At 44.1% G+C, this 72,089-nt stretch overlaps 1 protein-coding gene and 1 long non-coding RNA gene across 2 annotated transcripts; both read left to right on the top strand.

Moving 5' to 3' along the window:
• Positions 1-33,974: 33,974 nt before the first annotated feature.
• Positions 33,975-49,251, top strand: LOC141089311 (uncharacterized). Its single transcript, XR_012232242.1, has 3 exons — positions 33,975-35,801; positions 45,237-45,327; positions 48,702-49,251. It is a non-coding gene; the product is annotated as an uncharacterized lncRNA (long non-coding RNA).
• On the top strand, positions 36,232-37,763 carry LOC141089330 (posterior protein-like). The gene has a single exon (XM_073575647.1). It carries the CDS (start codon positions 36,314-36,316, stop codon positions 37,370-37,372), a length of 1,059 nt encoding a protein of 352 aa, XP_073431748.1. The 5' UTR covers positions 36,232-36,313; the 3' UTR covers positions 37,373-37,763.
• Positions 49,252-72,089: the final 22,838 nt, after the last annotated feature.

The raw sequence follows: 72,089 nt of genomic DNA, 5'->3' as shown, positions 1-72,089 counted from the left end.
ATGTGCACCTTCCTCTGTGTCACCGTGTATGGTGGTATAGTGTGCGGGAAGGGGCACCTGAGTCTCATCAGGGTCAGAATCTGGCTCTGTACACTGCGAGGACAATGTAGTGCTCTGAGTGAATGTACCAGCAGAATCATCCATCAGCGGCTGTGCATCAGTGCACTCTATGTCAGATTCATCTTGGCCTGGGTAATTCACCATTTCACTTGATAATCCAGGCATGGTATGTGAAAACAGCTCCATGGAGTAATCAGTAGTATGGCCTGCGTCATCCTTCAATCTTGGTTGGGGTGAAGGACACAAGGAAAGGTGTGGTTCATGAACATGAGCCTCCAATGACGACTCAGTGCTTTTACTTTTTACAACTGAAGAAGAGGAGGCGATAGAGCTGTAGGCTGAGTCAGCAATGTAAGACAAAACTTTTTCCTGATGCTCTGGCTTTAAAAGCGGTTTGCCAACTCCTAGAAAACTAAGCGTTCGAGGCCTTATGTAGCCAGACGATGACGCAGGCTCAACACCTCCTGCATTCGGTCCTATTTTGCTCTTGCCACTACCATCAGATCCACCACCAACACCATCATTACCAGCTGCCAACCCCCGCCCAATTCCATGGCCTCTTCCACCAGCCTTCCTCATTTTTGGTAGAAATGTAGACAAAATCCAACAAACTATATAGTAATGTAAAACAAGGTACAAGGTGTCTATAGGACAGGGGAGATTTTGAATTTCTGCAGACACTTGTGGACACTGGACACTTGTGGATTGTGTGAGGCCCAATGAATATCTGAGCGCTATGTGACAGGCTCGATGGCACAGCTGTGACCAAAGTGACGAGAGGATAAGGGAGATTTTGAATCTCTGCGCACACTTTTGGACACTGGACACTTGTGGATTGTGTGAGGCCAATGAATATCTGAGCGCTATGCAGGGGTGGATTAAGGGTAGCCAGGGCCCGGGGCAGTTCAGACTCTGTGGGCCCCCCTCGTCACGTGACGGGGGTCACGAATCGTAGAGCCACACATAGAGAATAATGGGGCCACCAGCACCGACCTCCACCCGCAGAGCCACACTCTACATAGAGAATAATGGGGCCTCCAGCACCGACCTCCACCCGCAGAGCCACACTCCACATAGAGAATAATGGAGCCTCCAGCACCGACCTCCACCCGAAGAGCCACACTCCACAAAGAGAATAATGGAGCCTCCAGCACCGACCTCCACCCGAAGAGCCACACTCCACAAAGAGAATAATGGAGCCTCCAGCACCGACCTCCACCCGCAGAGCCGCACTCCACATAGAGAATAATGGGGCCTCCAGCACCGACCTCCACCCGCAGAGCCGCACTCCACATAGAGAATAATGGAGCCTCCAGCACCGACCTCCACCCGCAGAGCCGCACTCCACATAGAGAATAATGGAGCCTCCAGCACCGACCTCCACCCGCAGAGCCGCACTCCACATAGAGAATAATGGAGCCTCCAGCACCGACCTACACCCGCAGAGCCGCACTCCACATAGAGAATAATGGAGCCTCCAGCACTGACCTCCACCCGCAGAGCCGCACTCCACATAGAGAATAATGGGGCCTCCAGCACCTACCTCCACCTGCAGAGCCGCACTCCACATAGAGAATAATGGAGCCTCCAGCACCGACCTCCACCCGCAGAGCCGCACTCCACATAGAGAATAATGGAGCCTCCAGCACCTACCTCCACCCGCAGAGCCGCACTCCACATAGAGAATAATGGGGCCTCCAGCACCGACCTCCACCCGCAGAGCTGCACTCCACATAGAGAATAATGGGACCTCCAGCACCGACCTCCACCCGCAGAGCCGCACTCCACATAGAGAATAATGGAGCCTCCAGCACCGACCTCCACCCGCAGAGCCGCACTCCACATAGAGAATAATGGGGCCTCCAGCACCGACCTCCACCCGCAGAGCCGCACTCCACATAGAGAATAATGGAGCCTCCAGCACCGACCTCCACCCGCAGAGCCCCACTCCACATAGAGAATAATGGAGCCTCCAGCACCGACCTCCACCCGCAGAGCCACACTCCACATAGAGAATAATGGGGCCTCCAGCACCGACCTTCACCCGCAAAGCCGCACTCCACATAGAGAATAATGGAGCCTCCAGCACCGACCTCCACCGGCAGAGCCGCACTCCACATACATGGCTGCTGTCAGTGCTCTGTGCTGTGCGCACAGGACCTGTGATGAGGTCACAGGAGGGGAGGAGACAGGGGTCACATGATCGGGGGCCCTGACACCTTACCTCCTGTGAGCTCATCACAAGCCTTTGCACGCTACCAGCAGCATCAGCGTTCACGCTACTTGTAGATGCTGCTGGTAGCAGAGCACATAATGCCGCCCCCACGGTCACTCACTTTTAGGTGGGGAGAAGATGGAGTGCCATTGCAGCAGCCAGCAGGAATGTGGTGGGGGCCCCCTTAGAAGCTCTTGTGGTGGGGGCCCCGGGGCTGAAGCCCCGCCTGCCCTGCCTATAATCCGGCCCTGCGCGGTGGCGGATTATAATGGGGCAATTTACTGGCCTGGGCTGTGGGCCCCTTAACCCCACTGGGCCCGGGGAAACTGCCCAAATTGACCTCATTATAATCCGCCACTGGCGCTATGTGACAGGCTCGATGGCACAGCTGTGACCAAAGTGACTACAGGATAAGGGAGATTGGATTGCTTTTAAAAAAGCAGTTTGCGGAGCAGTGGGTAAACAGCAATGCCAGCCTGTCAGGAAGCCTTAAAAGGCAGCCCAACAACCAACACCACTGATACACCACAATATAGCCTCCCCTTGCACTCCACACACAGTGACTTGTGTGTTGTGCAGGCCAAATCGCTAGCAGCAGAAGCAGTTTTTTTGTCTTCTTCCCTGCCTAATGCTCTCCCTACAGAATCAGCAGCAACCTCTCCCTATACTGAGATCGGCAGAAGTAAGATGGCGGTCGGCGTGCACGCCCTTTTATACCCCTGTGACGCCCACCAAAGCAAGCCAATCACTTGCATGCCCTTCTGAAAGATGGTGGTGACCCCTGCCTATGTCATCACGTTGCCCACAGTGTCCGTGGATCCTGATTGGCTGTAAAAGAGCGCAAAACAAACTTTTGAAACGCGACTTTGGCGCGTAAGTCGCCGACCTCGTGGCCGACCTCATCCTAGGGTCGGGTTTCGTTTCATGAAACCCGACTTTGCCAAAAGTCGGCAACTTTTGAAATTTTTCGACCTGTTTCGCTCAACTCTAGTCACAAACTGAACAGATTCTAACATCATGCTTCAAACATAAATATACCTATGTATATTTTTTGGTGAAGAATCAACAAGTGGGACATAATTGTGAAGTTGAACTAAACTTATTGGTTATTTAACATTTCTGTGGAAATTCAAAAACTGAGAAGTGGGGCGTGCAATATTATTTGGCCCCTTTACTTTCAGTGCAGCAAATTCACTCCAGAAGTTCATTGTGGATCTCTGAATGATCAAATGTTGTCCTAAATGACTAAAGATGATAAATACTATCCACCTGTGTTTAATCAAGTCTCCGTATAAACACCTGCTCAGTGATAGTCTCAGGGTTCTGTTTGATGCACAGAGAGCATCATGAAGACCAAGGAACACAACAGGCAGGTCCGTGATACTGTTGTGGAGAAGTTTAAAGCCGGATTTGAATACAAAATGATTTCCAAAACTTTAAACTTCCCAAGGAGCACTGTGCAAGTGATCATATTGAAATGGAAGGAGTATCATACCACTGCAAATCTACCAAGACCCGGCCGTCCCTCTAAACTTTCATCTCAAACGAGGAGAAGACTGATCAGAGATGCAGCCAAGAGGCCCATGATCACTCTGAATGAACTGCAGAGATCTACAGCTGAGGTGTGACAGTCTGTCCATAGGACAACAATCAGTCATACACTGCACAAATCTGGCCTTTATGGAAGAGTGGCAAGAAGAAAGCCATTTCTCAAAGATATCCATAAAAAGCGTTGTGTTAAGTTTGCAACAAGCCACCTGGGAGACACACCACATATGTGGAAGAAGGTATTCTGGTCAGATGAAACCAAAATCAAACTTTTTGGCAACAATGCCAAACGATATGTTTGGCGTAAAGGCAACACAGCTCATCACCCTGAACACACCATCCCCACTGTCAAACATGGATGCTGCCACCACATGGTTTGGGGCTGCTTTTCTTCAGCAGGGACAGGAAAGATGGTTAATATTGATGGGAAGATGGATGGAGCCAAATACAGGACCATTCTTGAAGAAAACCTGTTGGAGTCTGCAAAAGACCTGAGACTGGGACAGAGATTTGTCTTCCAACAAGACAGTGATCCCAAACATAAAGCAAAATCTACAATGGAATGGTTCACAAATAAACGTATCCAGGTGTTAGAATGGCCAAGTCAAAGTCCAGACCTGAATCCAATCGAGAATCTGCGGAAAAAGCTGAAAACTGCTGTTAGCAAACGATCTCCATCAAACCTCACTGAGCTCAAGCTGTTTGCCAGGGAAGAATGGGCAAGAATTTCAGTCTCTCGATGTACAAAACTGATAGAGACATACCCCAAGCGACTTGCAGCTGTAATCGCAGCAAAATTTGGCGCAACAAAGTATTACGTTAAAGGGGCTGAATAATATTGCATGCCCCACTTTTCAGTTTTGGAATTTCCACAAAAATTTAAAATAACCAATATATTTAGTTCAACTTCACAATTGTGTTCCACTTGTTGATTCTTCACCAAAAATTTACATTTGGTATCTTTGTTTGAAGCATGATATGTGGGAAAAGGTTGAATAGTTCAAGGGGGCCGAATACTTTCGCAAGGCACTGTACCTAAATAAAATAGGCCACTGCGAGATTTCATGGGTGGGACATGTTGAAGCAGTTCATATATTCTCATTACCCAAATTTTTATACTTGTTTCACACTGTTCCAATCTCCCTCCCAAAAACTTTTCTCTAGCAAATAGACAGAATCTTAACCCCTTAATGTCCAATGACGGACACAGTCCGTCATCAGACATTTCCCCTGCTTTGATGAGGGCTCCGGCGCTGAGCCCGCATCAAAGCCGGGACATGTCAGCTGTTATGAACAGCTGACATGTGCCTGCAATAGGCGCGAGCGGAATCGCCATCCGCCCGCGCCTATTAACTAGTTAAATGCCGCTGTCAAAGCTGACAGCGGGCATTTAAATAGCATTTCCGGCCGCCGGGCCGGAAATGACGTCAACGCCGACCCCCGTCACGTGATCGGGGGTCGGCGTCATGTTGCCTGGACAACCAGAGGTCTCTGAGACCTCTATGGTTTTTCCAGGCATATGGCTTTCAGCGCCACCCGGTGGTCGGCGCTGAAAGCACAGCAGTAAATCTGCTACATATGGGCGATCTGCTCATCGCCCATATGTAGCAGAGCAGATCGGTTTGCGCAAGCTTCTAGCCTCCTATGGAAGCTATTGAAGCATGCCAAAAGTAAAAAAAAAAAATGTTTAAAAATAAAAAATTAAAAAAACATAAGTTCAAATCACCCCCCTTTCGCCCCAATCAAAATAAAACAGTAAAAGAAAAATCCCACATACACATATTAGGTATCGCCGCGTTCAGAATCGCCCGATCTATCAATAAAAAAAAGCATTAACCCGATCGCTAAACGGCGTAGCGAGAAAAAAATTCAAAACGCCAGAATTACGTTTTTTTGGTCACCAAGACATTGCATTAAAATGCAATAACGGGCGATCAAAAGAACGTATCTGCACAAAAGTGGTATCATTAAAAACATCAGTCCGGCTCGGAAAAAATAAGCCCTCACCCGACCCCAGATCATGAAAAATGGAGACGCTACGGGTCTCGGAAAATTGCGCAAATTTTTTTTTTTTTTTTTTTTAGCAATCTTTGGAATTTTTTTTCGCCACTTAGATAAAAGAGGACATAGACATGTTTGGTGTCTATGAACTCGTAATGACCTGGAGAATCATAATGGCAGGTCAGATTTAGCATCTAGTGAACCTAACAAAAAAGCCAAGCAAAAAACAAGTGTGCGATTGCACTTTTTTTGCAATTTCACCGCACTTGGAATTTTTTTCCAGTTTTCGAGTACACGATATGGTAAAACCAATGATGTCATTTAAAAGCACAACTCGTCCCGCAAAAAATAAGCCCTCACATGGCCATATAAACGTAAAAATAAAAAAGTTATGGCTCTGGAAAGAAGGGGAGGGAAAAATGTAAAACCAAAAATACCCCTGGTCGTTAAGGGGTTAAGCGCTTTTGTGTGGAGGAACAGAAAACCTAATTTTTCTAATCACCTTGTGAAAAGACCTAAGAAATTTGTAGGGCTCAACCTCCCTAATATCTATGATTACTTTCTAACTACCCAATTGGATCAAGTTAGAGCATGTTGGAATGGAAATACAACTTGTAGTTGAGTTCAAATTGAATTACAATGTGCAGCCTCTAAAAATCTAAAAGCTCTATTTAGTGCATCTTTGATTACTCCAACTAAAAAGATAGATGCTTTTCCTCTGACTGTGTCATCCATCTCCAGCTGGAAACATTCCATAAAAAGGCTCCAACGCTTTAGCCCCTGTTATGTCCCTAGCTCCATTGGAAACCTTAGAACGCTTAATGCCAGATATTAATATTAAAGATTGAACAAAACGAGACATTGTACTAGTCAAAGATTTGTATGAAGGTCCTAGCCTCCCCTCTTATACTTCACATAATCATTTCAAAATTCCCAATAAAGAGTTCTATAAATATCTCCAAATTCGTCACGCATTACAACATTTTCCATTATCAGAGGGAATGGTTAACTCATGATTAATATTTACTTTAAAATGTTTAATAAAGTGGGCCTAAAACCTATGTACAGGGTGGGCCATTTATATTTATTTCTATAGCACCATTGATTCCATGGTGCTGTACATGAGAAGGGGTAACATACAAAGTACAGATATCACTTACAGTAAACAAACTAGCAATCACAGACTGATAAAGAGGGGAGAGAGGACCCTGCCCTTTCGGGCTTACATGTTACGGGATGGTGGGGAAGGAGACAGTAGGTTGGGGGGTTGCAGCAGTTCCAGTGATGGTGAGGCGGTAGCTCCAGTAGTGGTAAGGAGGCAGCGGGGATCATTGCAGGGTGTAAGATTTCCTGAAGAGATGGGTTTTCAGGTTCCATCTGAAGGATTCGATTGTGGTTGATAGTTGGACGTGTTGGGGCAAAGAATTCCAGAGGATGGGGGCTATTCGGGAGAAGTCTTGGAGGCAGTTGGGTGAGGAGCGAATAAGTGTGGAGGAGAGAAGGAGGTCTTGGGAGGACCGGAGATTACATGAGGGAAGGTATCGGGAGATTAGTTCAGAGACATATGGGGGAGACAGGTTATAGATGGCCTTGTAGGTCAGTATTTAGTAATTTGAATTGGATACGCTGAGGGAATGGGAGCCAGTGAAGAGATTTGCAGAGGGGAGAAGCAGAGGAGTAGCGAGGAGAGAGATGAATTAGTCGGGCAGCAGAGTTAAGGATGGACTGGAGAGGTGTGAGGTTGTTAGCAGGGAGGCAACAGAAAAGGATGATGCAATAGTCGAGGCGGGAGATGATGAGGGCATGTACAAGCATTTTTGTAGAATGAGGGTTGAAGAAGAGATGGATTCTGGAAATATTTTTGAGCTGGAGGTGACAGGAGGTGGAGAGAGCTTGGATGTGCGGTTTGAAGGACAGGGCAGAGTCAAGGATTACTCCGAGGCAGCGGACCTCTGATATGGGGGAAAGTGTTATGTCGTCAATTGTTATAGATAAGTCGGGTAAGGAAGATCTGTGAGATGGGGGAAAGATGATCAGTTCAGGTTTGTCTACATTCAGTTTGAGGAAGCAAGAGGAGAAGGAGGATATGGCTGATAGACACTCCGGGATTCTGGACAGCAGAGAGGTGACGTCTGGGCCGGAGAGGTAGATCTGTATCATCGGCATAAAGGTGGTACTGGAATCCATGGGACTTTGAGTTGCCCCAGGCCAAGTGTATAGATTGAGAAGAGTAGGGGTCCTAGAACAGAGCCTTGGAGGACTCTCAACAGAGAGAGGGTGGGATGAGGAGGTAGTGTGGGAGATGCTGAATGTGCGGTTGCAAAGGTATGAGGAGATCCAGGATAAGGTGAGGTCTTTCATACCAAAGGAGGAGAGGATCTGTAGTAGGAGGCAGTGGTCAACTGTGTCAAAAGCAGAGGACAGGTCTAGAACGAGGAGTATAGAGTATTGTCCATTAGCTTTGGCTGTAAGTAGGTCGTTGGTAATTTTGGTGAGGGCTGTCTCAGTGGAATGATGGGAACAGAAACCAGATTATATTGATACACCTGGGTGTTCTATGTAAATGGATACACCTAAATAAAATGGGAATGGTTGGTGATATCAACTTCCTGTTTGTTGCACTTTAGTATATGGGAGGGGGAAAACTTTTCAAGATGGGTGGTGACCATGGTGGCCATTTTGTAGTCGGCCATTTTGGATCCAACTTTATAAATGGCCCACCCAGATGTATCCATATAAATGGCCCACCCTGTATAATAGACATGTAAAATGTTTTTATAAAGTCGACTCCCTTTTTATCATGGGAAAAATAATTGAATAAGATTGTTATGAATGAGTCACCGAAGGAGGAAAAAACAAAAATACAAGCTAAGTCCAGAAAACCGGAGAGGTTGGTAGCTATCGGATTGCAGACCCCTGATCCTATTCACAAAACTAACAGTAGCCGTGGGAGGTTCCTACGGTGCCCTAGACCCCTCGTTCACAGCCGGAGAACTAAATAAGCCTAAAGAAAGAAAGGGGAAATCTAAACTGCCCCAGAGCAGACCCCAAAGCAATAGACAGCCCCCAACATGTATTGTCGGTGAAAAGCAGATGAAAACACAAACACAGACAGAAAGACAGGTTGAGCAAACGATGGGGCCCAACTAACTAACTAGGAAAGGACAGAAAAGATGCTGGCTGCAATCCGCAAAAATTCTGCCAAAATAATGTCCAACACGTCTGATAGAAAAAAGGCCCTGAAGTCACTAGACTTCAAAAACACTATATCAGCACTCAGGTATATTCTGAAGACTGAGCAAAAGATCAACTTGACCAGAGACAAAAATGGAGCTCAGCCTGTACCAACAAGGGCAGGCAGAACACAAACACTAAGAAAACAGACAATATCTCATGGAAAAATAAGAGAGCAAATACTTAGCTTTCAGAAGACAGGTACTGAACTGGTTTGCAAGAGCTCAGAGCAGAAAGAATCACCAGCACCCCTGTAGGGCGTCGGCTGCCTTATATCCACTCAGTGATTCCGGGTGTCCAATCAGGCTCCACCTGTTCAGATGACAGGTTCTTCCCAACCCAATCAATTTCACTACCTCTCTTCACCAGCAGAGGGAGTTCATCAGACATCAACGGTGAAGGGGGAAAATGAACTCACAACAAAGATATTCTCGAGCCATGAATGTACAAGCTCACTAGTTTTTGCAGCTCACACCTTCAAATGTGCTTCCTATCTTGAGTCCTATATGAAAACAGTTTTCAGATAGTATTACACCCCAATGAGGCTTCACTCTCTGTACCCTTATTCTACTCAACTCTGCTGGTGTAATTATGGCCAAAAAGGTTATTTAATCCACATATTTTGGAGCTGTCCAGAAATCACTTCCACCTGGTCGTTTACTTTTCATCTGATCTCTACTCCACCAAAAAATAAAACCATCTCCTTCTTTAGCACTACTTTTGTTAGATATACATTAGATTCCATCCAATGGCAGAGTAATTGCCTCACATATTCTAGCTACAAAAGTATCAATTACAAGATATTGGAAGTCTCCAGGAATTCCTGCCAATGCAGAGATAATGCAATTGATAAAACTTGTGCTTTTGAAAAAATGATAACACACAAAAATAAGTTACAAGTTTTCATTGTTAATTGGAAGAGTTGGTTGAATCATCCAGAAAATATTATTCTAATTTTATATTAATAATCAGAGCTGTGGAGTCGGTAAGCAAAACCTGCGACTCCGACTCCTCAATTTCCCTTACATCGACTTCGACTCCCACATATATTGCTTATATTTAAATGAAAAATTTATTGTAGTACAATGTTCACATCATCACATCAGTTCACATGTTCAATGTTCACATCACATCATCAGACATTTAATCATTTTTATGATACAATGATCAAGATATTTAGATAGAACATAATATACTGTATATTTATTGGAATACAACTTTAGAACACAAAAAACTAATAAATTGTAAATGTGTAATATCGATTACATATATATATATACTAGCTGAAGAGCCCGGCGTTGCCTGGGCATAGTAACCAACTGTGGTTAGTTATAACAAATTATAATGATTATATTGCACATAAAAACCGTGCATCTAAAGCCCCCGTTACACATAACGATGTCCCAGCGATCCCACCAACGATCTGACATGATGGATCGCTGGGACATCGTTAGGCTGATCGGTGGTGAGCTGTCAGAAGACAGCCCCAGCGATCAGGACCAACGACGCTAGATGCTGGTTTCTAATGTAAACGTCGGGTATCCAGGAGCTGCGGCTCCTGGATACCCGCTGTTTACCTTGGAAACCGACGTACACGCTGAAAGGAAAAGTGTCAGCAAATTGACAGCTGCCAGATGTGAACAAGGGGGACTTAAATAATGAGAGCGATGGCGCCAAAGAGTATATACCATACAGTTGCTAAGGTGGGGCCCTGACATGGGATACTCACCACACACGGGGATATGAACACACACACAAAATGCGCCACACACTACCACATGCTTCAACACATATACCACCCTCAGCACACATTTCACCACACATACACCAATCTCGCCACATAAAAGTCGAAACACAAAAGTCACCACTCAAAACTCGCCACGCTGTCCCAGAGCTGTTTAAAAGATGAAAAATGAGCTGTGATTGGTTGCTATCAGCAACAATTTTCTTTGTAGACAGTTGTGGTAACTGAGGCCTATTATTCTTATCATTTTGTATGGTGTTATCGCCCTTCTGTAAAGCTGGAAATAACACAATTTATTACCGTGCCAACGCAGACCACCCTCTGACACAGACTGCAGGGGGAGCCCAGTATCACACAGGATAAGATTAGATACACGGCTCAGCAGTCAGTATCACACAGGATAGAATTAGATACACAGCTCATCAGTCAGTATCACACAGGAGAGGATTAGGGTATCGTTACACAACGATATGGATTGCTGGTGCATCTCTAAGTGGTCGCTAGTGAGCTGCCACACAGGCAGATCTCACCAGCGACATAGCAGCGGTCGGGGGTCGCTACTTACCTGTCAGACGCGGCAATCCTGACGTCCTCCCACCCACGTCCACGCGTCGCTAGTCGGCGCCACAGGAAGCCCAGCAGGAAGCGCCCGACGAGAAATGGTCCAGGACCTTCTCGGGGGAGCCGGTCGGAGGTATCAGACATAGCGATATCGCTAGCAATATCGCTGCTACGTCACAAAATCGGTGATGTTACAGCGACATTGCTAGCGATATCGCTATGTGTAACGGGGGCTTAAGACACATGGCTCAGCAGGCAGTATCACACAGGATAGGATTAGCTACACAGCTCAGCAGTCAGTATCACACAGGATAGGATTAGCTACACAGCTCAGCAGTCAGTATCACAGGATAGGAATAGATACACGGCTCAGGAGTCAGTATCACACAGGATAGGATAAAGGCCCCATCACATCGATCTCGCTAGCGAGATCGCTGATCTTGTGACACCACAGCGATCTCGCCAGCGAGATCGCTGTGTGTGACGGGGATCAGTGACCGACCCCCTTGCCGGTTATCACTGATCATACAGCATCGGCCAGGGCCGTTTTTCGATAGCTGGTCTCCCACTGGCCAGCGCGCATCGCTGCGTGTGGCAGCGAGAGACCAGCGATCAGCAACACTGGTTTCTAATGTAAACATCGGGTATCCAGGAGCCGCAGCTCCAGGATACCCACTGTTTACCTTGGAAACCGGCGTGCACACTGGTTTCCAAGATAAACAGCGGGTATCCAGGAGTCGCGCGGCTCTTAGATACCCGATGTTTACCTAGAAAACCAGCGTGTACGCCAGTTTCCAAGGTAATCAGCGGGTATCCAGGAGTCGCAGCTCCTGGATACCCGACGTTTACATTAGAAACCAGCGTCGCTGGTCCTGATCGCTGGGGCTGTCTTGTGACAGCTCACCAGCAATCAGCCTAACAATGTCCCAGCGATCCCATCATGTCGGATCGTTGGTGGGATCGCTGGGACATCGCTATGTGTAAGGGGGGCGTTAGATGCACGGTTTTCATCTGCAATATAATCATTATAATTTGTTATAACTAACCAAAGTTGCTTACTATGCCCAGGCAACGCCGGGCTCTTCAGCTAGTATATGTGTGTGTGTGTGTGTGTGTGTGTGTGTGTGTGTGTGTATATATATATATATATATATATATATATATATATATGCACATACTAGATGGTGGCCCGATTCTATCGCATCGGGTATTTTAGAGTCTCTGTTAAAATAAAAAATAGTTATATGCTCACCTTCCGACGGCCCCCGGACTCTTTCTCTCCTCTCCATGCTCCCGGCATCTCCCGGTCCCAGTAATGCTTTGTGCGAAACACTGCTGATGACGTCACGCTCACGTGAGAGTGACGTCATCTCCGGCCCTTCTCGCTAAGCATTACTGGGACCGGAAGATGCCAGGAGCGTGGTGAGAGGCGGGACAGAGTCCGGGGGCCATCGGAAGGTGAGTATATAACTATTTTTTATTTTAACAGAGACTCTATAATACCCGATGCGATAGAATCGGGCCAGCATCTAGTGTATTATACTCCTGTTATACCCGGAGCTGCTGTCACTGTTCTGCTCTTACCTAATGTATTGTACGCAAGTTACACCCAGAGCTGCAGTCACTGTTCTGCTGTTACCTAATGTACTCCTGTTACACCCAGAGCTGCAGTCTCTGTTCTGCTGTTAACTAATGTACCAAACCAGACAGGCCTAAATGCATCTGCACTAATACAAGGTGCAGCGGACCCAAGTAAAATGGCAACTGCACAGGTGCATAAATACCAAATGAAACAGCCAGCCTACAATCAGGGATTGGCCGTGTGGTACACCAGTGCAGAGAAAATAATCTGCATGTGGCAGTGTTCACACAGGGAATGCAGGGCTTCTGGTTCACAACCTCTTAGTAACACCATATAGGGGGGCTGCCCAGTGCCAACTAGAATGCATCCCGTGTGAACAGGGGCCACAAGTTTGCAGAACCATTTGGGCCCAACTGCACCCTGAAAGAAATATAAAAGTGCACAAAAAACATCAATATATGTAAGGTATTGGTTGATATTAAGGCCTTAATACGGAAGCTGGCAAACTGCGTCAAAGTTCCTTAGACTTGCCAGTCCTACTCTAACATGAAAACCTCAAAAAGAGGAAAAAATCCTCCAAAAAATTCTGAACCAAACCAGACAGGCCTAAATCTGCACTAATACAGGGTGTTGCGGACCCAAGTAAAATGGCAGCTGCACAGGTGCATAAATACCAAATGAAACAGCCAGCCTACAATTAGGGATTGGCCGTGTGGTACACCAGTGCAGAGAAAATAATCTGCATGTGGCAGTGTTCACACAGGGAATGCAGGGCTTCTGGTTCACAACCTCTTAGTAACACCATATAGGGGGGCTGCCCAGTGCCAACTAGAATGCAACCCGTGTGAACAGAGGCCGCTACACCCTGTATTAGTGCAGATGCATTTAGGCCTGTCTGGTTTGTTACCTAATGTAGTGTACTCCAGTTACACCCAGATCTGCGGTCACTGTTCTGCTGTTACCTAATGTATTGGTCTCCAGTTACACCCAGATCTGCAGTCACTGTTCTGCTGTTATCTAATGTATTGTACTTCAGTTACTCCCAGAGCTGCAGTCACTGTTCTGCTTTTACCTAATGTATTGTAGTCCAGTTACACCCAGAGCTGCAGTCACCATTCTGCTCTTACCTAATGTATTATACTCCTGTTACAGCCAGAGCTGCAGTCACTGTTCAGATCTTACCTAATGTATTATACTCCTGTTACAGCCAGAGCTGCAGTCACTGTTCAGATCTTACCTAATATATTGTACTCCAGTTTCACCCAGAGCTGCAGTCACTTTTCTGCTGTTACCTAATGTATTGTACGCAAGTTACACCCAGAGCTGCAGTCACTGTTCTGCTGTTACCTAATGTATTGTACTCCAGAATATGTAAAGGACTGTTCCCGTGTAATGAGCGACGCAGCAGTGATGCATTTAACGGCTGTAATGTGCCTGTACAATTAGCAATGCAGCTGTGTTGCCGCGAGGACTAAGCAACTGTCGCTGAATCAGCAAGGCGGGATTTCCATTACAGACAGACAGAATTAGACAATTATATAGAAGACACATATATATATATATATATATATATATATATATCCATCAAAAATTGAAAGCAGCATGCCTTAGAAAGTTCAATGTGATGATGTTTTTATTCAGTCCATCAGGCTATGTGCCCATTCAGTGCAACGTTTCGGTCCAAAAAGGGGTGCACCCCTTTTTGGACCGAAACGCTGCACTGAATGGGCACATAGCCTGATGGGCTGAATAAAAACATCATCATATTGAACTTTCTAAGGCGTGCTGCTTTCAATTTTTGATGGATACTTTAAAGGTTTGGTATATGCCTGGGAGCGTGCACCCCCTTTTTCTCTAGTCACCTTCCACGACTGCCACCTTGGAGGTTGTCTCCCCGCCCTAATAGGGGACAGGAACACAAAGAGGTTAAATAACCCTCACCTTCCTGCTACCTCAGTGTTTTTCCTGTCCCCTATCAGGGCATGAAGAGGTCACAAGGGGCTGCTGTGGCCAGCGAGCCGGAGCCCTAGATACTTACCAGAAGCTGGGCAGCCGAGGTCGGGGGGTTCTCCTCTCCTCCACGTGCTGCTCCCGTCTCCACCACCGGTGTGACTTGGGACATGACTACCCCTCCCGCGCCCTCCGGGGTAAAGCGGGGCGGTATGGTGCCTAGCGGGGTCCTGCACAGCTCCCCGGCGTCCTTTCTCCTTCCAGCGCTGCATGCGATGACGCGCACTTCCGGTTTGCGGCCTCCGGCGTCCTGCAATGGGGAAACGCGCGCCGGCGCCCGGGGGACCCAGGAAATGGCTCCAACAGCGGCAGGGGTCGACCAACGTCCTCCCCAGGGACAGAGGAGGAGGAAGGAGCACCAGAGAACGAACGCCAGCAACACCCTTAAAAAGGGTGCAGCAGCTCCAGGTAAGCGCAGTGTGTCTGTGGTGTGTACGGACATGGATGGTGAGAAGCCCTCAGCTGCAGCATCGTCGGAGCCCAGCATTCCCCCTCCTACAGTGAGTAGCAGGGCCAGGTCCCTTGGCTGTCAAAATACGGTGGCAGGTCTGAGTAAGCCTTCACTTCTTCTTGCAGGAAGACAAGGCCTCTACCCCTAAAAACCCCCGCAAGTGTGGTATTTGTGGTGCCAGGTTTCCTTCTGACTACAGAAAGAAGTTATGCCAACCCTGTAAGCAAAATATCCTGCGTACCGAACAACCCTCCCTGTTTGACAGCATAAAGACTCTCATTAGGCAGGAGGTTCAGGCCTCCATAGCAGCCCAGACCCCCGAGGCCCAGGGCCTAGCCTCAAAAAAGAGGAAAAGGGCACCCGTGGAGGCTGACTCAGACTCGGGAGAGGTCCGTTCCTCCAGATCGGAGGATATTTGGGAAAATGAGGGCTCCACGTCCACCTCCAGTCATGATGCGAAAAAATATATCTCGGAGGATATGGAGGAGTTAGTATCCATGGTGAGAAATACCATGGGATTAGAGGAGGAGGAGATCAAGCTCTCAGTCCAGGATGAGATGTTTGGAGGGCTGAAACCCAGAGGTAGAAAAGGTTTCCCAGTTCATGAGATTATAAAGGATTTAATAGCTCAGGAGTGGTCCTCCCCCGAGAAGGCACTTACTGTGCCCTCTGAGCTGAAAAACCGTTTTCCCCTAGAGGGTGATAGTTCTGTTTGGGAGATCCCTAAAATAGACATCCAAGTGTCTAGGGTCACTAAGAAGTCGTCCTTACCCTTTGAGGATGCCTCCCAATTGAAGGATCCAATGGATCGCAAAATAGACAGCCATCTTAAAAAGACCTAGGAGGCCTCTACGAACTTGCTGAAAGCAAATATTGTATCCACCTGCGTAGCCAGATCTTTGTTTTTCTGGCTACGCACGCTGGAAGATCACCTATCGGGGGGCACTCCAAGAGAGGAAATCCTAGACTCCCTATTAATCCTCCAGAAGGCAACGGGGTATTTGGCTGATGCCTCAGGAGAAACTATACGGGTAGCAGCAAGGTCCCTTGTCCTTTCAAACTCGGCCAGGAGAGCCTTGTGGCTGAAGTCATGGTGGGGTGATATCACCTCCAAGACGAAACTGTGTGCTATCCCCTTCCAGGGACACCATGTGTTTGGGCCGGTCCTAGATGATATCCTGGAGAAGGCCTCAGACAAGAATAAATCACTGCCGGAACAAAAATCCACCAAAAGGCGGTTTTTTCGTCCCTCAAGAGAGCAGACCTCCCAGAGGCCATTCAGGGGAAAGGGCAAGACGGGTCGATGGTGCTACCCGAAAGGGGGTAAAGGAAGAAACATCCTTGTGGCCCAACAGCAGCAGCCCCCGGAGAAGCAGTGACTCCCGGGTAGGGGGTCGACTCACACAGTTTCTTGACCAATGGCAGGCCACAACCTCGAACCAGTGGGTCCTGCACACTATACAATATGGGCTGAAGCTGGAGTTCGAGCACCCCCCCAAACGCCCTAAGAATTACCCCGGCACAGTCCCTAAGTCTGCAGAAAATATTGTTCCGTCAGATAGAAGAACTCCTACGGGAAGAAGTGGTCTCTTATGTACCTCCGCAAGAGGAGGGCAGGGGACATTATTCTCGCCTGTTCCTGATAAAAAAAAAAAAAACCCTCAGGAAAACACAGGCTCATAATAAACCTAAAGCCCTTGAACCACTTCATCAAGTACCGAAGGTTCAAGATGGAATCGGTGAAGTCAGCGATCCCGCTCATTGGCAAAACTGGCAAATGGCTATGATAGATGTAAGGGACGCGTATTACCACGTGCCCATTCATCCAGATCACCGGAAGTTTCTGAGGTTCGCGGTCTCCCACGACCGAGGAATCAGCCACCTCCAGTTCAATGCCCTGCCGTTTGGGGTATCCCCACACCAAGGGTATTCACAAAGATCATGAGGGAAGCAGTCATCTCTATCTGACTTCAGGGTATATGTATTGTGCCGTATCTAGACGATCTGCTGATCGTCGCACCATCCTTAACCCGGTTGAATCAGGACGTATCAAGAACCCTACAGGTACTCAAAGGCCTAGGGTGGATACCGAATCTCCAGAAGTCGGCCCTCTATCCTACCCCGAGGAGGAAATTCCTGGGGATCCTCTTGGATTCGGAGAAAAGAACCTCCTTTCTCCCCGAAGATCGGCAAAAAGACCTTCGGCAAAAAATAATCAGGTTCAGAGACCAAAGGGCGCCAACATTGAGGGACGCCGTGTCCATCCTGGGTTCCCTGACGGCGTGCATTCAGGCGGTATCCTGGGCACAAGCTCATATACGAGTCCTCCAATCACATGTCCTGATGAACGCGAGGAAGTATCCCAACAACCTATCAAAAAAGGTTCTGCTTCCAGGACATGTAAAAGCGGCTCTTTGGTGGTGGCTGAGTTACCGAAACCTGAGACGAGGAGTAAGATGGGATCAACTTCCTCTAAAAGTACTATGTACCGATGCCAGCCTGAGGGGCTGGGGGGCTATGGTCGAGGATTCGTACTTTCAGGGGCAGTGGCCCCAGAACATAAGATCCGTATCTTCAAACCTAAGAGAGTTGACGGCGGTGGAAGAGTCACTGAAAGCCGCATCAGCCCTGGTCAAGAACCATCATGTTCGGATATACTAAGACAACATGACCACGGTGGCATATCTCAGACACCAAGGGGGCACAAAGTATGCCAGTCTAAAAGTAGCAACAAGAATCTTCCTCTGGGCAGAGAAGCACCTGTTATCCATTTCCGCAGTACACCTGAAGGGGTCGGAAAACATCAAAGCAGACTTCTTGAGCAGGAAGGACGTCCATCCAGGAGAATGGTGTCTGAACCAGGAGGTCTTCCAGACCCTAGCCTCAAAATGGGGAGACCCAGAAGTCGACCTGTTCGCGAATGCGCAGAATGCAAAAGTAGCGACTTATTTCTCCCTCAGTCCCACGTACGGAGCCCAGGGGACGGATGCATTTGCCCATCCATGGGTCTTCAGACTGGCCTACGCTTTTCCCCCAATCCCGATGCTGGCAAGAACGTTACTAAAAATAAGAGCAGACGGAGTCACAACGATCCTAGTAGCTCCCATGTGGCCAGGGCGGAGCTGGTACATCGCTCTGTTAGACATGGCCCAAGAGGGTCCCTTGCTTCTACCCCAAAGGACCGACCTCCTGTTTCAGGGTCCCTTACTACACCCAAACCTGACCAGGCTACGTCTAGCAGCTTGGTTATTGAAGCCAATATTTTGAAGGCTAAAGGGTTGTCGGATGAGGTAATCCGGACCCTTCAAAAAAGCAGAAAGCCGGTGACGAATGCAATTTATGGCAAAATATGGAAAAAATTTTGCTCCTGTTGCCTCCCTGGGGCCCCTGACCCCTCCCATCCAAATATTGCCCAGATACTTGACTTCCTGCAGAAAGGGTTAGATCTAGGCCTTACTCCAAGTACGTTGAAAGTACAGGTATCTGCCCTTAGTTCTTTTTTTGACCAAGACCTAGCCAAGCACCGCTGGGTCAAGCGATTCATGGTAGCAGCAGGCAGGATTCGTCCTTCACTCCCTAATCGGGTTCCCCCCTGGGATCTTAATTTTGTGCTCAAGAGCCTGACACAGGCCCTGTTTGAGCGCCTGTCAGAAATCTCATTAAAGATTCTTACACTCAAAACAGTGTTTCTGGTGGCAGTCACATCGGCTAGACGGGTGGGGGAGCTACAGGCCCTATCAGTACAGGAACCTTACCTCCTACTCAATTCAGACAGTATAATACTACATCTAGACCCCTCCTTTTTGCCCAAGGTGGTGTCAGACTTTCATAGAAGCCAGGATATCGTGTTGCCCTCATTTTGCCCAAATCCTTCTAATCCAAAGGAGGGAAGGTTTCATACCCTGGACGTTCGCAGGGTAGTTCTCCGCTACCTCGAGGCAACCAGGGATTGGAGAATCGATCAGAACCTGTTCCTCCAGTATTCGGGAAGAAACAAAGGGAAGAAAGCGGCAAAGAACACGATAGCGGGCTGGATCAAGCAGTCCATCTCTCTGGCATATTCTGCAAGACATCTCTCTCCTCCTGAGTCGTTAACAGCCCACTCCACTCGATCAGTCGCTACGTCCTGGGCAGCAAGGGGAAATACGTCTTCGGAGCAGATATGCAGAGCTGCCACCAGGTCCTCTGTGCACACCTTTAATAGGCACTATAGACTGGATTTCAATAGGGATCTGACGTTCGGCAGACGCGTCTTGCAAGCCGTAGTCCCTCCCTAGAAAAATTAACGTTGGCATGACTCCAAGGTGGCTGTCGTGGAAGGTGACTAGAGAAAATAGAATTAGACTTACCGGTAATTCGGTTTCTAGGAACCTTCCACGACCGCACCAATTTCCTGCTCTACTGGCGGTAACTATTCATGCTAGTATGTCAGAAAAAACACTGAGGTAGCAGGAAGGGGAGGGTTATTTAACCTCTTTGTGTTCCTGTCCCCTATTAGGGCGGGGAGACAACCTCCAAGGTGGCTGTCGTGGAAGGTTCCTAGAAACCGAATTACCGGTAAGTCTAATTCTATTTTTCTGATTTTTGTGCTGCTTTTTCATTTTTTCATTGTGTATGTGTGTGTGTATATATATATATATATATATATATATATATATATATATATATATATATATATATAGTAAACTATAAGTGGCAAAAAACAGTTTTCAACAAAAACATACTAAACATTTATGCAGTCTATGAATTTTTTCTGAGAAATAGTATCGCCTCCATCAGATCCTCCTTCATACAGTTGTGGCCAAAAGTATTGACACCCCTGCAATTCTGTCAGATAATACTCAGTTTCTTCCTGAAAATGATTGCAAGCACAAATTCTTTATTATTATCTTCATTTAATTTGTCTTAAATGAAAAAACACAAAAAGAATTGTCCTAAAGCCAAATTGGATATAATTCCACACCAAACATAAAAAAGAGGGTGGACAAAAGTATTGGCACTGTTCGAAAAATCATGTGATGCTTCTCTAATTTGTGTAATTAACAGCACCTGTAACTTACCTGTGGCACCTAACAGGTGTTGGCAATAACTAAATCACACTTGCAGCCAGTTGACATTGATTAAAGTTGACTCAACCTCTGTCCTGTGTCCTTGTGTGTACCACATTGAGCATGGAGAAAAGAAAGAAGACCAAAGAACTGTCTGAGGACTTGAGAAACCAAATTGTGAGGAAGCATGAGCAATCTCAAGGCTACAAGTCCATCTCCAAAGACCTGAATGTTCCTGTGTCTACTGTGCGCAGTGTCATCAAGAAGTTTAAAGCCCATGGCACTGTGGCTAACCTCCCTAGATGTGGACAGAAAAGAAAAATTGACAAGAGATTTCAACGCAAGATTGTGCGGATGTTGGATAAAGAACCTCGACTAACATCCATACAAGTTCAAGCTGCCCTGCAGTCCGAGGGCACAACAGTGTCAACCCGTACTATCCGTCGGCATCTGAATGAAAAGGGACTGTATGGTAGGAGACCCAGGAAGACCCCACTTCTTACCCCGAGACATAAAAAAGCCAGGCTGGAGTTTGCCAAAACTCACCTGAAAAAGCCTAAAACGTTTTGGAAGAATGTTCTCTGGTCAGATGAGACAAAAGTAGAGCTTTTTGGGCAAAGGCATCAACATAGTTTACAGGAGAAAAAAAGAGGTATTCAAAGAAAAGAACACGGTCCCTACAGTCAAACATGGCGGAGGTTCCCTGATGTTTTGGGGTTGCTTTGCTGCCTCTGGCACTGGACTGCTTGACCGTGTGCATGGCATTATGAAGTCTGAAGACTACCAACAAATTTTACAGCATAATGTAGGGTCCAGTGTGAGAAAGCTGGGTCTCCCTCAGAGGTCATTGGTCTTCCAGCAGGACAATGACCCAAAATACACTTCAAAAAGCACTAGAAAATGGTTTGAGAGAAAGCACTGGAGACTTCTAAGGTGGCCAGCAATGAGTCCAGACCTGAATCCCATAGAACACCTGTGGAGAGATCTAAAAATGGCAGTTTGGAGAAGGCACCCTTCAAATATCAGGGACCTGGAGCAGTCTGCCAAAGAAGAATGGTCTAAAATTCCAGCAGAGCATTGTAAGAAACTCATTGATGGTTACCGGAAGCGGTTGGTCGCAGTTATTTTGGCTAAAGGTTGTACAACCAAGTATTAGGCTGAGGGTGCCAATACTTTTGTCTGGCCCATTTTTGGAGTTTTGTGTGAAATGATCAGTGTTTTGCTTTTTTTTTTCATTCTATTTTGTGTTTTTTTCATTTAATATAAATTAAATGAAGATAATAATACCAAAGAATTTGTGTTTGCAATCATTTTCAGGAAGAAACTGAGTATTATCTGACAGAATTGTAGGGGTGTCAATACTTTTGGCCACAACTGTAGATTATCTCAAATCTGACCTAATAATTTTAAGTAATCACAAAAATTGCCCAATAGTTACAAAATCCCAATTAAGGGTAATATACCACCAATAAACTATCACTTTTATGGTAACCAAGAAGTATGAAAAAATGCAGTACCACACAATGGTATAAAATTACAAGAACCACATCTTTATTGACGTAAAACACATAATGACAAAAAATTACAATAGAAAGGTACTGAACAATGGAAAAAGGGACGAAATAAATCCATGGGAAATCCTACCATAGCATATCGTCAGCGACATATACGCACACCCATGAAATAGGCCAAAAGTACAGAGGGAAGAAGTGGTGCGAAACGCACGTTGGGGCAGAAGGGACGTCCAGGGATTCACCACCAGCTGACACTTCATAGGTATTTACCGTTTATGGCTCACCTTTCCTGCGGTTAACGCTGTTCAGGGGATAACGTACAATATATTTTGGAGGGGACTGTTTGTTTTTTGGCATTACAACTTGTTAGCCATATATAATAACATTGATAGGATTGAGAGAATTCCATTCACTGTTAGTTCCCTCTGTACTTTTGGCCTATTTCATGGGTGTGCTGATATGTCGCTGACGATATGGTATGGTAGGATTCCCCATGGATTTATTTCGTCCCTTTTTCCATTGTTCAGTACCTTTCTATTATCATTTTTTGTCATTATGTGTTTTATGTCAATAAAGATGTGGTTCTTGAAATTTAAAGGGGTTGTCCGCGCTTTTCACATAATCTCGGTGCATATCTGGGCTGCAGAATTATGACAATGAGTAATTTACTTTATGTCACCAGTTTGCACGGTTTTCTAGATATTCTGAACAGAACGTCCAAGGGGGGGGTGTTATGGCATTGAAATGAGAACTGGTCGTTTCCTCCTACTCTACTAAAAACATGCCATCTGAAGCAACAACCCCACCCTCCATAGCTACAGGCCTTCCCCGTCCACATAAAGAAGCCCTCCTCACACAGTAACAAATCCTCCCCGCCGCGCCATCCCCCCCCCCTGCCGCTCCATTCCCCCTCCTGCCGCTCCATTCCCCCCCACCACCACGCCGGTCCTTCTCATTGCCGGTGAAAGCTGCAGCAGGAAAGGAGCGGGTCATGTGACAGGCTCTGTGCATGTCACTTCAGCCCGCCTGTCACATGACCTGCTCATTCCCGGCTGTAGCTTTCACCGGCAATGTGAAGACCGGGGGGAATGGAGCTGGGGGGAGGATTTGTTACTGTGTGAGGAGGGCTTGTTGCTATGGAGGGTGGGTTGTTGCTATAGAGGGCATGTTTTTAGTAGAGTAGCTTGTAATTTTTTAGTCACTGTAAATGGGTGATTAAGCAATTCCTTTAATTCAGCCACCTGTGTCCATTGACCTTCATTTAGGGTTACCTGAGGGTTCGTCATATCTATAAGAAACGGTTTTAGTTAAAGCAATCGCTCAATCATTAAATAAGTGCTGCCCCACAGAGTGGGTTGATCGCCAATTGCCCCTTTCCCAGCATGTCTCAAGATGGAATCAATTTTAGGGGTTCTGGCGGCAATAACCAATTTCCTCACTTTTCCAATCAGATTTCCGGCATGTCCCTCTTGCAGACTATCTCTTATTGCCAGCTGCAGCGTGTGCACAACACAGCGCATGTGATGAATATGAAATTGTTTTGAAGCACCTTCAACAAGATCATCTATTTCTAAAGTATAATTTTGCTGTTCTGTTGTAATATCTGTTTGTTCCTCAGTTACATGAACAGAAATGTGGCCTTCCATCTCAAACATACTGAATCCTAAATTTTCTTCTAGCTGTTGTTCATTAGGCCTCTTTCACACTTCAGTTTTTTGCATCAGTTATAATCCGCCAAAAAGGCGGACAAGCGGATCCGTTCTCAACTGATGTGAACGGATGGCACAGGATCCGTTTTCAGACGGATCCTGAAAATGAAGAAATTTAAAGGAATCGCTGGCCGAGAGAGAGAGAGAGAGAGAGAGAGAGATTTTTTTTTTTTTTGTCCGGCACCCAGAAAGAAATTCGGGTTAAATCAGTGTTTGCAGGATCCGCCAGAGGAAAAAACGTTACAAGCTCCGTTTTGAAATTTTTGAGGATGGTGACGGACAGCAACTTTTGGCGGATCCTCACAAAAAACGGATGCAACGGACAGCAATCCGTCACAATCCGCCATTAATGCAAGTCAATGGGAAAAAAACGGATCCTCAAAAAAAATTTGAGGATCCGTTTTTTTTCAAAACCTGGCGGATTGTGACTGATTGTAAAAAACGGAAGTGTGAAAGAGGCCTTACTCTCATTCATCAGTTTAATTGTACTTATCACATTTGAAGCATTGTCCGTTACAATAGCAAGAACCTGTTCTTGTGTGAAAGTAGCCATAGATCAGGAATAGAACAGCCATTTCTAGGACATTTCATAACTTTCCCAAACTCCTATGAAAAAATATTCAGCACATTCAGCATTGAACTACTGTACCCAATTTATTATATATTTTAGGAGTCGGTCCATTTTATTCCGACTCCACCAAAATGAGCACCGACTCAGACTCCACAGCCCTGGTAGTAATTACGGTAATGAATGTCATCCTTGAAATCTGTTGAATACAGCCCTGTATGCTATGTTGTATTTTATTTTCTGTAAGTTTAATCCCTATGTAGACTTCAATGTTTGTCAGTTTAAAGTATTGTGTGCACTGTTTGTTATTTTCTCAAAAACAAATAAGATATTTGTTAAAAAAAAATTGCTGTGCTATGCAATAAGTTAAAACAAAATGTGAATGTGGCCAAATACATTCTATTAATTTATTAAACTGAACTTGACAAATTGGAAAAAACAATGTTTTCAGTCTGTCCCTCAGGACAGCACACCAAGAGGTTATCTTCCTTGACCTATGCAAGGACAGGATGATAGAGAGGTTAAAAGGCCCTGTCATGTACCAGCTTCTCAGCACGTGACTTAGATTAATCCTTGCAGGCGCAACACTATCTCCTCTCACTCAGTCCAGCATTCTACGTCTGTTCTATGATGCAATGGGAGCATAAATCACACCCCGCTCATACACGCTGCCACCACTCACCGAACACACGAGTGATGAGTCCCGGAAATACTACAACTATTGTCTGCCAATCAACAGGGTCACACACTTTATGGCTATGGATTCTTTAAAGCATACAGGGTTCAACTTATGAAAGTTTTAAGCTTTAATAGAAAAGGTACAGTGCTTACAATAAAAGATATAAAAAATGGAAATAAAAAGTGGCATACAAATATGCAAAACAGTGATAAAATAAAAGGGAGAAAACTTACCGAAATATCGAGCTTTGCAGTCTGGTACTCTGTCCCTGAGGGAGGGAGAAACATGGAATGGCTCACATCAGCTTTCCAGGCTGCTCCCACATGTGAACATCTTTTTTTTGTGAAGGCCTAATTTATAGACTTAGGCCTCTTTCACACTTCAGTTTTTTTGCATCAGTTCTAATCCGCCAAAAAGGCAGACAAGCGGATCCGTTCGCAACTGATGTGAATGGATGGCACAGGATCCGTTTTTAGACGGATCCTGAAAATGAGGAAATTTAAAGGAATCGCTGGCCGGGGAGAGAGAGATATTTTGGGGTTAATTCAGTGTCTGGAGGATCCGCCGGCCAAAAAAACGTTGCAAGCTCCGTTTGGAAATCTTTGAGGATGTTGACGGACACTGATTGTGGCGGATCCTCAAAAAAACGGATGCAACGGACGGCAATCAGTCAGGATCCGCCAATAATGAAAGTCAATGGGGAAAAAAACGGATCCGCAAAGAAAAATGGCGGATCCGTTTTTTTTTCAAAATTGGCGGATCTTGACTGATTGTCAAAAACGGAAGTGTGAAAGAGGCCTTACTCTTGTAATCAGATTTCTAGACCAGCCTCTCATGTTAATATTCTAATTGTTGGTTTGTGACTGGACCATGGCTGTTTTACCAATGAATACATTATTTTTCTCTGAAACTCTGTGTATTCTTTCTCATAGATAGATAGTGTCATGCTGCAATTGGCGTCTCTCCATCAGAGACACTAGAATGCGTGAAATGTTTCCACTTTGTGGTTCTCAGTAAAGCCCCCTGGTGAGATTGGAGACAGGAGACTGCCTTCTCAGGATAACATATGCTGTGACCCCTGTGAGACCTGCAGCCTAGAACAGATGGTAATTACTGCCAGTCATACATCCATATCTATACATATTTCACAAAACCTCCCATCCTATGATCGTGCATGGGGGTTGACTTACAGGTCAGCTCCCTAGCGCATATCTGGTTCCGCACCACCTTGGTGAGACAGGCCATCAGCATTGCCATGATCGACTCCTTTCTTATGTTGAAATTATTGCTGTAATATCAGGCTCCATCTAAGCAATTTCCCGTTGTTCCCAACTACTCTGTTGAGCCAACTCAATGGGTTATGATCTGTTATGACGGTGAAGTTGTGCCCATAGAGGTATGGTTTCAGTTTCTGCAGAGCGCACACAATTGTCAAACTTTCCTTTTCAATGGTGGTGTAAGCCCCTTTTCTGGGTAGAAGTTTCCTGCTTAGGTAGAGAAATGGGTGCACCTCACCTTGGTGGTTCACCTGGCTGCGAACCGCACCTAGCCCATAGGTGCTGGCGTCTGTCTGCACTACAAACCTGCGAGTGAAATCTGGGGCCTGAAGGACGTGTAAACTAACTAATGCCGACTTTTGGGCAGAAAATGATTCCTCACACTGAGTCCAGGAAACAATTTAGTGAAGCTTCCTTCTGGTCAGATCAGTTAATGGCTTTGCCAGAGCACTGTAGTTTGGTACAAACCACCTATAGTAGCCAGGAAGGACAGTACCTGCTTTTTGGTTCATGGGGTGGGCCAGGCTGTAATGGCTTCTACCTTCCCTGGCTTAGGTTTTAGCAGGCCTCTCCCCACCTGGTGTCTGAGGTATTGTATTTCACACATGGCTACCTGACACTTCCCTGGCTTAGCAGTAAGACCTGCAGTATTAAGCCTTTGCAACACCTGAGAAAGATGTACAAGGTGTTCCTCCCAAGAATTGCTAAAAATGGCTATATCATCGGGATGAGCAATGGCAAACCATTAAATCCTTCCAATAATTGATTATCCAACCTCTGGAAGGTGGCAGGGGCATTTTTCATATCAAATGGCATCACTAAAATCTCAAACAGCCCAAATGGCGTTATAAAGGCAGACCTCTCCTGGGCTTCTTTGGTCAGGGATATCTGCCAATATCCCCTACTTAAGTCCATGATAGTGAAGTATGATGCCTTAGCCAGCTTCTATAACATCTCGTCTATCCTCAGCATGGGGTCGACCTCACATGTAGTAATTAGATTTAATTTCATATAGTCTACACAGAACCAGGTAGTACGGTCCTGTTTCAGGACAAGAACCACAGGTGAGGCCCATGCGCTCTGGAGTTTTTGTATTACCTTCAGTTTTGGCATCTCCTCTACCTCCTCTCCCTCTTGTGTGCCTTCACCTCTGCTGATAAGAAATTGGAAACAGTCTTAGGAGCGCAGGGAAGAGACTCACACAAGAGATGGGGTTAAACCACAATGTGTTTCGACGGAGGATCCGTCTTCATCAGGTGGAAGTTTATTAATGACATAGGGGATGGGGTGTTTAAATGGGAAGCAGCCAATCACAACAGTCAAAACAGTCACATGTTATGATAGTCACATGTTATGACAAGATGACATCATATATTATAATAAGAAAAAAAAGTTAACCTATATAAAACGTGAGATAAAACAGCATGAGATAAACAAGTTTTAAATGTATAAAATGTGCAAAAAGGAGCAATAAAATAATATATATAAAAATAAATAAAATTTTTAACAGGTTAGTAGACCAGTAAAAAGACCAATAAAAAAGCGAGAACTCATATTAATAATAAAAGCATGTAAATAATAGCATCTAGGTAAAATGCACTGATGATAAAAAGGCAAATAAAGTTATCTGGTCACTTTAGCAATAGTTAAATTCAGACCTTCAGGGGCAAGTGTGCCAAGATGAATATCCAAAAGCTTTCTCTATTGATTAAATTGTTGAAGCGATCAGCCACGGTATCAGGTATGTGGTCAATAATTGTTAGTTTCAAAACTCCATTCTTTTACTTTCTACCAAAAATCCATAAGAACCCGCTTAACCATCCTGGATACCCTATCATTTCCGGCATTGGCTCAATTACGAGTAATCTGTCCCATTATGTAGATCTCTTCCTTCAGAAGTATGTTATGGGTTTAGACTCCTGTCTTAAAGATTCCTCCCACCTCATTAATTCCCTTCAAAGAATACCACCTATTTCTAATTGCCTTCTTGTCACAATGGATGTTCAAGTACTCTATACGAATATATCTCATGATCTAGGCAAAGAGGCTGTAGATTCCTTTCCAATGATGCATTATTGCCCCCTCTTCAAAGGGAATTTCTAAAAAATGCTATTCGTTTTGTGCTTAATAATAATGTATTTTCTTTTGAACATTCCTTCTTTCGCCAGGTCAAGGGCTGCGCGATGGGGACGGGATTCGCCCCCAGTTATCCAAATCTCTTCATGGGGGCATTTGAATCTCTTCATCGCGCAGTCCGACCTGGCATTGGGCAAAATAGCCTTTTATAGACGCTTTATAGATGATCTGTTCATCATCTGGACTGGCACAGAGGAGGAAGCTCTTGAATTCATCTGCAATCTAAATTTGAATGCCTGGGGCCTCCACTTCACAGCTAATACCTCCACTATGTCCATCCAATTCCTGGACCTGTTGGTACATGTTGACAAATTGGGACGGTTTTTCACCACCACACATTTTAAAGAAGTAGATGTGAACAGCTACCTTAGTTTCAGCAGTGGTCATCTACTCAAGTGGATTCAGAACATTCCATATGGGCAATATTGGCGTATACGAAAAAATTGCACAGAGGATACTGACTTCTTTGAGGAGGCAAAAGTTTTGAAACAGCGGTTTCAGCAGAAAAGGTACCCTAAAAAATTGGTCCAAGATGCATTCCTGAGAGCTAAAACTTTCACACAGAAAGACTGTATAAGCAAGATTATGAGTAATAAAACTGCTTGTTCTTCTGGTATGGATCTAGGTAGATGGAGTTTCGTTACCACTTTCAACCAATCCTATGGGCTGATTAAGAAGCTCCTTACCAAGTACTGGTTCATCCTGAAAGGGGACCCAGTTCTGACCAAGCATATTCCCCCCTGACCTAGAACAGTATTCCGCAGAAACCGCATGTTACGGAACCTTGTTGCACCAAGCAACACCACCTTGAGTTCAGGCTCCCTATCCTCTCTCCCAATTTCTCTGAACCCTGGTTGCTATGCATGTAGAGCCCCCAAATGTCTCTGCTGCACCTCCATTTTAAATGGGGTACATGAATTTAAATCCAACACTACAGGAACCTCATATGAAATCAATTGTTATGTTAACTGTCAATCCATTTTTGTGGTATACTTGATTGAATGTGGTTGCGATCTACAGTACGTAGGTCGAACCATACAAACGATGGATGCTAAATTGAGCAAGCATCGACAGAATATCCAAAATGGCTTTCTCCTGCACAGCCTTTCTAAACATTTTTTAACTGTGCATCAAAAAAATCCAAAAACTTTGAAACTAACGATTATTGACCACATACGTGATACCGTGGCTGATTGCTTCAACAGTTTAATCAACAGAGAAAGCTTTTGAATATTCAAGCTTGGCACACTTGCCCCTGAAGGTCTGAATTTAACTATTGATAAAGTGACCAGATAACTTTATTTGCCTTTTTATCATCAGTGCGCTTTACCTAGATGCTATTGTTTACATGCTTTTATTATTAATATGGGTTCTCGCTTTTTATTGTTCTTTTTACTGGTCTACTAACCTGTTAATAATTTTATTCATTTTTATCTATATTTTTATTGCTCCTTTTTGCACATTTTATACAATTAAAACTTGTTTACCTCATGCTGCTTTATCTCACGTTTTATATAGGTTGTTTTTATCTTTTTTTAATTTTTTTTATTATAATATATGATGTCATCTTGTCGTAACATGTGACTATCATAACGTGACTGTTTTGACTGTTGTGATTGGCTGCTTCCCATTTAAATACCCCATCCCCTATGTCATTAATAAACTTCTTCCTGATGAAGACGGATCCTTCATCGAAACGCGTTGTGGTTTAACCCCATCTCTTGTCTGAGTCTCTTCCCTGCGCTCCTAAGACTGTTTCCAATTTCTTACTGCTCCTATCCTCCATTGGAGGTTTTCGGCTGGAGCTGCGGTGGAGACCTGACATCCTTGTCTGCCCCTGGGTTGCTTCCTAAGCGCTCCTGTATGACCGCTTGTCACTGACTCTTATTCACCTCTGCTGACACCCGGTATGCAGACTGTCTTACTGGGGGATTGTTACCAGTGTCTACATGGTGAGTTGCTAAGTGAGTCCTCCCAGGCTTCCCTGTGAAGACTTATGTGAACTCGCTGAGCACCCCTATCAGCTCAGACCTCTGATGTGGGATAGCTCAGGGTTAAACACTGCTGACTGCAGGGACTCCATATTCTGAGTCCCAGCCCCCACATCCAGCAACTGATCAGCCTCCCCCTCTTCAGGCAGGCTACAGACAGGTAAGACACAGGCCTCCCTGTCATGATGAGCCTTCAACATAATTACATGGAATACTTTCTGCCACTTTGCATGCTCATCTAGGGTCACCACATTGTTAACATCATTTAGCCGATTGTGTGCAGTGTATGGTCCTTCCCATGCGGCCTGTAATTTATTCTGTAACATAGGGATCAACACCCAAACCTTCTGCTCCTCCTCATATGCCCTCAATCTGGCATTATGGTCGTACCAGACCTTCTGGTTGATTTGGGCCTTAGTTCTCATGGGCCAAGTTGCTCAGTTTTTGCATTCTTTCTCTGAGCAGCAGTACATATTCGACCGAGATGCCCGTAGTTTTGGGGTCTCCCTCCCAACAGTCCTTTAATCAAATCAAGTGGCCCCCTGACCCTCCCATAAACCATTTCAAAGGGGGAGAATACTGTAGACTCCTGGGTTACCTCTCTGTATGCAAACAATAGATGAGGGAGGTACCGTTCCCAGTCTCTTCCTTCAGTCTCCACCAGCATTTTGAGCATTTGTTTTAATGTTCCTTTAAAACCCTCACAGAGTCCATTGGTTTGGGGATGATAGGCGCTGGCCACAAAATGCTGCACTTGTATTTTCTCGCAGAGGCTTTCCATCAGACTGGACATGAATTGAGTTCCCTGATTGGTTAACATTTCCCTGGGGAAACCCACATGAGAGAGTCAGTAAAGCATCCGCCACTTTGTCTGCTCGGATGGAGGACAGTACCATAGTTTCCGAATATCATGTAGCATAGTCCACCACTGTGAGGATGTACTTTTTGCCAGAGCTGCTAGGGATTGCAAGTGACCCTATCCACAGCCACTCGCTGGAAAGGCTCATCGATCGCTGGCAGTGGTTTCAATGGGTCTTTCTGTATATCCCCAGACTTTCCAACCCTCTGAGATACTAGGCAGGATGAACAGTAATTGGCTATATATGTCCCCATCTTGGGCCAAATAAATTGTTAGGCGAGCTTTAGGGCCCTGTCACACATAGCGATCTCGCTAGCGAGATCGCTGCTGAGTCACAAGTTTTGTGACAACGATCTCGCCAGCGAGATTGCTGTGTGTGACAGCGATCAGCGACCGCCCCCCCTGCCGGTATCGCTGATCGCTCTTGGAAACCTCTGGACTTTTCTTTTGGTCGCTGGTCTCCCGCTGGCCAGCACTCATCGCTGCGTGTGACAGGCGGGAGACCAGCGATCAGCTGGTAACTAACGTGCACATCGGGTATCCAAGGGACGTGCGTCCCTTAGAAACCCGATGTGTACCTTAGTTACCAGCGCGCTGATGCAGGGCGCTGGTAACTAGCGTACACATCGGGTATCTAAGGGACGCACGTCCCTTGGATACCTGATATGTACGATAGTCACCAGCTCCCTGCATCAGCGTGCTGGTAACAAACGTGCACAGCGACGCCGCACGCTCGGCGTCGCTGTGCTGATCGCTGGTGAAGCTGTCTGTTTGACAGCTCACCAGCGATCATGTAGTGACTCGCCAGCGATCCTGACACGTTGAAATCGTTGTCGGGATCGCTGGTGAGTCGCTATGTGTGACGGGGCCTTTAGCCCAGCCAGAGAAATTTCATGAGCAATTCTCAATAATTGTTCCCTAAATGGATAAGGAACGACCAGTCGCTTTTCACTGTCCCAAGGTTCTGTAGTATCAGTGGGGAGAGTCTCTTTATACAGTCTGCCCTGCTCCCAGTATATTCTCTTTGTCAGAAGCAGTGGGGGGTTGATCTGCAAAACATCTGAGCTTCTCCAGACTGACATCTGTCCGCTGGGCCTCCTGGAAGCTCTGACTGTCAGTCTGCAGCCCCTGGCCTAGTGTGACTGCCAGGCCCCTGTCTGAAGCTGAGTCTTCAGTGTTGGTTATCAGGAACCTTGTTGGGTCTGCCATGTGAGGAGGCTCTGGGCCACAGTATGGTCCTCCTGTTCTGGCAGTTCTATTTGAGCCTCATCCTCTAATCTCTGTGCCGCAGCCTGAATCCGGGTCACAGTTGCCACATACGTACATTCCTGTGCATTGGTACATTTTCCTTCCTTGCATGGGATCTCAGATGGGTTGCTTTCTTCCAGCTTCTCTGTAGCATTTACTTGTAAGGGAGGGATATAGTGGGACACCATCCTCCCCAAGTCTGTGCCTAGCAACACATTGGTGGGAATAGCCTCTGATTCCCACACTTCTCTCGGTCCTTTCCCTGCTCCCCAGTCCAGGTACACACGGGCCATGGGCATGGCAGGGCTGACCCCACCCCCAATCCCAGTTATAGACATAGTCTTTCCTGGTATGATATCTCCAGGGGTTACCATTGCTGGACGCAGCAGTGTCACCTCTCTGGGCTGATACTAGCCACGTGCCTTTGTGCCGAAGCTAGGCCTTGAAGCCTTAGGGGCGGAAGTTAGGCCTTGAACCTCTGGGCCAAAATTAGGCTGCATTCCTGGGCAATGTCTCATGGCTTCACTTTAGTTTGCTGCCTCATGTCCTGATTGCTGCTCTTCTGTTTTCATGGTTTCCCTGCACAGGGCTTCAAAAGATTTAACTTATGGGGGGTCCCCTGGTTGTCAGCATTGTGAGTGTGTGAATTAAACTGCTGTGTTTCCACTGTTATCACGCCAGACCAAGTTAAGTCTGACTACTCCATCTGTAGGGAGGCATATTGTGTTAATGCTGCACAATCTCGTATATGGAAACTGCTCTTCAGCTGAGCTTCATGGTAAATTAGTTGGCTCCTTCAGTTGGGGTTAGTCTGATAGCTGTACCACTCAAAGGGAAAGTTTATAATAAAGTTTATCCAGTTACATTTAAGAGAGTCTGTGAATTCTAAGTCAGTCTAGACTCGTGATTTCGTGCCACTGATCTCGTACCTCTGATTCCTGGCCATGTGCCTCTGATCCCTGTCCTCGTGCCTCTGAGATCGTGCTTCCGTGCCCTGGGCTTTGGCCTCACACCTTTTGTCTTTTAGGATCTACTTCATTTGGAGGGACCTTGTGGCTTTGGACCCAGACCAATCTTCATTTACCTCATGCTTTTGGATTTGACTTTGCCTAATAGGAAACTATATTCAGACTAGTAAGGCTATATGCACACGTTGCAGATTTGCCTGCAGAATTTTCTGCACAGAAGCTGCATCTCTTGGCAGAAAACGCAGGTAAAAATCCACACGTTTTTGATGCGGATTTAATGCGTTTTTTTCATGCGGATTTGTATGCCTTTTGGTAAGCTAAATAAAGATCTATTATTTAACAAAAAAAAGTTGTGATGTCATTTCTTTGTCTAACCTCTTATTTTGCATACTTCATTGAAGAATAATGTTTACACACATAGATGGATAGATGATAGATCTATAGATAAATAGACAGCACAAACTTGAGCAGATTTTGGGTGCAATACTTACTGAGTAATGCGGTTGTTCAACGCAAAATATAAATGTAAAAAAATCAGGCAGCACTCCAGTTCAAGGAAAAATTGTGGGCTGTAATCCAGCACCAAGTGGTGCAATGTTTTGACCTCACAGCACGGTCTTTACAAAGACCTGCTGTGAAGTCGAAACGGATTAAAGCCCACAATTTTTCCTTGAACTGGAGTGCTGCAAGATTTTTTTCCATTAAGATCACCAGCGGTGACAGGAATGGGGCGTTGATTTGGGCCCTGGCCTTGGAGGAGGGGGTGCCCCAGCGCTACGGGCCCTGAGCTGTCAGAAAATGTCATCAATGTTTGGAATCCCCGCAATTCTATTTAATTTCCCTGCTGTGTGCTCTGGTGACCATTTTCTGGCTGCAGTGAAATCAATGGGAAAGTGCTGGGACTCTGCTCAGTGCCGACATTTTCTGACAGTCCAGAGCATGCAGCGTCGGGACATCCCCTTCTCCCAACCCAGGGCTCGAAGCATTGCCCCACTCCTGTTGCCACCAGCTTCCTGTAGCATCAACTCTGCCTCCTGTGACCCCGCCCTACTTCAGCCACCCCTCTCCCTGGCAAGCTACCGTAAAATCACACACCATTTAAAAAAATGTTTTCCTAGTTTCCTCCTCAAAAATTGGGGTGCATCTTATGGTCCAGTACATCTTTTGTCTGCAAAATACGGTAATTCATCTACCACAGTTAATATAGTTAGTTATTTGGGTTAGGGTACATGTTGGAAGATGACTTGGACAACATATATATATATATCATAGGAATCACTGAACTTTATATTGAATTTATGAGAGCTGAATAATTCCAGAACTCTATTCATGAGATAAACCAGATGCAAGACTATGTACATGAGAAGGCCTATGCTCCTGTGTGATGTCTTTTTGTTTTAGACATAAGATAAAGGTGCATCTGCATACAAAATGAATACTGGCCTTCCAACATAATAGAAGATACAGGTGCAAATTGTGGAGGTCGTGAATGAATAGCCTCTATCCTGTTTGTGACCTATTGTTATCTACATACGTACACAGCTGTGGGTTTCCATTACGAACCAGTGGTCCTGAGACAGACATCATGTCTCCGGCCTATGGATATGTATATTGATACACAATGTCTGTGGTGCTTGGATGATAAACTATTGTTCATCAGATGGACATCTAGTTTTGGCCTAAGCTGAATACCCTCAGGCCTTTTGGCACCAGGACTTTATCCTAAATACAAGGACGCCATCTACAGGAAAATGATGAATACTGCAGCCAATGACAGTGTTCCTATTACAGGAAGATGATTGGATATTTGCCACAGAAGATACCGGAAGAAAGGTGGAGTCATGGGTTGTATGTGGGTGTGACTGTGAAATCTGGGTATAAATGAAGGAAGAATCAAGGCAATCTCTCTCTCTCCCTCTCTCATTATTGCCATGAAGAACCATTGCTAAGTATACTTGTATTACATAGATTTTTTATTGGTATTTATCTAATTCTAGGACATTGAAGAAAGGTTTTATTGTTATATTATTGTTTGAATTGTCTTATTTCTATTTTATTTTACTTGTCATTAAATATCTTTGTCATTCTCCCAAACTTGAGTTATTGATTATATAGGAAATATTCAGGAAGGGAAACCACCTCCAACATTTGGCACCCCAGCGGATCGTGGAAGAGCAATTATCTACCCAGAACCAAAGTTCCCAACTGCTTCATTCAAGTGCCGGAGAAAATCCAATTTTAAGACCAGACAAGAAATCCCTTCTTCAAGGAAACAGACCCAAGGAGAAAATCTTATCGGTGAACAAGTGACACACTGGTTCGTGCAAACTGGAACGCCTGAGATATTGACCGGAAGTTCTGTGATATTTTTTCATCAGTGAGCGGACGCGCTTAATTGGTAAGCAAACATTCCTTTAATTAGATTTTATACATACATTATATTTTATGTTTATTAATGTCTTTCTGTTAAGTTTAGGCCTATTGGTATGTGTTTGTTTAAGTGTTGTTGAATTTTTGCCGGTAAAGTTAGGGTAGCACCCTGTTGATTGAGTTTCTCATAAGATCTAAAGGATAAAACCAGACATCTCTGAGAAGAAAGTGAGTTAGAGGTTAAAATCTAAATCTCATGTTAAGGGGAAGTAGCCTTATGCTTCAATAGGAGATCACTCTTGGCCTGGATCTTGGATCTGTATTTGATCAAGTGCATGAGATACTGTCAGTCAGATATAGGTAAAGTCACAAGCCTCTAGTGTTGGATTGTGACTGCCTAAGGGAAGATTGTATTCAATCTGAGTCCCTGTTTTAGTGAAGTGATATTCACTGGTTTCTGTATTGTGGTTTGTTAATTTCTGTTTGGAAAGTTGATTTGTTTATTTTTGTTTGTCTTCTGTGGAAATAGTTGAAAATAACATGGAAATAGTCAGTAAATTTATTGAAAAGTATGCCTCTGCTCAGTTTAATACTTATGAAGATGATGCATTGACGCATCAATTTAATGACTTAATGAAGCAATGTGAAGGGCAAAGTGATAACAAAAGTAAATTGTCAAAAAGGAAAGCAAAGAAAGAGAAGTTAGCAAATGTTTTGTGTATGTTGTTGAAAATGAAAGAAATTGCAGAACAAAAGGAATTGCATTGGTATTCAGAGAAAGCTCAATTAAGAGGTGATGTGGACAAAATTGAACAGGAAGTCAGTATGGCTATTGCTAGTGCTGAAGATCATAGTTGTGAATGTGAAAATCTAAGGGATGAGGTAGACAATATGATTTACCAAAATTGTGAGTTAGAAGATAAGCTCAAGGAGTATAAGGAAAGATGTAAACTTAGGGAACAGCGAATTGCTTTGCTAGAAGAAAAAGAAGCAAAGTATAATGATGTTATGACAATACTTAGAAATCAGTTGCATGATGCTAATGTAAAGCTGGAACTAAAAGAAAATGATAGTATGTCTTTGAAATCACAGGAAAATACTAAAATGAATAATCATTGCTGTAATCAAAAGTGCAAATCTAATGACCAGGAGGAAAAAGGCTGGAAAAGGGGGGATGAGCAGCCTGTATGCACTGCTAATAGCCCTGAAGGTAACCCAAATCAGAGTTCCTCTCTCTTTACTCCTGAGTCAGGTAGATTGAGACAAATGAGGGAGAATTCACTGTTAAATGGCAGTAATCAAGTACATTGCACAACACTCACCATACAAGAGAAAACAAACCTATGCCAGATATTAGGGAAATTTGACACAAGCGCATCAGCCATTAGTCTCTCCAATAGGTTAGAGGCTGTAGTGACACAATACAATCTAGGTAATAGGGCTGCGTGTGCATTACTTCGGGTATGGCTCCCATCCCAACTCTGTGAAAAGTTGCAGCCCCCTGTAGGATATCGCAAAGGATTGTCTTCAGATTTTGAATGCAATTGGGGAAATGCTAGTGACAGATTGGAGGAATTAAAGAGAGTCATGGGAGGATGAGATGCGAGAGGTACTAATGCCTTAGAAAATGCAAAACTTAATAGAGGAGATGATCCAATTATTTTCTGCAGTGAATATTTGACATTATACCGTTCTACCTATAACTGCCCTGACATGTCTCCTGATGATAACAGTTTTCTATATTCAATGGCTAACAAATGCACTTTTGTTGACTATCCAACAAAGGTTGCCTTGAGGAATGCAAATTCATACCAAGCCTTTGTAAATATATTAAAGGATTGAATTCAGGACACAAGTCATGACACTAAGCCCCAAAAGAGAATCTCAGAGATAGTAAAGAATGAAGGCAAAGCAAGGTTTGTTGGGAAATGTTATAGATGTGGATACACAGGTCACACTATGAAAGAGTGCAGGAGTAGTAAAAGAATTATCAATAATAGACCTTTTATTAATAGGAAGCAAAATCAAAAACCAGAACCAAATGCAAGTAATGTAGAGCATAGTCTTCCTGAAGTTACGTTATATGGTCCACTTCTGGAAGAGCTGAGGAAGATTGGAAAAGCAATGGCAGAAAAGCCAGAGGAATTAAAGACCCCACCTCCAACAAATCCTTATGTAAAACAATAGGGATGTCAGGCCCCAGTATTGTCCCTAGTGAGTCAACTTAGCAGGGACAAGGGCGGGAGACCCCGTATTCAGGGTACGGTAGGGGGCCATCGTACAAACATCTTACTGGATACAGGTGCTGCTGTCAGTTTAACTAATCTGGATTTGAAAATTGATCCTAGTGGTAAACAGATTTTCCTGAGAGGCTTTGGAGGACAATTAGTATCTTCAGAGCAATCTTTGCCAGTAACAATCAACCTGGGAAACCTATGTGTTGAGCATGGCTTATATCTTTCACCAACACATGAAGGTACCATTATCGGGTCAGATGTTTAAAAATGGTTACTGACAATTATGGTATTGGTTCAATCAAAGGTGCAGAATCTTTAGATCCAGCTATGCTTTTGAGGACAGATGATGATGAACAAGCTGACATCTTGTGGCAGCATAACAATGTGTGGGCGAATTCAAAAACCCAATGTGGCAGAGTGTCTAACATGGTTGTAATGGTAGAGGGTCCTGATCCCCCTCCCCAGAGACAGTATAAAATACCACCAGAGTCAGTCCCATACATTAAGAGAATACTGGATGATTTACTAATTCAAAATGTCATCAGAGAGTGCCAATCCACCAATAATGCGCCCCTATGGCCAGTTAAGAAACCAAATGGTTGGCGTCCGACATTGGACTACAGAGCTCTAAACAAGTTTACCCCTCCTGTCACTAATGTGGTTGCCAAAATGCCTGACATGATGGTAAAGAATTTTGTACCCAAATCTTCATGGGATGCAAATTGGATAGGACCTTATGTCGTAACTATGACACTGAGTGAACAAGTGGTAAAAGTTAAACGAATAGACAAGAAAAGTGTCAAATGCATGAACAGGAGAGCTATAGAAAAGTGGGTTCATGTAGATCAGTGTAAACGGATATAACTGATAAGAATTTGATGCCGCTCTTGTTCTTGTTTCCCAGGATCCTAAATGAAGCGTGAAGTAAAAGATGGAAATTTCTGGATTCTGGATATGAGAATTGCAGCAATTTTGTTGGCAATTGGAATCATCAATTCTATGGAATCAACTCACATTGAACACTCTGGAGATATCGATAAGGGTATATTACCTAACAAGGAAAATGGAAACATGTTATTTACACACCCAGACATAACCATTGATGTAAATAGCGACTACAAAGATAATGGTGTTAAAAGTAGGACAGCTAGACTGATACCAGAGGGTAAAAAGGTAACTGGGAGATATTATCAGGGTCCCAGCAGTCAGTATAGTGTTGTCTTTTCGTTTGGGAGAGTCAATCATAGCTCTAGTACCCAGAGGTTAACATATATGGAAGGAGTACAAAATATAGATCCAAAATCACTACAGCCATTCATGAGCGCTACAATATATGTAAATGAAACTGGGTACTGGTTGTTGGAAGAGTCTAAGTTACCCAACAAAAATGAGGAAAAGGGGATAGATTATGGGCTTTTTAGTGACAACTTAAAAGAAGGAGAATATTTGTTTGTATGTGGTATATATTGGCATAATAGTATACACCCAATGTTCAGGCCAAAAAGGATTACCCTCACATATCGTGAAGCATACATTGAAGATGCTACAGAGGTGGAGATGTCAGTTCAGCAAGGGCCAAATTTTATAATTGGTTCAATGTCTAAGCCATATGAATCCTATAGAGAAATGATTGGTTATTGGGCATGTGGAGCACCAGAAATAGAGATAGGTGAGATGCACATTATTGATGCCGCTCCAGATTACATGAAACCATGTGTCACCAATGAATCTGACAGCAATCAGCAGACAATGTATTTAGAAGAGGGACACCCTTTATAGGTCAACCTAGATTCTACTCAAACAATTGCTAGTGACGTTCAATATGCGTTTGTTACTTGGAGAGTTAATATCTCCTTATGGTTGATAAAAACCTACTACCCAATTTGTACAGGATATACATTAAATCATGTACATGCCCTATATAGATGGTTTACTAATAAAAATTCAGGAAATCAGATAAGACACAATAACAAACTATTTAATTCAAAGAATGACAGAGGGCGAAGAGATACCTTCAGCACACTGTTGGGAGGATTAGGAACAGGTATGGGTATCATTAATGAAGCTGATATCAGTAGTTTAAGGACAAAATTTATAGACATAGCAACCAATAGCAAGAAAGGTTTTGAAGTACAAAGGAAAATCAATGATGTAATTAACAATTTGCAACAAGATCATGTAAACACTTACAGTCATATGTAAAAGTTTGGGCACCCCTATTAATGTTAACCTTTTTTCTTTATAACAATTTTGTTTTTTGCAACAGGTATTTCAGTTTCATATATCTAATAACTGATGGACTCAGTTATATTTCTGGATTCAAATGAGGTTTATTGTACTAACAGAAAATGTGCAATCTGCATTTAAACAAAATTTGACCGGTGCAAAAGTATGGGCACCCTTATCATTTTCTTGATTTGAACACTCCTAACTACTTTTTACTGACTTCCTGAAGCACTAAATTGGTTTTGTAACCTCCTTGATCTTTGAACTTCATAGCCAGGTGTATCAAATCATGAGAAAAGGTATTTAAAGTGGCCACTTGCAAGTAGTTCTCCTATTTGATTCTCCTATGAAGAGTGGCATCATGGGCTCCTCAAAACAACTCTCAAATGATCTGAAAACAAAGATTATTCAACATAGCTTTTCAGGGGAAGGATACAAAAAGTTGTCTCAGAGATTTAACCAGTCAGTTTCCACTGTGAGGAACATAGTAAGGAAATGGAAGAACACAGGTACAGTTCTTGTTAAGCCCAGAAGTGGCAGGCCAAGAAAAATATCAGAAAGTCAGAGAAGAAGAATGGTGAGAACAGTCAAGGACAATCCACAGACCACCTCCAAAGACCTGCAGCATCATCTTGCTGCAGATGGTGTCACTGTGCATCGGTCAACAATACAGCGCATGCATAACGCCTTTTTGTATGACCAAACAACTCAATCTTTGTTTCATCAGTTCACAGGACCTTCTTCCAAAATGTAACTGGCTTGTCCAAATGTGCTTTTGCATACCTCAGGCGACTCTGTTTGTGGCGTGCTTGCAGAAACGGCTTCTTTCGCATCACTCTCCCATACAGCTTCTCCTTGTGCAAAGTGCGCTGTATTGTTGACCGATGCACAGTGACACCATCTGCAGCAAGATGATGCTGCAGGTCTTTGGAGGTGGTCTGTGGATTGTCCTTGACTGTTCTCACCATTCTTCTCTGCCTTTCTGATATTTTTCTTGGCCTGCCACTTCTGGGCTTAACAAGAACTGTACCTGTGTTCTTCCATTTCCTTACTATGTTCCTCACAGTGGAAACTGACTGGTTAAATCTCTGAGACAACTTTTTGTATCCTTCCCCTGAAAAGCTATGTTGAATAATCTTTCTTTTCAGATCATTTGAGAGATGTTTTGAGGAGCCCATGATGCCACTCTTCATAGGAGAATCAAATAGGAGAACTACTTGCAAGTGGCCACTTTAAATACCTTTTCTCATGATTTGATACACCTGGCTATGAAGTTCAAAGCTCAATGAGGTTACAAAACCAATTTAGTGCTTCAGGAAGTCAGTAAAAAGTAGTTAGGAGTGTTCAAATCAAGAAAATGATAAGGGTGCCCATACTTTTGCACCGGTCAAATTTTGTTTAAATGCAGATTGCACATTTTCTGTTAGTACAATAAACCTCATTTGAATCCAGAAATATAACTGAGTCCATCAGTTATTAGATATATGAAACTGAAATACCTGTTGCAAAAACCAAAATTGTTATAAAGAAAAAAGGTTAACATTAATAGGGGTGCCAAAACTTTTACATATGACTGTATATCGCAGTAGCAAAAGATTTCATCCAACATTTTAAAGAATTAATGGAAGATACGCTGGCAAGAGGTAGGAATATGTCTTGGGCTCTAGTCTGTACACAAGGACAAATGGAATTATCAACTAACATCAAGCTAGCAGTACAAGCTATTTATGATGGAGAATGGCCACTTGAATGGTTGTCTCAAGCCACTACAGTGTTACCTGAACTCATGAGCTGTACACATTCAAAATGGTGGGTGAACGCATGGGTTGGGTGCAGCAACTATGACTTTGAGAAATGCTATGCCTCTTCATTTATTCCATATACTAATTCACCTTTAGAGCTCTTACATAAAGTTAGTTCAATAGGTATTTTAACTGGAGATTTTACATTACTACACCCTAGATTAGAGCATCCTCAAGTAATTAGGAGAAATGGAAAGTGGAAACAGGTTGACATTTCTCTTTGCATACAAAGGAATCATCATGTTCTATGTACGCCAGGACAGTTTAGGTTAGTTGAAGACAAATTCTGGAATAATTCATCCACTTGTATTCTAGATGGGGAATCAATCTCAAAAGACATAGCACCAATCTTCTATCTAGGGCATCAGAGAGCTTATTTCTTTCTCCTAAATACCGCCAATGTATCTATAACAACACAACATTGTTATGTAATGACATCTGTAGCTAGGGGAGCATGGTGCACTCTTAGTGGAGTTACAAAAATTAAGACAACTAACTGGGATTATGTAATTCCTACTATTGCTAATCTGTCAATTGATCTGAAATACCACACTCCAGTTAATTTGCAAGCCTTAAGCCTAGGAATGGGAAAGAACTTGGAGAACGGTTGGTAAAATTTAATAGGGATGAATATTTGTTGATGAAGCTTAATCAAGAAAAGGCCAATGCCACAATTCTATTACATCATGACCAAAATGAACTAAAGGAAGTTACCCATCTGTTAGAAAATAATGCTAAGGGATATTGGTGGGAGGTAATATTTGGTCATTCAAATGCGGCAAATGGCATACTGAATTATTTAATCCACCCGATTGTTATATTGCTTATTGTTTCTGTAATTTTAATCCTTTTACAAGTCTATATGTGCTGTGTTACCCGGTACCTATATAGGAAGATTCAGAGCTTAACTGTGAGAGGAGAACCCAATGTCAAAATTGCATCATGTGACACAGATGTACAAATTCCCATCGAATTAAAGGAAATTGTAATATGTGAGAACTGTGGCAGAAGAGGGCACAGTAAAAAAGGTTGTTTGATTCGAAAACGAAACCTATAGGTAATTCCTAGTAAGAAATTGGTATCCTATCACAAATTATAAAATTGCTTGTTTTCTATATGATTTTTGTGAGATGAAATGATTATATGTAATATGATGTATTTTTTTTTTCCATGCCTCCTTCAATGTCCTAATAGAAATCAAGCTATAGCAAAGTTATTTTTTTTCTCTTCTTTGGAGTGAATGTTGGCAGCTAATGAGTGAGTGTATCAAGACTCATTGCCCTAAGATGAATCAACCACAGTGGTGAAGAGGATTCTGGATTTGTGGCCTCCTAACAGTTGTGTGTCATTCAGACACAAAGGGGGGTATGTTGGAAGATTACTTGGACAACATATATATATTTATATATATATATATCATAGGAATCACTGAACTTTATATTGAATTTATGAGAGCTGAATAATTCCAGAACTCTATTCATGAGATAAACCAGATGCAAGACTATGTACATGAGAAGGCCTACGTTCGTGTGTGATGTCTTTTTGTTTTAGACATAAGATAAAAGTGCATTTGCATACAAAATGAATACTGGCCTTCCAACATAATAGAAGATACAGGTGTAAATTGTGGATTTCGTGAATGAATAGCCTCTATCCTGTTTGTGACCTATTGTTATCTACATACGTACACAGCTCCTGTGGGTTTCCATTACGAACCAGTGGTCCTGAGATAGACATCATGTCTCCGGCCTATGGATATGTATATTGATACACAATGTCTGTGGTGCTTGGATGATAAACTATTGTTCATCAGATGTACATCTAGTCTTGGCCTAAGCTGAATACCCTCAGGCCTTTTGACACCAGGACTTTATCCTAAATACAAGGACGCCATCTACAGGAAAATGATGAATACTGCAGCCAATGACAGTGTTCCTATTACAGGAAGATGATTGGATATTTGCCACAGAAGATACCGGAAGAAAGGTGGAGTCATGGGTTGTATGTGGGTGTGAATGTGAAATCTGGGTATAAATGAAGGAAGAATCAAGGCAATCTCTCTCTCTCGCTCTCTCATTATTGCCATGAAGAACCATTGCTAAGTATACTTGTATTACATAGATATTTGTATTGGTATTTATCTAATTCTAGGACATTGAAGAAAGGTTTTATTGTTATATTATTGTTTGAATTGTCTTATTACTATTTTATTTTACTTGTCATTAAATATCTTTGTCATTCTCCCAAACTTGAGTTATTGATTAATAGGAAATATTCAGGAAGGGAAACCACCTCCAACAGTACAACATTAGGGTGTCTCACTGTATCCAATTTCTGCTTTATAGTTTTTGTAATCCTGTCCCTGTATTGATTCAAGGAAGACAACCTTCTGGTGTGCTGTCCTGAGGGACTATCTAGAAATTTAATTATGGGTAGGTCTAATTCCCCTTTTACCTGTGTCTATACACAGGTATACACACAGTATACACACTGTATATACACAGCAGACCTATGTCTGCTGCTAGGACAGAATGAGCTTTCCTTCTGGGAGCTGCTTACGTTGTCATAGGGTTCGTACAGAGAGTGATTAGTCATCGCTCATGCCACTGCTCTTTTTACTTTGAGCGACATATTGAAGCAGGTCTGAACAGATGATCTGCACCGTGAAATGCCAATCAAAGTGCCAGGGCATGCTTACAGATGCCACTCACAGTATAGTGAGCAGTGCCGTGATTGTTGAATGTAGCCACACACCCCATGACTGAAAGTCAATAGCTTTCAGGAGAAAGTTATTTCATTTTTACCTGTTAGCAACACTTTCATTGTGGTGGCCAGGCCCTATTGTAACACTATTTGTCTGCAGATAAACTCCATGATCGCAGTAACATGTTCCCTTTAAATATATTACAGATACCAGAGCTTTCTTAAGTATTGCACTTCTCTTGTACTCTTTAGTCACATTGGATACTTTATTTGGAATATTTTTTATAATACTTTTGTTGCACTTTCTGTTATGGTGATTATTTCTTATAGTATACAAATGGTGTAACATTTAGCTATAACCCAAACTAGAATATTGTAATGTGTAATTCTGTTTTCTGTAAGAACATCACTTAGTTCTTCTAATCCATATCAGTTCTCATGTGATAATGTATGCAACTGAAAATGAATTTGCATGCATTGTGGTGTTTTGCACAGGCAAGGATTGGAAGAAACCCATTCAGATGCAAGGAACAGCTGCAGATATGTTTACACCAATTTTCCCACACAGAAGAATATCCCAACACAGGTAAATGGCTAAATCAACACTGATCTATTTGTGTATAGGTCAACTTACATTTCACATACTAAAGCAGAATACCTACTTTAGCCTCGCCCTCAGGAAAATTCTTCCAACCCTGAATTTTTATGTCCCAAACTATTTACCTTTCCAAACTGAAAGTTTACGTCATTCAGCTGGAGGGCAAGGACTGTATTTACAGAGCGTAGTCTGCCAGAAGTAGGAAGGTAACAAAAGACACGTTTTTTTTTGGTGGGAGAGAAAAGCTTATGTGCAACTCTCATGGATGTGTAGTCAAGAAATGACCAGCATGCTGTAACCAGATAACCGTGCCTCAAAGATAACCGTGTGAGAAAATATACAAGTAGATACCTGTAGTTAGTATGATAGACTAAAGGGCCTGTCACACTAAGCGATATCTCTAGCAATATCGCTATAACTTGTGACGTTATAGCGATATTGCTAGCGATATCGCTGTGTCTGATACTTACCTACGACCGGCTCCCCCGCTGCTTATCGCTGATCGCGCGAGAACGTCCAGGACTGTTTCTCGTCGTCAGCTTCCTGCGGCGCTTCCTGTGGAGAGACGAGCGTGGAGCCGGGCGGGAGGACGCAGGATCGCCTAGTGTGACAGGTAAGTAGCGACCCCCGACCCCAGCGATGTCGCTGGTGAGATCTGCCTGTGTGGCAGCTCACTAGCGACCAGTTAGCGATGCACCAGCGATCCTGACCGCGTCATATCGCTGGTCGGGATCGCTGGTGCATCGCTAAGTGTGACAGTACCTTAACACAACTTTCAGAAACACCTAATGATCTAAAATGAACCCTGGGATATCTTCTAACATGTTCTAATAGGGATAACCATGGCACTTTCCTTTCCTTACAGATTGTCTAGTGTTATGAATTCTTAAATGGGCATGATCCTTGTGGTAGTTGGAACATAGGGTTCTTGCTTTTATTAGCGTTTTATATGCTCCTTACAATCTTTATTTTGTCCAGGGCAAGATCCCGGGGAGTTATTAAATGTTGCCTTTAAAGACATTGCCCAATTGGGGCGACTTGTTTTATACAAGTTTACTTGGGAAAGACTCCACTACCGCAGGGTTTCCTTTTCCCTTCTTTACACCCTTGGCCTAGGATCGAGAATTTGGCCTATTGGCCTATTGTCTATATAAGCTTACACAGTATCAACCTCTTCTATCTTTATTCTTTATCCTAGTCCTTTCTTCTTTGTCCATCCACCCAGACTAAGTTAAAATTAGTAATATCAGACATGACCTCAATTAAGAAAAAAACACAAAAATTGAGCTTGGTTTAAGTTGGTATAGATGCAGCATATAAACACATGTTCACATTGGTCATAAAGCATACAAAACCTACAAAAGGCAAAATTCCTGTAATTAAATAAATTAAAAGCAAAAGTGCATCTAAATAATTCAGAGTTCTTGTAATACTGTATTTGATCAAATATAGCATAAAAGCCGTCATACCATTGACAAGGTGACTCTGATCGGGGCGGTCCTACACTGTCTAAAATAAAAACCTTATGTGTCAAAGTTGACGTCAGTGTGTGACTAAGGGCAGACAAAAGGACCGGGTCCCAACCAGTGGACACCAGTCAGAGGAAGTCTCCCGTGGTAATGGGTTAAAAAAAACAGCCAGAAAATAAGTATTTAAGGCTAGTTTCACATTTGCACTTTATAGCGCAGCGACGGCCTGCGCACGGCCGCCGCTAAGCCCCGCCCCCTCCCGGCTCTCTGCCCGCCCCATCCGGTCATCGCCGCCTACTAGCGCACATGGGCGCTTGCGATCTGCGCACCCTATCTTTAGCATAGGGTGCGCAGATCATGCGCTGGCCGTGCGCTAGCAGGATTTTGCCTTTCGCTGCGCACTTTTGAAGGTGCGCCGTGCGCGCCGAAATGCAACATGCTGCGTTCGGCGCACACGGGCGCACCTTCAAAATGTGAAACTAGCCTTAATGAAATAAAACACCACACACAGTTTGACATCTTTATTATATGCCTAATCCATACAACGCCATCGATATCCTGCAAAAAACAAAAATAAACACAAATACTCCCTGTCCGATGTAATCCAATTACTAACGAGTGTCCCACGACGATTTCCCCTGTAGAACAGTGATATCGGGTGATGTCACTGCTCTACAGGGCCTCCAGGGACACAGTGAAAGGAGATAATGGCTCCTGCAGTGCATCACTGAAGAGTTTACCTGAGATCAGGCTCTCACTTTGCAGCAATGCTGCTTGAGAATTTTCTCACACAGCGTTGCCGGTGAGAGAATGAACTCAGGTGGCCTCTCTCCCGGCGGCGGAGGGATACAGTGTGGAGGATTACCTCCTTCTGTCAATGCATCACGGAGGCCCTGTAGAACACTGACATCACCTGATGTCAGTGTTCTACATGGGAGATCGTCGTGGGACACTCGTTATTAACTGGATTAAGGAGGAAAGGTATGTATAGGTTGGTTTATTTTACTTTTATTACAGGAGATAGAGGGCGTCAGGGACTAGGTGATTGGTGAGTATGTATTGTATGTTATATGTTCTATGTGTACATGTATGTACTTTCTGTACTGTATGTTTTTTGGGTTTTGTTTTTTTTACTATTGGGACTACTGTCACATCATCGGCTAATGTTGTCACTGTCATATGTGACAGCACTCATAGCTGGATGGGAGTAGTAGTCCCGTCAAACAATGGTTGCTTACACAGACACGTGCCCACACACACACCAGCACACACACACAGACCCCCGCGCATAGACACGCACATAGTCTCCGCACACACATTCTTCCTCCCAATCTGCAGTGTTTCTTGCACCCACATTCACAGAAAATCCACAAATCTTTTTACTCTTGCGGTTTTACTGTGGATTTGACTGACTCAATGGAAGTCAATGGGTGCAGAAACGCTGCAGATCCGCAAAGAGAATTGACATGCTGCAGAAAAAAATACTGCAAATCTGAGCAGATTTTTCCACAGCATGTGCACACCAATTTTTATCTAATTTCAGATAGATTAACTTTGGCTGTGCACTACACTGCGGATTTGATGCAGTTCTGCGCGTCCAATAACGCTGCGGAAATGCATCAAAGTCCGCAATATGTGCACACAGACTAAACCAAGACTCCATCAGGTCCTTGCAAATTTCATTAATACAACACCACTAAATGAGCTTAAAGCTCTCTACCCCAATCAAAACATACCATGGTTTTCATATCTCCAGTTCCGTTCATTCATTGATTCCCTTCAGCCATTCTCTGTGCTCAAGTCTGACCCCTTTCAGTTTGATTCATTGCTGAGCTCAGAAGTTGCACCCAAGCATATTGATCTCCCAAATATATTATATTTTTGTCTTCTCAGATAAATACAGAGTTCCTATGGTTCAAGAAAGAGTGTGAGAAAGAGATTGGGTTGACGTTTTCGGAGGAGCAATGGAACAAAACTTTCTTTTGCACACACAGACTTCCATTGGCTTGCAAAGCTCAAGAAAAAAAATTGCAAAATCATAACTAGATGGGATCGTTGCTCAGCAGATCTTCATAAGATATTTCCCTCTGTCTCCAGTAAATGCTGGCGATGTGAAAATGCTGAAGGCACTATGCTTCATATCTGGTGGGAATGCCCTCAAATAAGTGGCCTCTGCAACAAAGTCTTTGATGTTCACAAACACATTACAGGGGAATCATCATCTAGACCTCCCCAGATCAGACTTTTTTCTATGATACCAGGGTCTTTTAAATCTATCAAAAGAGGAATGCTGAGACACTTTATCTGCCACTAGAACAGTTATTCCCAGACACTGGTGTTCTAGAATCACTCCATCTATCCAAGAATCGTCTCTTGAAATTGATTTTTTTGTGTAGAATGGAAAGACTCTCTGCTCATAATAAAATTAGCTCAGACAACTTTTTCTGTACCTGGCAAGGATGGATTTTATTCAGAGATTCACCGGAGTACTCAATCCTTCTGCCGTGATGAAGAGACCATATATTGTACAGGGTGGGCCATTTATATGGATACACCTGGGTGGACCATTTATTTGGATACAAGTGGGTGGGCCGACTTCAAAATGGCCACCATGGTCAACACTCATCTTGAAAATTTTTCCGCCTCCCATATCCTAATGTGCCACAAACAGGAAGTTGATATCACCATCCATTCCCATTTAGTTTAGGTGTATCCATATCAATGGCTCACCCAGGTCTAATCTTATAAATGGCCAGGGGTGGATTAAGGGTAGCCAGGGCCCTGGGCTGTTCAGACTCTGTGGGCCCCGTTGTCATGTGACAGGGTCATGCAACGGGGTTATGTGATAGGGTCATCATATACCTGAAACAGATTATTCCAGAAAAATAGTTGCTGAGTGAAACTATAACCTGTCAAACATCCATTGATTTAGTCAATTTACCCTTCAGTTAGGAAGAAAAAAAATTGTGTGTGGGTTTTAGAGTTTGGATGTAGCAGAGCCGTGTGTGTACAAGGTGAACGGAGTAGGGCCATGTGTATAAAGTGTGTGGAGCGCAGCCCTGTGTGTTCGAGGTGTATGGAGCAGAGCTGCGTGTGTACAAGGTGTGCGGAGCCATGCATGTACGAGGTGTGCGGAGTGGAGCCACATGTGTACGAGGTGTATGGAGCTGAGATGTGCGTGTATTTTGGCATTGGGGGCCCATAACTTTGTAGTTACGCCACTGAGCATAAGCCTCAACACAGGCAGGGATTACCTAACAAACAGGCAATCCTTGCATGTGTCGTGGCTGTGGAACAGCCGCGAGACATTCCTTGTCAAGAAAGCTGATTGTTGGAAAAAAAATCCCCTCCATGGCCAGTATTGTTTTTTTTTCAGCCTCCTAAAGTAATCACATATATAAATGTCCACCAAAGAGAGTTCAATGAGCATCAACAAAAAAAAGGCTATGAGTGACACGGGATATGTCAGGGAGCTGTCGTGCCCTGTTCACACTGTGCATTGGCTTCTGTATATAAGTGTGCAGTGCCAGATCCACTGGCACAGGACCCCGGTGCGCTGTATCCGGTGCTACCAATTGTGCCAGGGTCACTTTGCCAGCTATGCGCACCGTGAGGGTGAACGAGAACAAATCATCATGAGGTAAAATCGAACGCTGATTTACAATAGCTCCGACACCAGGAATGTGAGGCCGGCCCCCGGCGTCTCCTGCGAATCCGCCATCCTCGTGGTTGCCCATCTTGGATCCCATAAGTGACATTTCACTAATTTGTCCACAAGGCCGGTGTCAGATTCATGTGGGGACAGCTGCACCATTACCACACTGCGGCTTTCTATCAATTCCAGGAGGGTTGTGGACGAGCAGGTGTCAGGTTGGAAATCCACCTGAAAAATCTTTGGTGGTTGTACCTCAATGGTGGGCACCCACCTTTTACCCTATAATGGCTAGATCGATATTCTAACAACGTTCCTACTAAAGACCCTTTATATTACAGCGCAATGGGTATAAAGCGTTAATGATTGGGCCCGTTTCTCAGATGACTCAGTGGTCAGCCTGGCACAGACTGGGGGGCAGCACCGGGGAAGGACAATGTGGTGAGGTGCAGGCAGCCCATGACCAGCACTTAGCATCCCCGGTACAGGCACCTCACCCTCCTCCCCGGGGAGCAGCGCTGTGCCACTGACGTGAGGGAGGCAGCCACTTCCAGGCGAAGAGGTGGGGAGGACAGAGGAGAGCCCACCTGCCCGGATTCTATCTATGTATGTATCCATTATCTACCATCTCTGTGTAATGTCTGTCCACCCCTCAGTATATCTCTAGTGTATGTGCATCTGCCTCCATGTTGCCCACCCATCACGGTTGCCACCCAGCTGCACCCCTATGCCAGCTGCCACCCTTCTGTGCCTTCACCTACCAGAAGAGGAGGTTGCAACAGAGGAAGGCTGCCAGGCCATACAGCGGCCTCCTCCAGGTCAGCGCGTCCACCACCCGCAGTACAGCGTGCCGCTATTCGGGCTCCCAGTCCCCGGTGTCTGCTTTGCCAGCCATGCTGCTGTGTTTGGCCCAGCTCCTGCCTCCTCCCACTATGTGTTGTGTTGTCGCTGAGGAGGATGCTTGGTGCCCCCATGAGGAGGAGAACTGGAGTCTGGAAGGTGCAGCTGCCAAGGAGTGAGCAAGCCGCGGGTGGCAGAATGAGCCACTTTGCTCGGACTGTACTCCTCTTTGGCAGTGTGAGTAGGCGGGCCGCACACCTGTAGTGTCTTGCAACGTCCTCCCGCACGTCTACGTCATGATGTGTGGGAGGAAGAGGGAGCGCCGCTGTGAAAGTGCGACAGGCGGCAACGGTGGCCGGATTAGTCTTGTCTGTCACACTGACTTTATAATGGGGCAATTTACCCTGGGCTCATAGGTATATCTAAGCTTTCTGGCACCCGGGGCAAGAATTTGGTTTGGCGCCCCCCCTGCCCACATGCAATTTGCACACTTAGTCATGTACCGACAAGCTGCTCTCCCTAATGCTTTCAAAGTTGAGTAAAAAACTGAAAGAAGCAGGAAGAAAAGCTCGTTGTCACAGGACCATACGTATGAAAATCGCATATGAGTGAAGTGTCCATGTGATGACTACTGGAACCTGCAGAGCTAAATCCTGACATTGCAAGCTTCCGAATTCTCACAACTAATGCACTGCACACATTTAGGATTCTCCCTTGCCGATGTACAGTCATGTCAGCACAAGTATGTGATTTGTATACTTCTGGCCACATTCCGACTAGACGTGCCCAGCCTCACTATTCATTTTAATTGAGTGAGACCACACAGGTCTAGTTAGCATGTGACTGCATGTATGTAAATTACCGGCGTGAGAGAATCCTAACAGCGTTCAGTGAGCACTGTGAGAATTTAGAAGTCTGCAGTCACATAGAATGACTGCAGACTCATCACAAACCTGGACAACCCCTTTAATGTTCCAAGCATAAATAAAACATGAGAATTAGTCAGTATCACAAATAACATTTACATCTAGGTACCTTATAGATGACATTGTCTCTACAGTCATTCTCCTTTTCTTCTTGTCCGGACGCCATGATGAGTTTTCTCATCCACATCTCGTCTCTGCAGAATTCCATCTCCTCTTGTCTTCCGTACCAACTCTCCACACGGTGCCCTTAAAGATAGAAGTGTCATTATAATGCTCCTAAATATAAATATCTGCAATATACTGTCGCCTCACGCTATTCCCCTCCCTCCCCATACTGTCTTTTCTAACATCCCACCTGTTCACCATACTGTCTCCTCATATATATACCCCCTCACTCTCTACTGTCTACCCCTGACTCCCCATACTGTGTTTGCACACATCCCATCACCCTCACTCCCCATACTGTGTCCACATACATTTTTCCATCGCTACTCATACTGTGTCCACATACATTTACCCGTTCGTTCCCCATACTGTCTGTACCCATCCCCATTCACCATACTGTCTGCACTCATTCCCCATACTGTTTCCTCATACATGCCCTCATACAAACTCTTCATTTTGTGTCCTCAAATCTCCCTACACACATTAAATCCCCCCATCCCCACTCCAAATCCCCACATCACCAATCCCCCACACACATTAAGTACCCCCCATCCCTACTCCAAATCCCCCCACACACATTAAATCCCCCCATCCCCACTCCAAATCCCTCACACATTAAATAACCCCCCATCCCTACTCAATAACCCCCCTGTTATGAACTGCTTACTGAGGAGGATGGCAGAAATAGGCTAGGCCACCAGGAAACCCAGAAAGGTTGGTAACTGAGCGGATTGCAGACCCCTAATCCTAATGACACAACTAGCAGTAGCTGTGGGGCGTAGCTACGATGCCCTAGACTCCTCGGCACCGCCGGAGAGCTAACAGCCTAAAGCAAGAAAGGTTAAATCTAAACTGCCCCGGAGTAGAACCCCAAAGGAATAGACAGCCCCCAAACATATTGTCGATGAGACACAAACACAGGTAGAAAATAGACTGAGCAAATGATGGGGCCCAAACTATCTAGACAGGATAGGACAGGATAGACAATGTCTGCAATTGTTCAAAAACCCTTAAAAAACACGTCTGATGTACAAAACACACTGAGGTCTTACAACCTCTCCCCCACTATATCAGCATTCTGGTGTGAACTGGCAGCAAAGCAAAAGAGACTAATATAACGGGACTGAACAAACTGACACAAGCTGTAACATATGGAGCGGGGTCCAGCGCTGCCCCAGCAGGGAGCACGCTGAACCCTCAAAGCAAAGCAGAAAGCAGATAAAGTCAAAACCAGATCAGATGCAAAGGATTTGCAAAAGAATCACTTAACTGAAAAATGCAGGAGACAGCAGATCTCAAAATGCACAGAGAGAAACAAATCACCAGCAGCAATTGAGGGAAGCCTGCTCACCTATATGCTCACAATCAGTAACCCCTGACCTCCAATCATCGTCATCAGGTGGCAGACTTTCATCAACCTGGCCAGCTCCACTACCCACAGTAACCACCAGAGGGAGCACCGACTCAAGTCAGATTAAGAGAATTCATACCCCCACCCGTCCCTACTCCCAAATCTCCCGACACAGTAAGTACCCCCATCCCCACTCCAAATCCCCCCACACATTAACCCCCATCCCAACTCCAAATCCCCCCACACATTAACCATCATCGCCACTCATTAACCCTCATCCCCACTACATATCCCCCCACAAATTAACCCCCATCCCCACTCCAAATCCCCCCATCTCCATTCTTCGGTGGTTCTTCAGCTCCACAGTGGAGCACAATTACCACCAGCATTCGCTTTGGGTGACGGGGAGTGACGTCAGCAGCGTGATCACATGACCTGATCACGTTGCTGGCGTCGCTCTGACCCAGCGGTCAGAGCTTCAATTGTACTGGTGTCTGTATTGATGCAAGTGCAATTGCTCCCTGGGAGCTGGCGCACTGCAGCTTCTCTGCGCCAGCTGTCAGCTTGACAGCTGGCACAGAGAACAGCTGACTCCCAGTCTGGGGGGTGGCAGAACGCAGCTGCCACGGGAGACACTGCGGACCGCAGCATTAGGCTGCCCGGCTGCACCCCTCTGTCGACTGCCTGGGGCAAATGCCCCGGCTGCCCCTCCCTGGAAACGCCTCTGCCTGGACTGGTGGGCCCCCACACACCACTTGGTCCTGGGCTACTGCCCAGATTGACCTCATTATAATCCGCCACTGTAAATGGCCCACCATGTACTTGTACATACCTGAATATGGGTGGATTCATAAAGCTTACTCATCTTTTCCTCTCCTCTTAGGATCTCTTTGTGACTTTTCTATTTTGTTATAATTTTCTACTAAAAGTTATTTTTCCTTTGTCAGGTTTAACAAAGCCCAACTTGATTTGCAAGAAGTTAATGAACAATTTGTTACCTTTGCTGAATTGATTGGGACAACGTCCTCAAAAATAGGAGTACAGAAAAAATGGGAAATATTTAAATCCGTTTTACACACCCTCTGCGAGCAAGCCATACCGTACAGAAATAAAAGGGTTAGGAACAGGAGAACACCAATGTGGATAAATAAGGATGTAAAAAGGGCAATAAACAAGAACAAGGCATTTAAGAAGCTAAAGCAAGAAGGCAATGAAGAAGCATTAAAAAGTTATAGAGAAAAAAATAAAATGTGTAAAAAAACAAATACATTTAGCAAAAGTGGAAACTGAGAGACTCATTGCTAAGGAAAGTAAAACAAACCCCAAACTATTCTTTAATTATATAAACAGTAAAATGATTAAAATTGATGGTGTCAGCCCTATAAAGAACAATGAGGGTGAAATCATAGAGAGCGATGTGGGAAAAGCAAATGTTTTAAATACTTATTTCTCAACAGTGCTCACACAGGAATAGGATTTGCCAGGGGAAATGCAGAGTGATAATGTAAACTCCCCATTAAGTATTACCTGCCTAACACAGGAAGAAGTGCAGAACCACCTTAGTAAGATTAAGAGAAAACAAGGGCAGGGGCGCAGACATAGGGCTTCACCTGGTATAAATCAATTAAAATATAAAAGTACTCTGGAGTACTCACCCTTTATGGGTTGTGTTCAGACACAACCACTCAACGTTTGTTGCAGTCATATAGCTGCTGCAGAGCTTAAAATAGAGTCCCATTCAATAATAAAAGCCAAGTCATTGGGAAAGGGGGATCTGTGGTTGATTCTCAGACCCCTTGGACAGATATTTTCATCTAGGTATATGCTCAAATATCTGGCATCCAGACTATGTTGTAATTCTTCCCTAATAGTTCTATCCAAATCACGGAACAAGTTTTTCATTTGAATTGTTTCCTCTTCAGAGAATTTAATAGTCTCATTTCCCCTCACAGTTTGATGCTTCAAGGGGTTTCCAATAGACTGAAATATTAGTCTTTCCCTCGTAGACAACCGGAATTGGAAATAATCCATTTTATCCTCCTTAATAAGATAGCGCCCAAACGTTGGTGCTATTTGACACCTAATCCAGCTCTGATCCTTCCTCACTGGATCCACTAAGATCACTGTATAAGAGAAAACAAGGGCGGGGGCGCAGACATAGGGCTTCACCTGGTATAAATGAATTAAAATATAAAAGTACTCTGGAGTACTCACCCTTTATGGGTTGTGTTCAGACACAACCACTCAACGTTTGTTGCAGTCATATAGCTGCTGCAGAGCTCGTGCAGGTGGACAGCGTCCACTAGGTATCATAAGTTGAGGATCCAAGAAAAGCACTTCTGAGCATCCGCGCTGCTTTAGTGATAAGCATTCTTCAGAAATCCATATAAATCTTTCAAGTTCTTTATTATATGTACTACAGAAACTACGCGTTTCGAGGTGACAAACCGCACCTCTTCTTCAGGTTTCAGTACAGAGTTGTGATCGGTCTATACAAATGACAGCTTTATATACTGTGTGGGCGTAACCCCCCGTTGTGAGAATAGGGCGTCATCCTGCACATGCTGCACAATGAGTGGAACAGGCTGCCACAAGAAGTGGTGAGTTCTCCTTCAATGGAAGTCTTCAAACAGAGGCTGGACAGACATCTGACTGGGATGATTTAGCGAATCCTGCTTTGAGAGGGGGGTTGGACCAGATGGCCCAGGAGGTCCCTTCCAACTCTATGATTCTATGATTCTAAAGATATTTGGAAAAGACAAGCAAAGTGACATATATATATATAGAAAAACATATATTCGGGATAGTGATAGTATTGTGTATCCTATTCAGACAATGCAATAACATGGACTTTTATAATTAAATAAAAAGAAATATATGAAATATGTAGAACACAAAAAAGGGAACAAGAGAGGATAAGAACCAGTTTCATTGTGGTGAGTTTGAGACAAATGTCTGGCGGTTTCACCACTGAGCTATCATGAGTGATGAGCTACCAGTGGTGAGGAGTAGTGGAGAGTAATTACTCATTTGATATAACTAGTGAAGATAGAGAGTGCAAAAAGTTTCCTTTCACCAATAGTAGTGATAAATGGGAGTGTATAAAAGGAGCTATATTTGGAGAAATATTGTATTTTAAACCAATGTTTTTTTTTTTTTTTATGTTGCCATTCACATGGCAGATCTATGAAAGAACTAGAAGCATATTGCCACAATTCCCAGTGTGCAAATATGCGAGTGAAAAATATAATACCAAAGTGTTTAATTTAAAGATGTGTTTTAAAATTATTTAAAAAATTATTTAAAAATAATTTTGTGGGGAAGTTTTTAAATCCCAAAAACCAACTTAATGAAAGGACTGATACAAATTAAAAACAAATGTATTTAAAAATGAGAATTAGCGGTGAACCCAACTGTAATATAATTATGTCCACCAGAGGGAGTAGTGCTGAGTGAACTAGAATGACCCAAGGGATCCCTGAGGTATATCCCGGCCAAGAGCGTAGTAGGGGGAAAAAAAAAAAAAACATTAAGAAATGTATCTCACGTAACATATATTATTTTCTCATAAAACTTCTTCTCAATTCACCACATAAAATGTGAGGATAATTTAGTACACTTTAAAAATTTTTTACAAATAAATTAATATATTAAATATACAGAAAAATATGAAAAACATTCCTCAAGGTAAGACTTATATAAAAATATCGCATATTTCATTTAAACCTTTTGGATTAATAGTATCGAGTCGATAAATCCAATAAATTTCTTTTCTACTAAGTTGTAGAAATCTATTCGGAGCATTTTCAGGTATATGGTCAATGGGAAAAAATGTTAGAGAAGAAAAATCATTTTTATGATGTAGGGCACAATGTCTAGATAGTCCATGTTTCATATAGCCAATCCTCACGTTGTGCCTGTGGGAGTTCATCCTTTTTCGAAAACACTGAGTAGTTCGTCCCATGTATTGTTTTCCACAAATACATTGTATTAAATATATAATAAAACTTGATTCACAAGTGAGATTGGCTTTAATAGTAAAAGTTTCACCTGTTGATGTTGAATTAAAAAGGGTTTTTTTATGACCAATGCCCCTACAACACAAACATTTCTTTTTCCCACATTTATAAATTCCTGGTGGTACTGCAGTTTTCTTTTTAGTTGTCACAGAGATTTTTTGTCCTCTCAATCTACTCGGAGCCACAAGGTTTCTATTATTGGGTGGTCTCCTGAAAGTAACACCTGGGGTTTTCGGTAAAATGGTTTTTAAGATGGGGTCATTTAAAAGAATGTGCCAATTATCCTTTAAAATTTCACGCATTTCCTTATGGTATTTATTAAAAGTGGTAATAAAATTAAGATTAAAACCGTCAGTATTAGTTTTAATCTTTTTAGCTAAAAGTGATTTCTGATCATAATTATTTTGCACATGACCCAGGGATTCCTTTATTAGTTCCTTAGGATATTTTTTTTTTCCTCAAATCTTTCTTCTAGTATTTTAGCTTGGTTTAAAAAATCAATTTCAGTAGCACAATTTCTCCTAATTCGTTTAAACTGGTTCACAGGTATGTTTACCAGCCGTTTGTTATAATGGCCACTGTGGTAATGCAAGAAGCTATTCGCATCCACTTTCTTAAAGTATGTTCTTGTATTAATTTGAAGGTTTTCAATATAAATATTAAGATCTAAAAAGTTAATTTCTTTCTCATTGTGGCATGGAGAAAAGGACATCCCCCAATCATTATTATTCAGATCTATGACAAAATCCTCAATATTCCCTTTACTACAGTCCCATATTATGAAGATGTCATCGATAAAACATTTAAAAATTTTTATATAATTGTAAAAGCGTGATTTATAAATAAAAATCTCTTCGAATCTCCCCATGAAGAGATTTGCGAAAGTTGGCGCCACTTTTGACCCCATTGCCATTCCCTTCTCTTGGTGATAGGTGTTTTTTAAAAAAGTAAAATAGTTGTTCTTAAGAATAAAAAATAATCCATCATAAATAAACCTCTTTTGTGCCACTGAAAAACGCTCATCATTTCTAACATAATGGTAAAAGCTTGTTAATCCCAATTCATGTTGAATATTCGAGTATAGGGCTGCTACATCTAAGATAAAAAATGTATAGGATTTTTTCCATGTAAATTCATTCAATAATTCTATTAGATGAGATGAATCCCTCAAGTAGCTGGGTAAATTGGTCACATGTACTTTCATTAATTTATCTATATACTCTGCAAGATTACTCGAGATGGAGTTTATTCCAGATATTATCGGACGTCCGGGGGGATTGTTAATATCTTTGTGTAATTTTGGGAGGTGATAGAAGAAGGGTATGTTAGGGTTTTTTATTTTCAGAAATTTACTTTCTTTTTCATTAAATATTCCTTCCTCAGTCCCTCTTTTTATTAAATCCGAATAGGCTGTTATTAATTCAGTTGAAGGGTAATTTATTACAACACTATAAAAATCTGGATCCGATAAGATACGGTTAGCTTCCTGGCAGTATATATCATAGTTTTGAATCACTATACCTCCTCCCTTATCAGCAGGGCGTATAACAATTTCATTATTCTCTAGAAGATCCTGAATGGCATTTTTTTTCCCTCTTTGTTAAATTGTTTTTGCATCTATTTTTTATTCCAGATTTTTTCAATCCCAATTGTTTCATCTCATTAAGAATGATATCCCCAAATACAGTTATATGGTTCCCTTTGCTTTCAGTGGGGTAAAAACCTGATTTGGGTTTTACCTCAGCATGTGCATTCACTTCTGGGTTTTCATGTGTTGGTACCTGTTCTAATTTGTTAGCGGTTTTGTTTTTATTCATAATGAAGTGTCGTTTCAAGGTAAGATTTCTTAAAAAGTTTTGAATGTCCAAGAAAGTGTCAAAATCCTTAGGTGTGTACGTTGGACAATAGGAAAGTCCTTTGGACAACACCTGTTTAAAAACTTCCCCACAAAATTATTTTTAAATAATTTTTTAAATAATTTTAAAACACATCTTTAAATTAAACACTTTGGTTTTATATTTTTCACTCGCATATTTGCACACTGGGAATTGTGGCAATATGCTTCTAGTTCTTTCATAGATCTGCCATGTGAATGGCAACATAAAAAAAAAAATACATTGGTTTAAAATACATTATTTCTCCAAATATAGCTCCTTTTATACACTCCCATTTATCACTACTATTGGTGAAAGGAAACTTTTTGCACTCTCTATCTTCACTAGTTATATCAAATGAGTAATTACTCTCCACTACTCCTCACCACTGAGTGATGACTCATGATAGCTCGGTGGTGAAACCGCCAGACATTTGTCTCAAACTCACCACAATGAAACTGGTTCTTATCCTCTCTTGTTCCCTTTTTTGTGTTCTACATATTTCATATATTTCTTTTTATTTAATTACAAAAGTCCATGTTATTGCATTGATTGTCTGAATAGGATACACAATACTATCACTATCCCGAATATATGTTCTTCTATATATATATGTCACTTTGCTTGTCTTTTCCAAATATCTTTATGTGCAGCATGTGCAGGTTGACGCCCTTTTCTCACAACGGGGGTTACGCCCACACAGCATATAAAGCTGTCATTTGTATAGACCGATCACAACTCTGTACTGAAACCTGAAGAAGAGGTGCGGTTTGTCACCTCGAAACGCGTAGTTTCTGTAGTACATATAATAAAGAACTTGAAAGATTTATATGGATTTCTGAAGAATGCTTATCACTAAAGCAGCGCGGATGCTCAGAAGTGCTTTTCTTAGTAAGATTAAAATTGACAAATCACCAGGCCCTGATGGTATTCACCCTCGGGTATTAAGGGAGTTAAGTAATGTGATAGACAGGCCTCTAATCCTTATATTTAAAGACTCTATAGAAACAGGGTCTGTTCCTTTTGATTGGCGGCAAGCAAATGTGGTACCAATATTCAAAAAGGGGTGTAAAAGGCAACCTGGAAACTACACTGTGTTCCAAATTATTATGCAAATTATATTTTTCTCTGATTTTCCTAAATAGTCGGTACAAATGACAGTCAGTCTAATAAAAGTCATCACCGGTTAGAGTATACATCAAATTTTATTGAAGAAACCTCCCAATAATAACAGTATAATCTCCAAAATGAATAAAAACTCAAATTGCACTGTTCCAAATTATTAGGCACAGTAGAATTTCTAAACATTTGATATGTTTTAAAGAACTGAAAATGCTCATTTGTGGAATTTGCAGCATTAGGAGGTCACATTCACTGAACAAAAAGGATATTTTGGATTTAAATAGCTTAACAGGCCAAGTTACATGTTAACATAGGAACCTTCTTTGATATCACCTTCACAATTCTTGCATCCATTGAAATTGTGAGTTTTTGGAGAGTTTCTGCTTGTATTTCTTTGCATGAAGTCAGAATAGCCTCCCAGAACTGCTGTTTTGATGTGAGCTGCCTCCCACTCTCATAGATCTTTTGCCTGATGATACTCCAAAGGTTCTCTATAGGGTTGAGGTCAGGGGAAGATGGTGGCCACACCATGAGTTTATCTCCTTTTATGCCCATAGCAGTCAATGACTCAGAGGTATTCTTTGCAGCATGAGATGATGCATTGTCATGCATGAAGATGATTTTGCTCCTGAAGGCACATTTCTGCTTTTTATACCATGGAAGACAGCTGTCAGTCAGAAACTCTATATACTTTGCAGAGGTCATTTTCACACCTTCAGGAACCTTAAAGGGCCCTACCAGCTGTTTCCCCATGATTCCGGCCCAAAACATGACTCCTCCACCTCCTTGCTGACGTCGCAGCCTTGTTGGGACATAGTGGCCATCCACCAACCATCCACTACTCCATCCATCTGGACCATCCAGGGTTGCTCGACACTCATCAGTAAACAAGACTGTTTGAAAATTAGTCTTCATGTATGTCTGGGCCCACGGCAACCATTTCTGCTTGTGAACACTGTTTAGGGATGGCCGAATAGTAGATTTATGCACCACAGCATGCCTTTGAAGGATCCTACAACTTGAGGTTCGAGGGACTCCAGAGGCACCTACAGCTTTAAATATCTGTTTGCTGGTTTGTAATGGCTTTTTAGCAGTCACTCTCTTAATCCAATGAATTTGCCTGGCAGAAACCTTCCTCATTCTGCCTTTATCAGCACAAACATGTCTGTGCTCAGAATCAACCACAAATCTCTTAACAGTACAATGACCATATTTAAGTTTTTGGGAAATATCTAACGTTTTCATCTCATGACCAAGGCATTGCACTATTTGATGCTTTTCAGCAGCAGAGAGATCCTTTTTCTTTCCTAAATTCCTTGAAACCTGTGCCCTGCTTAATAATGTGGAACATCATTCTTAAGTAGTTTTCCTTTAATTGGGCTCACCTGGTAAACTAATTGTCACAGGCATTTGAGATTGATTTCAGTGATCCAAAGAGCCCTGATACACAATACCATCTACGAGTTTATTTGATAAACAAAAAATTACATCTTTATGACACTTAAATCCAATTTGCATAATAATTTGGAACACAGTGTATAGGCTGGTAAGCTTAACATCTGTTGTGGGTAAAATTTTTGAAGGGTTTCTAAGGGATACCATTATGGAATATCTCAATGTTAATAAATGTTTAACTCCATATCAACATGGATTTATGAAGGATCGCTCCTGTCAAACTAACCTGATCAGCTTCTATGAGGATGTAAGCTCTCAAATGGACCAAGGAGAATCATTGGATGTCATTTATCTCGACTTCTCTAAAGCATTTGACACTGTCCCACATAAAAGATTGGTAAGTAAGTTGAGAAAGCTTGGGCTAGGGGAAAATGTGTGTAGATGGGTAGGTAGCTGGCTTAGTGATAGAAAGCAAAGAGTGGTTATTAATGGTGCATACTCAGATTGGGCCAGGGTTACTAGTGGGGTACCACAGGGTTCTGTATTGGGCCCCCTACTATTTAATATATTTATTAATGATCTAGTGGATGGCTTACACAGTAAAAGATCAGTATTTGCAGATGATACAAAACTATGTAAGGTAGTTACCACAAAGGAGGACAGTTTGCAACTACAGATAGATTTGAGTAAATTGGAGAATTGGGCTGAAAAATGGCAAATGAGGTTTAACACAGATAAGTGTAAGGTTATGCACATGGGAAGGAGAAACAGATGCTACAATTACTTACTAAATGGGAAACTGCTGGGGAAATCAGACATGGAAAAAGACTTAGGCATGTTAGTCAATAAGAAGCTAAATTGGAGTGCCCAGTGTCAGGCAGCTGCCACCAAAGCCAATAAGGTTATGGGATGCATTAGAAGAGGTCTGGGGACACGAGATGAAAACATAATTCTCCCTCTGTACAAATCACTCGTCAGACCACACTTGGAGTATTGTGTGCAATTTTGGACGTCGGTGCTCAAGAAAGACATTACTGAACTTGAAAGGGTTCAAAGGCGGGCTACTAAAATGATAAATACCCAGAAAGGTTATCAAAATTAGGTCTAGGGCAATACAGAGATCTCTCCAATGAACTGTTTGTACCAAGGACTGTGACAAGAACAAGGGGGCATTCTCTTCGTTTGGAGGAAAAACAATTTCTGCACCAGCATAGAAGAGGGTTCTTCACGGTAAGAGCAGTGAGGCTCTGGAATTCTCTTCCTGAGGAAGTGGTGATGGCCAACTCACTGAATGAATTTAAGAAAGGAATGGATGCTTTTCTTGTGAGTAACAGTATAGAAGGTTACGAATAACATAATATTATAGGTAGATGGTTGACCCAGTTTAGGAGTCGGGAAGGAATTTTTTTTCCCTATGGAGAAAATTGGCTTCTACTCTGGGTTTTTTGCCTTCCCCAGGATCAACAATGCAGAAGAGCTGCACTAAAAATAGGCTGAACTAGATGGACATAAGGTCTTCCTTCAGCCTTCAAAACTATGTTACTATTAGAAATGATTGAATAGTTTTGGATAAGAGCTTATCCGAATAGTTATAGCGCTTACCGAATAGCTGCCTCGGTAACCTGGATACCTGGAGTACTCCCGATAATCAACTGTTCGGCGCCGCAGCTTCATGTGTCGCAACTGTGTGACAGTCATAACACATGCATGGAGAGTCTGTTTGTTGTGACTGTCACACAGCCGCGACATTTGCAGCTGATTATCAGGAGCACTCCAGGTATCCAGGTTAGGCTAAGTTCACATTTGCGTATATGCGCTTTGTGTATCATCTGCATGCACAAACACATGTCAAAACGCATGCAATGCTGTGTTTATCTGCATCATCCGCCTAAAAAACGCAGTTTGCATGAGTTTTCACATGAGTTTGCGTTTTTTATGTGCATGCGTTCAGATGCTGTAACAACCCTGCTGGCATCATGGCATGGCCTCCCATCCCCCGCGCACCAACTTACTTTCTCCTTCAAACCATGCTGTGAAATCTGTCTGTTGCCAGCCCTGAGCTCCATGTGCTATGCCTCTTGTTTTCCTGCTTGCTCTCCATGTTTCCTGACTGTGTGTATAGGGGGGCGGCGCCTGAACTCTCTGGTTCTTATGCGGTCTGGGTGCACCTGGGTAACAGGTGACAGTTTGCTCAGGCCATGGTCCCCGCTGAGTCCCATGTCCTTTCGCCCTCGGAGCAAGATGAACTTTTTTGCCAGTATGGGCAACCAAATAAATTTACCCGGTCTGAAGCCCAATCCTTCACTGCTCCACCCACCATTGTGGTCTCCAATAGACTGTTTGCTCAACTAGAGGCTGGCATACCTAAAGTTGAACCTCCCTTGGACCCGCCAAGATATGATGGGGACCCCAAGCAGTGTCGTGCCTTTATGGAGCAGTGCCTACGCTATTTTCAATGGCATGCTCCCTACTTCGCCAGCGATCGGGTAAAGGTAGGATTACTAATGTCCTACCTAACAGGAGATGCGTTGCAGTGGCTCAACCCCCTTTGGGAAGCAGGGGATCCCATCACCTCGAGCTTACCGGCCTTCCTGGTGGCCTTCTGCAAAGCCTTTGACAAGCCTAGTACAGTGTCTCCTGAAAAGTCTTCCCCTCCTAGCTTCCAGGAACGGATCGGACGAAAGAGACCTGTGGCCAATTCATCTTCTCCGTCTGTGACCGTCCATGACCAATCTGTTCCTCAGCCTGCCAAAGCAGCCCCCCATGCAAGATCCAAGAGGTCTAAGAAAAAGGGGCTGGCTAGGTTGTCGCCAGAGGCCAGTCCTGAGAAGGAACATCCTGATGGTCTCAGCCCTGTGAAGCCAAAGCTCCAGAACCTTGGGCCAGTAGGAGAGACTGCCCTTGGTGAGAGTACCTCCTCGCTACTAAAGTCTGTGACTGTTCCGGTGCCTTGTGGGAGTTTCGGCCGTGCAGATATATGCAAGCTACAAGCCAGACGAAGTCTGTGCATGGTTCCTGCTCCACCGCTCCAGAATCCATGCAGGGGGTTTGGTGATGGCCGAGCCCTACTTGTGAACAGTCCAGCATTGAGGGGTCAACTACAGCTCCTAATCGGAGCATTATACACAGAGACATTTGTCTTCCACCTGCTGACCAACTTGCCCACCGGTCGTTTTGAGCTGGGCACTCTATTGCCCCTTCCGGTCCAAAGACCCAGCATGGTGCTATATTTGGATCTGCCTAGCCAACAGAGGTGTCTAGTTCCATTACTGCAAGGTCAGTCTTCTGTATCGTCTCCTTCTCCACCTGATCTGCCGGCTATCAAGCCATGGTGTACTGACGTCACTGAAGAAAAGGAAACAGTGGCGCCCTCTCCGTACACCTCCGGTGACCATACCAGTGACCAGTCCTCAGGAACATCCCTGACACTTGATAGTCTTCCCCAGGATAATGGGCTGAAGATTGATCCTGAGTGGATGCCCTCGGCTCCTCTATGGTCTGTGGGTGAAGGTCCCAGGATTAAGCAGTACTCGTTCGCCTACTTGAAAGAAGTGGTCCAGTCTGTTCCGGGTAACAGGCGGAGGTGGCTCCCCGTATGTATGCCTCCAACTTCCATGTGGCAGATGGATGAAGAGGTGAGAACAGTGGCCTATGCATCTCTGTTTTTTACCCGTCTGGAGGAGGAGGTCCAATTTTCTTGGGATATCGGGCTGAAGTTGGACTCGGTAAAGGTCTCTTCGGTTTCCAGCTGGCCGGCTGATGTAGGGGTCAAATCTGAGGCTTCCAGGTCCCTGCTTTCTTCCACTCTGGAGGAAGAGATCCAAGTCCTTATACCCTCGGTGTTGGAAGCTGACTCCATCGGGCACCAAGAAGCTTGGCACTCTGGGATTCCTGATGGCACACATATTCCACCCTATGTGAAGGATGTCGTGTCAACCTGGACTGTGTGTGGTCCCATACTCCTTCTTCAGGTCATTCTGGCAGGCTTGAGGAAGAGGGGCCGTAAAGGGGGGTACTGTAACAACCCTGCTGGCATCACGGCATGGCCTCCCATCCCCCACGCACCAACTTACTTTCTCCTTCAAACCATGCTGTGAAATCTGTCTGTTGCCAGCCCTGAGCTCCATGTGCTATGCCTCTTGTTTTCCTGCTTGCTCTCCATGTTTCCTGACTGTGTGTATAGGGGGGCGGCGCCTGAACTCTCTGGTTCTTATGCGGTCTGGGTGCACCTGGGTAATCTGTCCCTGACCAACCACCTGGAGCCCTTGACTATTTAGTTTTGCCACTCCCACTGAAACATTGCCTGAGCAATGTCTATACTCAGTTAGTATTCCGCTGCTGAGGAAGCCAGGCCCTGTTCTGTCTGTCTCCTTCTTTGGAGGATTACTCTAGTCTTGCTTTGTACCCTGTCTGCCTGCCGGGAGGCTGAATATCCTGGCCCTTGAGTCTTGTTCCCTGTACCTTTGTCTGTACTCTGTCTGCCTGCCAGGAGGCTGAATATCCTGGTCCTTGTGTCTTTGTCCCTGTGCCTCTGTCTGAACTCAGTCTTACCTCTGTCTGTCAGTCTCCTTGTTTGTGGTTCCTTCCCTGCCGTGTCTTTCCTTGTGTCCTCTTTATCTGTGCATCTGCACGCTCGCAGCTCTGTCTGCACGGCTCCCTAGCCACTCTGTCTGCACAGCTCCCTAGCTGCTCTGCCTGCTCCGCGCTCTTGCGGCTCTGCCTGCTCCGCGCTCTTGCGGCTCTGCCTGCTCCGCGCTCTTGCGGCTCTGCCTGCTCCGCACTCCTGCGGCTCTGTCTACCTGCACCTCCTGTGTGAACAGGCCCAAACCTGTTCCTTCATACTCCATTCCTTCCTGCCTATATCCATACCTGTACCTCCTGTGTGAACAGGTCCAGATCCTGTTCCAGCATACACCACTCCCTCCTGCCTACACCTCCTGTGTGAACAGGCCCAAACCTGTTCCTTCATATTCCATTCCTTCCTTGCCTAGATCCATACCTGTACCTCCTGTGTGAACAGGTCCAGATCCTGTTCCAGCATACACCACTCCCTACTGCCTACACCTGCTGTGTGAACAGGTCCCTACCTGCTCCTTTTCATACCACGCCAATCTGTCCGGTGTCTCCAAGCCATGCCCACCTGTCCGGTGTCTCCAAGCCGTGCCCGCCTGTCCGGTGTCTCCAAGCCGTGCCCGCCTGTCCTGTGTCTCTAAGCCGTGCCCGCCTGCCCTGTGTCTCAGCCGTGCCTGTCGTATCCACCTGCCTGCCTGTCTATAGCCTCTGTCAAGGTGTCCTGTTCCCGAGTGGGATCAGCAGCCACAGCCAGACACCACCCTGGAGTGGCACCCGGCAGCTACCTGCAGCACAAGCCTGACCTCACCATCAGAGGCTCCAGTGAAGACCAAGGAAGCTGCCGTAGTTACGCCCCTTCCAGAGTAGTCTGGTTTGTGGCACAGTGGGGCCACAACCCCCCGGCTCGCGCCATTCAGCCAAGGCGCGAGCGTGACAGATGCTGTCCCAGAATTTCCTTGACACAAGCCACGTCCAATGGGCATGTGTCATGGAAATTCTGTATATATACCCATGTACAGATGAAATCCTCATCTTTTGCTGTTGTATCCAGCTGCAAGATGGATCTTCGCATGGACCGCTTATATTGTAATCTGGATTTGAATTTAAACTTGGCTTATGCCTTTTGTTGCTTGTTATGAAGAAAGAAAAAAAGAAAAAAAAAGAAAGATGGAGATGATGTCGTCGTCGCTACTGGCAACACCCCATTGTTGAAGTCAGAGAGAGCCGTGGAGCCTAGGACTCCTTGTACACAGAGCTGTGTGCAAACTCTCAAAAGGTTTTCAACTACATGAGGATGTCACAACAGAGCTTCGATGAGTTGCTGCAACGTGTCCAAGGATCCATCACCAAGCAGGACACACGGCTACGTCGATCCATTCCTGCTGAGAAGCGTCTGTTGGTCACCCTGATGTATGTAATGTTGAAAAAGAAACTCATGTCACTAATAACCCTAACACCCTAAGCAGTGTACTGATTTTTGCTTCTCATTTTCTGTTCCCCAGATTCCTGGCTACCAGAGAGACCTTATCATTTTTACATTTCCAGTTCAGGACTGGAGTGTCCAGGCTCTCTGGGATTGTTGGAGAAACATGTTGTGCTACATGTGAAGTTGTGCATGAGGAATTCCTCCCTCAACCCACAACTGAACTATGGCTGCAAAATGCATCTAAATCCATGGAAAATTGTAATTTTCCTAACTGTTTGGGGGCTGTGGATGGCAAACACATTCGGATTAGGAAATCTGCTGGAACTGGATCCGAGTACTTCAATTACAAGAAATATTTTTCTATTGTGCTAATGGCTATTGCAGATGCTGACTGTAGATTTGTTGCCGTGGACATTGGCTCATTTGCACAAGGAAATGACTCACAGACTTTTAAAAACTCTTCTATGGGCCGATGTTTGTATCGTAATGAATTTAATTTTCCACAGCCATGACCTCTTCCCAACACTGAAGGACCGCCAGTGCCATTTGTTGTTGGGGATGAGGCCTTTCAAATGTGTGCCAACCTCATGAAAATATATATTCAAGTTGGGACTTCAATCACACCAAACCGATTTTTAACTACTGACTGACAAGGACTCAAAGAACTGTGGAGCGTGCCTTTGGTTTGCTGGCATCTAAATGGTGTATTTTGGGGACACCCATCAATCTAAAAACTAAGACCATTGATGAGGTTGTAAAAGCTTGCATTGTTCTGCACAACTACATCATAGATAAAGAAAAACCTAACTTCAAACTTGATGAACCTGTTGCTATCACATTGCCAGATTACCAAGGTCACCCTCTGAGGACTACAGTGGAAGTTGCCCAAATGCTTGCTTGCTGCCTACTTTGTTTCTGACATTGGATGTATTTCATGGCAAGGCCAAATGGTGCAATCTGTTAAAATGTACCTTTCATTCTTAAAATGTACCTGTAAAGCTGGTTTCACATTAGCGTTTTTGTATGCAGCGCATCGTGCGCATCCATGCGCATGCGTTATGCGTACCTATGTTTAACATGGCGTGCGCATGGTCTTGCGTTTGCATGCGTTCATCTGTGTTTTTGTACGCATGCATTATTTCCAGGTGTGCGATTAGACACGCCGGATGCAACATTTTGCATTTTTGGATCCAGCCAAAGTCGTAAAAAAACGCATGCACACACTTGCGCACGGAATGCGTCAAAAAATAGCATTACAGTCTATGACAATACATGTGTGCTCATGGACATGTAAACATGTCTAGACACTGGTTTAAACCACCCTCTACACAAATAAACATTGTTTGAAGGGTAGTGTATCTAAAAAGAAGGGGTTGGCACTGGCAGTCCACTACTCTACAGCCTGCAAGACAGAAGGAAGGACTTTGGAGACTCTCTGCAAGTGGGATAATGTGAGTATAAAACCTAATGTCTGTCCTTTTTTCTCAATTTATTATATACTAATGTCTCTTTTTATATTGCAGCATATCTTCTGGAGAGGAATTCCAACCGGCCCCTGGTGAACTGGCACAAGTGCAGAGTGAAGTGAGTACCTTCCTTCCCTACTGATTGGTAACTAATCGCTGTCGCATATACACATGTGGCAAATTAATTTTTTTTCTTTTTCAGACCTCATCGTCCACGGCAGCAGAGGAAGAGCAGGAGCAGTTAGTGCAAATGCAGACGGGGAGACGGCATGTAAGTATAGACTTATAATCTTTTTTTTTTTTTTTTTCCCCTGACTTTGTTCTGGCCTTTTTTTCCTCTCCAATCTTGCTTCTTTTCTGTCTTGTTTTCTATCGTTTTCATTTCCAAATCTTTACAAGATTAATGGTTTTCTTTTCTAGGCTCCACAATGGGATGAAGAACTCGCCCTGGACAATGAGGCCCTCATCCATTTAGTCCAGGATTGAGTCCCATTGTGGGACAGTCGTGATCCACTGCACTCGGACAATGTGGTGATCCGGCGGCTCTGGAATGAGGTGGCCGCAGCGCTGCTGGATGGCTGGGACAACGCCTCTCCACGGGTCCGCAAGGAATTTCGTAACTATTTCAATGCTGTGTGATGCGGCAGTGACCTTGGCTGGGATCACACAACTGTGTGTGATGCTAGTAACTCCTGCGAGTTTCTAGGATCACACACATTTGTGTTATCCCGGCCTACAGTGCATTGGCTAATTTTTTTATTTTTTTTTCTATAGAGAACAAAGTCAGAACCTGTTGACGCTCGATGAAGGACCGCCCCAACAGGGACCTGAGACAGGAGAATGGGGTTCCCAGTGGTGCTGCGGCAAGGACCTCAACCAAATACCGATACCATCGGGTGTTGGCCTTCTTAAGATCGGTCCTTTCCACCAGATCGCAAGTATTTTGCTGTTGTATTGTGTTTTCACTATTGTAAATGCATGATACTAATGTTTTTCTTTTCTTTTCACAGCACCTGGAGTAGCACCCTGCAACCTGGTCCTGGAGCAGTCCTTCACCGAGCTGACTCGGACCCATACTGCCATCCAACAGCTGAATGTGATGCAGACCTGCAACACTGCTTACATGCAGGCGAAGCAGCAGAGAGTCAGTATGTGCAGCAGCCAGTGATGGCATTTCCAACTGTGCCACCACTGACTCGCTTCACCTCACTACCGACTTTTGCTGCATACCACTGCACGGCCACCTGCATTCCAAGCCATGCCGGACACCACTACACCGCCCCAAGGCCGAGTGCAGCTGGACACTCCCCTGCCACCACCATGCCAAGCGCTGCTCCTGCTTGGACCTCCACCACCACCACCAGCACCACCCCTGCATGGTCTGCCACCACCACCACCGAGCAGCAGCTGGGGGACCCACATTCCTTATTTGCCACCACGGACCCTGCCTGGACCTCCACCACCACCACTCCTGCCTGGACCACCACCGCCACCACTCCTGCCTGGACCACCACCACCTCTACCACCGAGCAGCAGCTGGGGGACCCACATTCATTATTTGCCCCACGGACCCTGGCAGAACCTCCACCACCACTACCAGCATGCCGCAACAGCTACAGGAACCTGTCAGGAGGTCCCCCAGCTCCAGGAAGGTCCCCCAGCACCTGGCGCTCCAAGCAGGACACCACACCGACGGGCCACAGAAAAACCCATAAAAGTGGCCACAAAAAAAGAAAAACTCTAATACTCTCTCCCCCCTCACCTCCCACTGTGTCAGACCCACCCCATGCCTCAAGTCCCATCCCTGAGCTCCCTTCCACTACTTTCATCACCCCTTCCCCCAGAGCCCCTTCCTCTTCTGTAAGCCATTCCTCTTCCCTCCACACACCCAAGTTGCCACCATCTTCCCCCAAACGTCGCTTCCAGTAGTTTTTTTTTGTTTTCAATAGATATACTTTTGTTTTCCCCTAATACTGTTTGGTTTATTGTGCCTTTCGTCGGCTACACACACTGCGCCGTACTTTGTTTTTTTGCCACCACATAGCTCCAGGACTGACACAAGAAACGTGTCCGTACTGGAGCTATGTGTTGTCAAAAACACAAATATATGACTTGTATTTTCACCACCAGTCTCTTCAGTCTGCTAATATTGGTCAGACTGAATAGAGGATGGTGGTGAGTGCAAGGCATATCTATTCTCACCTTGCCAGGTATCATAAAGAGTGAATTGAGGATGATGTGCTTTGGCCATCATCATTTCACCCTTTGTGACACAAGGCCAGGGGATTCTAGATATACCTTGTAATTAACATCATCTATTCAGTTTGTGACGAATAGACTGAAGAGATGATGGAGAAAATACACATCATATCTATAATACCCTGGCCTGGTATAACTATTTAGCACACCTGGTGAGTATACCTATGAGTTGTCATCTGCAGCGTCGATTCAGACTGCATTATCTACTGCACGC

The sequence above is a fragment of the Dendrobates tinctorius genome, unplaced genomic scaffold, assembly GCF_039654945.1.
Source record: "Dendrobates tinctorius isolate UK_male_01 unplaced genomic scaffold, ASM3965494v1 ptg000045l, whole genome shotgun sequence".
NCBI lineage: Eukaryota > Metazoa > Chordata > Amphibia > Anura > Dendrobatidae > Dendrobates > Dendrobates tinctorius.
Note: the sequence above shows the minus strand (reverse complement) of the source record. Positions and strands in the feature narration are given on the sequence as shown.

Coding starts and splice junctions, on each gene's coding strand:
- LOC141089330 (XM_073575647.1), top strand. CDS start 36,314: ATGGAAATAGTCAGTAAATTTATTGAAAAGTATGCCTCTGCTCAGTTT.